Raw genomic sequence first — 60,948 nt, forward strand, 5'->3', positions numbered from 1 at the left:
AAGCTTTCAATGAGTTCTCAAAACTCACTTGGCGTGGGGGACATTTCCAAGTCAATCACCTAAAATTAAAGAAACCCCTTTAATTTTATTTTAATGATGCTCGGAAAGTTGCAAACGTGGAAACCTACCTTTCCACTTGGTTTTAAATCCCTTCGCTCCACAATTAATTTTCCAACTGTCACAGCATGGAATGTCGTGGGACTGTGTGTGTGTGTGTGTGTGTGCGTTCCCTGTGTATTCTTTGTACTTCCACCAAACGCTACCTTAGATCATCCTCGACAAGAGAGTAAAGGTTATCATTAGCATGTTGAATAATGGATGCGTCCATTGTATTTTCTTGTTTAGGACAATAAATCATCCTGAAAACTTTTATTATGTTCTCTATAAAATGGAAGCACATCAGCACTTGTTATGTTTGCCTCTCCTGAGTTGGTTTGGCAGGGCGCCTTAGGCTGGAAAGAACAGCCAGGGGTTGCCAAGCAAGGGCTGGCTTGATTCTGTGCCCATTCCTCCAGGGGATGTAAACATCCTGCCCTGGAATACTTCACCAACCTGTAGCGAGAAAACTCCCGTGCACAGTGGTGCACCCGGGAGAGCTGGAAACCGTGAGTCACAGCACCGACCAGGCCCTGCTGGGTAACGAAGAGGTCAAAGGTGGAAGCCCCATCTACCGACCCCAGCCAGCCCCAAACAGGAGGACGGCACTGGATTCCATGGAGAACCAGGCTGGAATCAAGTGCAGACAAAGGGCAAGGGACACTAAGATTTACTGAGTACCCACCAACCACATGCCGGAGACTGTAGCAGACACTTTCACGTGCCTTATTTCATGTCCTGTCGAGGAGGGCTGCTCAGTGGGTAAGGCCATGGGAGCCAGAGTGACACTCCCCTGGGCCACCACTCACTGGCTGTGTTGTCTCGGGCAATTTGCCTCATCTAATCCTCAGGATTCTCATTGGCAAAGTGGGGACGGACCAGTTAGATACTGACATCCTTTCATACCAGACCATCCAGAGCAGCGCCTTCAATCCCCAGAGCCCAAACCCTCCCACTGTCCTGGCTGCACCGGCCCCCCACAGGAAACCTCTCCATCCACTGTGGGCCACCCTGCAATCCAGGAACTAAAGAGACATGCGGGCACAGCAGAGCCACTAGGGCCTCTCCAGTGATACAGGCTGGTTTGCTCTCATTGGTGGGTATCCGTGCCCATCAGTCATTAGATAGCTTTCCAGGGCTGTCCTAGGGACAGGGGTGGAGTCTAGAGAACCTATCACATGACAAACCACCCATCATCGATAACAATAGCTGTGCCTATTATACAGATGCGGAAAGCTAGGCTAAACAAGGTTCAGTAACATGGGGAAAACCAGGGAACCAGGATACGGATCTAGGTGGCTTGAACTCTCAGCTCCACATCTGTTGACCACGAATTATCAACTGAAGAATCCTAAGAGCCCCTTTAAAGATGGTATAAAAGAGCTTCCCTCCTAGAGAGAGCCATTGCTTCAGCTAGATTTCAAATGTCCATGCTAAGTTTGAATGTCATCCTCGAGGATTTGATAAAAGGGAAGCCTGAATCCAGTTGTAATGGCAATGTTTTAATTATATTATCAGACTTCTTCCATGGAAATTGCTTTTCTCCAGCCTGAATGGAACAGACTGATCTCAGCTGGGGAACAGAGTGTAACAAGCACACAGCTGGCCTTGTCAACCACAAGTGACGTGACGCTCCCCTTGTGTCTGGGTACTCTGAGTGACTGCTGAGTTGTTCTTCTGTGCTTCTCTGCGTTTTTGAGGATGGAGGGAGAAGAAGCATTAAAAAGATTAAAATACCTAATTTTATACTGTCAATGACGTGATTTTTTAAAAAAATTCTTATTGAGATAGAATACTGTCAGGATACATTAAAAACAGTAACGGCTCACCAACAGCATACGTGATTCGCATAGAGTCATCACAGCGTAAATCTATACCCTGCTCTCGAAGATACAGGCTTCTGACTCTACATCCTGCTCATCTATCAGCTGTTATCGCTTGAGTATGAAACAGTCACCTGGGGACCAGAGGGTGCTTCTACAGGAGTAGAACTTAAGGCAGTGAAGTTTTATTAAGAGAAAGGAGGAGAGATAGGAACATTACTGGGGGGTGGGGGGAGGCCAGAGTGGAGATTATTCCAGAAGTAATGGAAGACTCTGCCGCTCAACGTGTGACTCATGGACCAACAGTGTGGACATCACCTGGGAGCCCGTCAGAATCTGAGGCCCACCCCCGGTTCACGGATCAGAATCGCTATCCTGATCAGATGCCCAGACACTTCGAGAAGCCCTGCTCTAGGGGGTCCAGTCTCTGCTCACACTGGGTGGAGAGGAGTGGGTGCAGGGGCGGCGTGGAGCAGGAAATGGAGTTGTAAGAGATGGGAAAGTACCCAAGAGTTTGCCTACGAGGTTCTCTTGTCTGCATCAACTGGAGGGGAGAAACCTCTGCTGTGGGACGCGGAGCAGGCCGTCGCCGCGGCTGCACACAGCATGGTGGCCATCTGTGTATCAAGAGAAGAGGAACACTGTGCAGGAGCGTGGACCTGCGCGCAGCCTAAGCACGACCAGGTGTTTGAGTGGGAAAGCCAGTCTCCAAGATCAAAGCCACGTCGACTGTAAAGAGAACATCTTGCCCACCAAACCCAGGCCCTTCGAATGGAGAGAGGGCGACATCTGAACAGACCAGATGTTAGCAGCCAAGGGCTCCGGAGAGCCCAGAATAAACTTGCCACAACAGCTCGGTGGCATCAAAACCTCATATGCCAGGCTTTACCGCTAAAGACAAACACAGGTTCTACCAGCAGGTGGGGAGAAGTCCCAGCGATCCGTGTGGTAAACAGGCAGGAATCAATTAGAGGACAGACGCTGAAGCCCCCAAAAGTAAGTTCTCCTTGGCGGATGACAAGGGAATGTGGTTTTTGAAAAAAGCTGGGTGGGCACTTGGCACTAACCAGTCTGGGGTCACGGAAAGCGCCGTCCCTGCGGGCCTTTGAGATGGGCAGGCAAGTTATTTTTGTACAGAAGCCTGGTGGTTCTGGCTCAGAAGCTTCCACTCCTTGGTGCTGGGACTTTAGATCCAGTGCCACGACCCTGTCACTCCACCAGTGACCCAGCGGCCTCTCAGGGACACGGGCATTTCACTAACTTGTGAATTTTCCACAAGTATAAGCCGGTCTCCTCTTCACTGCCCCCACAGAGATTTCCCTAAATACATTTAAATAGAATAATTATTATTGTTATTTTACTTTCTTCTTCTGGATGGCAACTTTCCTACATGCCGCTCAAAGAACTTCTGAAACGATCCAGTTAATCTTTGCAAAATTCCTGGGAAGAAGGTGGGTGGTAGTTTCTCTACATTTCTGGAGGAGAGGGGAGACATGGAGGGAGGTTGAAGGGGCGGGGGTAAGGGGGACGGGGCAGAAATGGAAACCAGGCTCCCGAACCCCATTCTCCCGGACAGTGCTCTCAAGTTCAACGTTGTCAAAGTCACCACTGCCTAGACCAGGGCCCTCAGCACACACCTTGTACTCAGATCCTGGTGCCAGCCCTCAGTGAGACACGTGGAAATGTCTTTGTGCAAGTGAATGAGCCTCCTTGGGCCTCAGCATCCCTCTGTCTGGTGCCTCGATGACACACCGTCTGCTTGGGGCAGGGCTCTAAGCTGGGACCCTCTTGCTGTACTGGGTAGCACAGCCTCTGGCGCCTACCCCCACAGTGGGCTCTTCTGACGTTTTACGCGTTGCAGTGTCGATGGTTTATTTATTTATTTACTTTTGGCATGGAATGGAGCAGAGGCTCTGAGATCGGGCTTTGGAGATTAACAGCCTGGCTCAGCTCTTGACTCCAATTCTTCCTAAGTCTCAGGACTTGGGAGGGTCACTTAATCGCCCTGAACCTCTGTTTCGTCATCCATAAAATGGGGGTGGTGATGCCTCAATGAGATAGTGCAAAGGACCTGGCATTAGTAGGTGCTCAGTACGGGTTATACAGAGACAGGGGTTAAGAGGAGGAGCCTGCTGGGGGACCACCTGCATTTGAATCCTGGCTCACCACCTCGAGCCAACTGACCACAGGCAGGCAGGTCACCTGACCTCACCGTGTACGGAAGGTTCCTGTGAGGCTCAACCAACTTCACGGATGTAATTTACAACAGATTTGGGCACAGAGCTCGAGAAATGTTACTAATCATACTGTGATTATTGTTTAATTTCTTTAATTTTATCTGGGGAGCCATGAAGACTGGCCTCCACCCCCAAAGAAAGAGGTGACTCCACAATTTGAGGGCGATGTGGAGGGGAAAACAGCTCAGTGTCAGGCCACTTCCCCCAGTAATTTGAGTTAGAGTCTCTCAGCAGGACAGCGCTCCCTCTGGAATCAGAGGGACCTCGGGCTGCCACTCACCGGCAAAGTGATGCTAGGCAAGTCTGTCCATCTTCCTCTCAGTCAACTCATCACCCAAATAATGCTAATACGCTAACCACCTTGATTTGTTACAAAGGTGACCTGAGCTAATGGACACAAATGCCCTTTGTCAACTCTTACATGCTACATACATTTCAACGGTTATGCGTTCAAAACACGTACTTTCAAAGCACACGCGGGTCTGAACTGTCATTTGAACAAGGGGAAACTAAACACTTTTCTATGCATGCTTTTATTTTTCATTGCTTTGGATAAAAAAAAAAAACAAGTTTTCTTTAAAGCTCCTGTCTCAGGTAGGAGAAGAATGAAGACACTTTAATTTCCGGTGGTGCCAGCGCCCTGGATTTGTGCTTCACCCCCAGCTGCTCTCAAACCAAACCAAAACCAAACAAACAGTATGTCCACCCACCCGGGAGACTCAACGTAACTCTGGGTTTCTCTTTGCCGAGTTTCCTGTGGGTACTTCAAAGCCTGGAGACTTTGCAGATGTCTTGGTGGTGATTTCCCTTTAGCAAACACATGGGAAATACTCCAGTAAGAGAGAGACCAACTCCACGAGAGGAAATTTGGCGGCAGAAAGAGAGGGAAGCAGGCGTGCAAGCCGAGCTGACGAGCACAGTTGCCCAGATTCATTTCTAAGACATACGGCATGCATTTGCAGCTGGGGTCTAATCCTTTAGCTCACCTCCAGCATTTACAGCAAGGAAGGATTTCTAGCCTGTGAATAGTCAAAACGCAACCTGACTAGGAAGAATTATATTCCCTACTTCATCTTTGGCAAGACCCTCCCTGAAAAGTGCCAGCCGCATGGGACGATGACAGTAGGCTCTTGTACTTGACAAGGGGGAGGGGGCCGCCGGCAGAGGGCGGGTCCCACCAACCATCGTGTTATTTCCAAATTTCTGTTTCTTTGACATTTTTGATTCTCCTACCAAAGCCAACTTCCTTTAACATAGAGTCAGAGACATTTTTACTTTGAGCAGCTCTAACGCTTTAACACAGAAAGTAAATCCTGACTTTCAGGGAAGTTCTTTTGTGGATTAAAATCTGCTTTTTGCATCAGGCAGCAGCTCCTCCTTTGAAAACAAGAATTTATTACAAAATAACCTGTGGCCCATAGACCTAGACATGGACTGTTAAGAGTCTGTGCAGGCAGGGCCCCGGGGTTTGTTCCAACGGTGGGATGGTACGGGGGTGAGGGCACTCACTCCATGTCCAGCTCACTCTCCTTGGGCATCTATAGGAGCCCGTGCCAGGCAAGCGGCCTAGATCTGGGGTGGTGACCGCAGCTACAGGTCAGCACCAAGCCCCCTCACCCACCGGGCAGCAAACCCTCAGGACCAACCAGGCCTTCACCTGGGAGATGCCCCATCGGCTGGCCTAGTGTTCACCCCTGGTTGTTTTACATTCCAAAGATCCTTTGAACACCTGCTAGGAGCCAGTGGCCTCCTGAATGACAGTCATGGTCTCCATCCTCACCAAGTCTAGTGGGCGGGACAGACAAGGAGGCCATCTCCATTGGGTAGCTATGAGCTCTGTGGGGAGAGGTGTGCTGCTCTAAAGAGACGATGAGGAGAGGAGAGTCACCCACCTCCAGGGAGGGGCAGTGGAGGTGGGGAGAGATAAGGGGAGTGGCTCCAGGAAGGGCTGGAGACTTAGCTCCCCGTGGGCTGATCAAGGAGTCAGGGCTTTATCCCCATGGCAACTGGGAGCCACTGCATCGCCCAGCCCCAGCCCCCTGGCTTCTCAGCTTATGCTAATTGCTAAAATTTACTGAGCCTCACGCAGCTTAGACTACTACACAAAATAAGGGCAGTGCTAGCTCTATTTACAATAGCCAGGACATGAAAGCAACCTAAATGTCCATCAACAGATGAATGGATAAAGAACATGTGGCACATATATACAATGGAATATTACTCAGCCATAAAAAGAAATGAAATGGAGGTATTTGTAATGAGGTGGATGGAGTTAGAGTCTGTCATACAGAGTGAAGTAAGTCAGAAAGAGAAAAACAAATACAGTATGCTAACACATATATACGGAATCTAAGGAAAAAAAAAAAAAGGCCATGAAGAACCTAGTGGCAAGACGGGAATAAAGACACAGACCTACTAGAGAATGGACTTGAGGATATGGGGAGGGGGTGGGGTGAGATGTGACAGGGTAAGAGAGTGTCATGGACATATATACACTACCAAATGTGAAACAGATAGCTAGTGGGAAGCAGCCGCATAGCACAGGGAGATCAGCTCAGTGCTTTGTGACCACCTAGAGGGGTGGGATGGGGAGGGTGGGAGGGAGGGAGATGCAAGAGGAAAGAGATATGGGAACATATTGTATGTGTATAACTGATTCACTTTGGTATAAAGCAGAAGCTAACACACCATTGTAAGGCAATTATACTTCAATAAAGATGTTTTAAAAAAATAAATAAATAAATAAGGGCAGTGCTGTTATCAACCCCATTCTGCAGCTGAAGAAAGGGAGGCTGTGCTGTTAGGAAACACACCTTAGGTCATGCAGCTACTGGGACTGGAGGCTGTGGCGGAGCTTTTGGGGTTCTGTCACCCAGTATCAATACCCCCTTGTCTGGGGACCACTGCCATGACCTCACTCCGGCATTAGGGATGGGTATGTGACGTAAGCCGGCCCTGTCACCGCATGGCTGTGCCCCGTCCACAGTAACTGGCTCAGGAATAAGAATGAGAACCAGTTAGAGTCAATGGTACACAACCTTGGGATTTACTAGGACTCCGGAGAGAGAAGGAGAGAAAAAGTCTGTATTTTTGCACTTAAAACTGGGAGGATATAGGTTTAGACCTGGAAAATGAAGACAACAGAAAAATAAGAACCAAGGCAACAGGTCTCCGGATCAGACTCTGCCTAAAGCCATTCCTCCACAACTTTTCAGTTATGTCATTCATAATTTTTTTTTTTCTTTAAGACAGTCTGTTGGTTTTTCTGTCACTTGGAATGCAGTAGCCCTAATGCAATGGTGCTTATGGTGACCCTCTCTCATTGTACTCCTAATGTTTTAAACTACTGAAGTTAATTTGGTGTTTTGCTTAATTCTTACTTTTAAAACATGTTTTTTTCCTCAGTGAAAACTTCAGGCTTGGAATAGACAGAATTCAGAAAATAAAGGCAGAATAGAGGACAGGGATGTGTGATTTAAACAACTACAAAATTACAGTAGCCTAGAGAAAAGGAAATTGGATGTGGAATATGGGGAGTGAGGTACAGATCCTGTTGTGAGGCTCACTAGCTCTGTGACCTTGGACAAGGGACCTTTCCGCTCTAAGTTTCAGCACCCTCAGCTGAAATAAGGGAGTGTCACTAGATGGGACCTTGATTCAGGTCAGTGACTGCTCTTGAATCATCAAAGGATGACCAGCATGGATTTAGGAAGCCCATTCATATCCAAAGGTAAATGGCAGTTTATCTTCCTTCCAACAAGGTCCACACCTGTGTCTGGCAGGTGCAGCTGAGAAAGGTTCATCATTGCGCTTGCGCTCACAGAGGTGGGATTATGTAACTGACAACCCCGGAGGACCTAACTTGTATTGGATCTAGGAAATCTGCAATGGCAATGCTGGGAGAGGGTCTCCAACCTGCCTGAGTCCTACTGGGCTCAGGAGACCACACCTTACCACCTAACGAACGGAGAGAGAGGACTTTCCTGGGCTCGCCTTCCACCACCGTGGAATCTCTCTAGAACGAACCCTCACCACAAGTTTCCAAGGCACAGCTGGTCTTGGTTGTCTCTTGATGACTCCATCTAGTTAACTGGGAGGAGGCCCGCAAGGGTCTCAAGAAAACCACACTGGGTAGTTTATCAAGGTTGACGCTGGCGGCTTACACATGGGTAGTGAATTTGAAACCATCTGATGAGCTGAGTGCTTTGTTTACCTATTCTGCTAAAAATTAACCTTAGAATTTCTACAGCTTTTAAAAATAGATACTTTTGATCTATTCTGAACTTCATTCAATGAAGAAAATATCTCTAAGAACTGGAGATAAAGAAGCCAGTCACTGTAACAGACTCTGAATGCAAATTGCTTTCAAAACCTGTGTTCTGTCCCAGGTAAACACATTTTGTCCTCCAACAGCTCAATCTAGGAACTCACTAGGTGTTTCTGTCTGCAAGACAAGATTTAAAATTTTGTAAAAAATGAAATATACAAAATGAAATGGATATGTGAAATGGCAACTAAGCTTTGTTAGAACAAGGGTATGTTATAACCAGGAGTCACTGATGCCTTTCCACAGGCAGAAGGCATCTCCTCAGCTCCCATGGCACAAAGATAAACACACACACACAGTCCTGGCAAAGTTCTCACACCACTGCAGCCTCTGCCATCTCATTTGAATGACATTCCAGGGCTGCTCTGTCTGGGGGCTTCACGTGGGCAAAGAGACGTAACAACCCGCTGAGGAAAACCAAACAAGGAGAAGACCAAAGTAACTCCCATTTTCATCCTCTTAGAATCCGACACATTCTCCAACTCTAGCCAACCGTCCAGCAGAAACCATTTACAACACACAACTCATGTCATGGGGACTAGAATTCAGCAACATAAACACAAGAGGCGTAAGCCATTCTTAAAGACGAGATACAACATTGACAAGAAAAAGAATGAAAGGCCACAAACCTCCACTGAAGTTTCTGCAGGGCCAAAAATTTCTGCCTCTTGGTGGCAAGATGATGCGTATTTGTCGATCAGCGTGAGTGACGACTTAATTTCTAATTTGGGGGGCGTTCTAAACCCTTGAAAGTGCAAGGGGGCTCTCGCAGTTTCTCTCTGCCGTCAAACCTCCCCTCCGGAAGCAGAGTTAAGAGGTGGAGCTATGCTTCCTTTAAAGACGTTCTTAAACACGGGGAAGAGACAGGTGTTATTAATAAATTACTTTCTTGTACCACCTGAGGTAAGGCGGCGCCTCTTCGCCAGGCTCACCGCATTCCTTTGGTCCCTCCTTTTTCCTACTCAGTATCCCTTACTTTCTTTACATCTCTGCATTCTCCCCTCGCCCCAACCCTGGCCTGAAGCAGCCCAATTTTCTTGCATATCTTCAGATATTCATAAACACTGTTACTTCCTACTAATCATTTAGGAATAAAAAAGGTGATGGCGAGGCGGCCAGCTACTATTATTATTGTTCACGTTTGTTTAAATGAGCATGTACTACTTTTATCCTAAAAAAAACTAATTTTCATAAAAATAAAGGGTTTCTGGACTCTACTTTAGAATGTGATTTTAAAACAATTAGCCAAATACCGCAAAACCAAAACAAAAAACACCAAAACAAAACAAAAAACCCAGGCCTACCTTGACCAAAACACCGCAGTCCCATGAGGCATTAACATCGAAACCTACACAAGAACAAGGCTTAACAGTTGGTAATGGGCCTTCACGCGTAATTTTCTCATTTGCTCTTCCCACCCAGTGATGGAGGCGTTCATCCTTCCTGTTACCCAGACGAGCAAATGGAGGCTCAGAAGTCAGGCGGCTCACTCGAAATCGCAAAACGAGCAGGTGGGGGTGTAGGGTACTCGAAAGGCAGTGCTCTTTCCCGCCACAAAAGCAGTCCCCCAGGAATGGCGCATGCGTTTCTTAAGACAGCATCTCCGATGGGCTGGTGGCAAGGTGGCTTCTCGGCTCAGCCAACTGTAGAGCCCCCGCGTGAAGCGCTCTGGGTGACGTGGAGTGTGACAAGGCCTGGGGACGCCTGACAAATGAACACGCACACCAGGACGAGCCAAGGGCCACGGGGGCCGGGCGGTGGTGGGGTGTGAGGAGTAGAAGAGACTCAAGTGTCTCCTAGATCCCGAGAGAGGAGGGCTCCTGCGCTCAAGCTGGAAAGCTCAGAACAGGCTCGATGGGGGAGGGGGCCTGGGCTCGCCCCCAGAGCCCCGGAAAGGGGTGAGCAGGGAGGGATGGGGGCGGAGGGTTTGGCAGCTCGGAGCCTGCATGTCAGAGAGCAGGGGTGAGGGCGGCTCCAGCTCACGGGGGGGGGGGGGGGGGGCGGCAGAACCCTCAGTATAGTTTGCCCGTTGCTGGAATCTAAACGACAGCTTTAAATTATTAAGGGTCCTGGAATGCCACAGACATTCTGAAACCTACCTGTCAGGATCAGAAAGATACTTGGAGGAGGGATCTTCAAACCGAGTGTCAGCCGTGAGAGGTGGACCCCTGTGACCCCACTTCCCTCCACCCACGTTTATCAGCCATCAGTCGTTGGGCGGCGGGAGGGGCTCTGGGCAAGCGGACCCTACAAACTCACAGGAGGGGACCCCGCCGTGTGTAGTTGTGTGTGTTTTGCCTACATTATTAAAGGGGAAGAAAAAAACCTTCCGGGACTTCTTTCCAAAATTGTGATCTCAAGGTATGAACCGTTCCCTTTTGTGAAGGCGTTTTGGGAGAAGCGTAAAGCTCGCCCAGGACAGTTAGGGGACCATATTCTGTGCAACAGCAATTCTTCTAAATTTAGAAGGCAGAGCAATCACAAGAAGGATGCAAACTGTCCTTGGATGCCCCACAGAAACGGCAGATGACAAAGCTGCTAAGAGGGTTTCGCGTTGCAATCCTGTGCTCCCCGATTTAGCAGAAGGCTTCTCTCACTCTCTCCTTCGAGTGCGCGTCGGCGCAGACCCACAGCAATTGCATTTTGAAGCCCATTCCTTCACCTTGTCCTAGGCCTGCCTTCACAGGTACATAAAGCCCCTGCACTCGGGGAATTCCCTTTCTAGCCAGGTAGAAGTCAATTTCCTTATCCAAACTCAGGGCTATCTCTAACGCTTGCCAGATATCACAGAGCCGTTTCTTTCTTTCTTTTTTTCTAACCTCATCTTCACAGCAGAAACATAAAAGGAGAGATCTATAAACATTTCAGATTCATAATATACTACTTCCTCTCAGTCCTTCTAAGCGGAAACTTTGCTCTTGAGTAAAGGTGAGCATCTACTAAGAAGTCATTTTCTCTGTCAGGAGGGCTCGCCATGCACTCAGTCGCAGCTGAAATGTGTTTTAATAAGGCCTTTCTCCTTTACAAGCCGGGCTTGCTTTCAGCTCCGTCCCACAGCCTCGAGCAGGAGGAAGATGGCTTTCAGATATCCTTTTGTTACTCTAATCAGAGCCAGAAGGGCTATATTGACTTTCGGGCCTCGGGGAGTTGTAGTTCTTTTGTATCCATCTCGTAGGAGAAATCAAGTTTGATTAATTTGTCATCAAGGAAAATGTGTGATCCGCTCAGAGCCAGGCCTTTGAAGTGGAAGGATGAACTTGGGCTTGCGAAAGCCCGGGTCAGCGGGCAAAACAGCAGTGGTGCCCAATCGAACACGTTCTTCTCCGCAGAGCTGCCTGTTCTCATTTAAAACACTTAAAACACACATACACACACACACACACACACAGACACACACACACACACATTGCCTTTTCCACGTAAACGTTCAGGGTTGGATTGCTCCCTGGCCAGGGTCTCCTTTTGTTTACTTTAATTTTGAAAATTGAGTTATCAGGGCTACAAAGCAAGACCCAGAGAACATTTAGCCATGCCACAAAGCGTGGGGCTGGAAGGATTTGACCTCCTGCCAATCTTAAAAGACCACTAAGAGTGGGAGAGCCGAGAGGGCTGAACTCGGTGTCAGCACGTGCTTCTGGAATGAATAATCGGAGGGGTCTCCAGCTGGGTCATGGGACAGATGCTCATTTATGATGCTCTGGTCTTGTTAACCTGCACTTAGTGGAGTTCCCAAACTGCTGAAAATGCATAAGGTAGCAGCCCCAAGATATTATTTAATCCTAGACTTAGTGTCATATTTCTTGTTCAGATGCTATATATGCTTTATAAGGAATTACAGGGCTTTTAAAAATGACAGAGTAAGCAATCTTTAGACATTCCACAGTGTAAGAATGCCCATATTTAACATGTTGGTGCACAGGCCGTTTTATGATGGTTACCCCTCAGGTAGAGACAGAAAGACACAGTGAATTACTGAACAAAAGTCAGGGGCTCGCTTGGCTTTGAAAGATGTTTGAAAAGCACCAACAAATTATAAACAGCCTTTGTGGTTACTGAATTCATTGTCAAAACTATTACCAGAGAATTTTAAAACAATACTGAGATTAGTGAAAACACTCAGCTTTAGAAATCTAAGGATATTTTGATTAAAAAAAAAAACAAACCACCTCTGCTTAGGGTAACATGCAAACATTCCTTCATTCAAACCTGCAGTGAGTCTGCAGTATGTGTAGGCATTTGGAATGCAGAGATGTTTAAGATCTACTTCCTGTCTTTCTTACGATGGAGTAGTTCAGAAGTTCTATGATATTTACCAATCCCCTGAATTGTAAGCTACACGAGGAAGGGATGATGTCTTGTTTATATTTGTATCCCCACTGCCCAGTACATCTTAACTAGGATACAATACTTACTTTAACTAAGATTCAATACATACTTGCTGAATGAGTCAGTATCCCATATAATCCTTATCTCAGCTATATTAATGCCTATCAACGTTCCTTTAAGGTATCCAGGATTCAAAGACTATGCCTGTAACTCAGGGAATTCTTGGGAGCCTGCTACAATCTTCGTCCAGTGTCACGTTTACGTGCCTGCAATCCACGTTGGACAACACGGTACTCATGCTTCAATACTAATTTGCTCGGCCTGGAAATATTTTCATCAACCAAACTTCCTTCTTAATACATATTCCTGAGTAATGATGGCAGTCATGACCTTAAAAAATAATTAACTGGAAGGTTCATTCAGGTTTTAAACTGGTTCATGGCAAATGGACTCAGAAGCCGGGTACACAGAGCACAAGTGAAGCAGGTAGATTTGTTTTCCCCAATATGGTGTGATGAGGTGGAAAGACCAGTAAACAAGCAGTTAGGAGACTAGCGGGTTTGACCAGTGTTGCCAGCAACAACTTGCAGGACTTCAAACAGCTGAAGCTGGGCCAGTCCCTCAAGAGGGAAGTGCCCAAGTTTCACTGGCTCGGCTCATTCTGTTTACCGGACCTACTTCATGGATACAGTCAACCAGTGGAAGTACCATTTACAAACGCTTTGCATGAGCAAAGTACTGAGCTGGCTGCCTAAGTATGCCGTTTGCCTTGAAGAAGCTCCACCTTCTTCCCTTCTAAAGATGAGGAAACCGGGGCTCAGAGAAGATGAGTGATTTGCTCAAGGCACAAGCTAACGGGATTTCAACCCAGTAACACAGATTTCAAACTAAGCTCTGTGCATTATGCCCAGTTTGCCTCTCTTCTGAAGGTTTACACCCAAGGCTACGTCGGGCATCCCAGAGAGGATCCCACAGTCTGCCACCAAAACCTCCAAACCTTTTACCAGGATGCCTAACCTCCTGCTCAAGGAATCAGATTCCATCTTCTCTGCTCTTCTCCTTTGCAATCTCTGGTAGAGGCATTTGCAAACACAAATAGTTAAAGGTCACCAGTAAGAAGCAGAAGAGGGATTTTGCACAATCCATCTGTGCTGGGATAATCCAGAATTGGCCGTGAACATGCTGAAGGGCCTACACTATACCAGTAATTCTTTTTCACCTGCCATCCACAACAGTCAAATGTGTTATTCTTGTACATTCTTTGGAGAAGAGAGTGAGGCACGTGCATACACAGATCGGGCACTCAGTAAGTGCGGCGGGGAAGCGAACTTCACATACAAATTTTTTAATTCCCAGTTAAAACCTTGAGAAAGTAAGCAAGTGGGTGGTGCGGCCTAGTTATAAACTGGTTTCAAGTCAACTCTGCTCTGTGGAAATGATGCAAAAAAGCAGATTAGAAAATGTCTTTTTTTCCACATAAGGTAGGGAATGAAGGAAAGATCATTGATTTTAACAGCTGGAAGGTTTGGGGATCTGTCTGTAATTTTGCCACCAACTGTTTGTGTGACTTTAGACAAATTCTTTATATTCTCTGGGTCATTTTTTCATCTGTAAAAGGAAAAAAGGTGATCTAGGACAGCAATTTTTCCATCTTTTTCTTAAAGCTGTAGATCCTTTCCTTTAGAGGTAAACTCTTCTTATATGGAATCTCAAAATTCTTGTGTGTCGGAATCTTCAACTTCCATCAAGGCAGCACAGCATTGGGAGAACAGGCCGGAGCCATTACCTTGGATATGACTTGGCTCTGAGACAGACTGACTGTGTGACCTCGGACACGTTATTTCACCTCTCTGAACCTCAGTTTCCACACACAGAAAATGGGGACAACAATGAGAGGATCTCCCTCCTAGAGTTTTGGAGAGAAGTACATTGATTATTCCATGTGCTTAGAGGGCATGGAACTCCATACACATTAGCCGTTACTGTTAATAATATAGCTATGACCAGAGCAGCAAACCTCAGCAGAAGCACATCAGAGTCTGTCCAATTGTTGACTTGGGGGGATAGCAATTGTTTATAGAGGGTCATTCTGTACGTATCATTGAAAGGGCTTATAAATAATTTTTCTGACCTCAACTTTCATTAGTAGAGGAGCTTCTACATAAAAAGATAAAAGTGAGGTCTATCACTCGAGTGATAAAACCAGAAGGAAATGCAAGGAAGTGCTTACTGTTAAGTTAGGATAAAGGTTATTTTAATGGGGAAGGTGGGGCTGTGACCAGGAGGGTACTCATGAACGGGGTTCCTGGGGTAGTGGGCACAGCTCCTGGGGCAGTGGGCACCAGTCCTCGACCTGGGTGCTGATCTAAGAATCTTCCCCTTATAACAATTCACTAAGCTACACGTTTGTTTTGGGTGGTTTTTCTATATCTTTGTTTTATTTTATAATAAAAAGGTCTTAAAAGTGATGTTTCATAAAACAAAATCAATGAGCACATAAATTATGCTTACTGGCTTCCAAAATGTTAACGTTTTGCCACGCAATGCACGTCAGTATGGATGTGCTATTGTTTTACTAGACTTTTAAAAATATATTTTACAATAGGAGCTTTGTTTGCAGTATCTACAAGTATTTCTGTAGAACCAGCCACCTGGGGAACACTCTTTGAAAGCCAAGGGACTTCTGTTAAAATTTTATTTCTGAGTCCGTGATTTTTTTTTTAAAGATACACTCTGAAAATCAAAGTCTTGTCTTTCAGAACTTGACTATCTTCACGAAACACCAATTACGTTTGCCTTAAAAGGGGGCATTATTGCTTTAGTGTTGAACCTTCATTTCCTTCATTCTCCAGTAAGTCACAAAACCCAAAACTTTCCTAGGACCTGAAACCTCCTCTAGGTCTGTGCTTTCTAGAATTCTATGTGCACAAAAAACAAATGATTTAAGTTCCCCCAGTGAAAGAGGAAATTGGGGAGTAAAAACTTGTCCACATCTTTGAGGCTGGGAGGAGCACACACACTTAACCATACCATCTGTACAAACGGTACCAGAGTTCAGCGTGCTTATGACTGGAAAGGCTTATGATTTATGCTTGCTAGTTAAATATGCTTATGATTTAAACTTATTTTCTCTGGCAAGAAATACGCTAGTCAGCACCATGGCTGAGCCAGATGATGGGAAATAGATACATATTTCAATGATACACATTTTAAGGCTTGCTGAGCCTTGTAAATGCTACTGTTTTCTTTTTATAACAAAAGACCTAACTTCCTGTAGAATTCCAGAGAGTTTTAAAAAATACATTCATTAGTGAAAGCAGTTAAAAATTCTGTAACAGCGGTTACTACACTAAAAGAGTCACTAGTTGGCCTCGAAAAAACTGAATTTTAGGTGGGAAGGCAGAGCCTCTGCTTATAAAACAACCAAGAACACATTCCAAAAGTGCATGGATAACCTCTAGGTGATAAAGTACACGCTGAATACATGGCTGCAGTAATCAGACTCAAATGGGTGGAGGAGATATTAGGAAATCTTAAAGCCTTCACAGTGTTATGCCCTGCTCCTCATTTAATTAATTAATTTCATTTAATTCACTGTGTTAAAATTAATTGAGCATCATACACACAATCTTGAACTGCTTGCTTTTACAGGGAGAGTTAGGAAGAGTCTGTAGATGAATGGGAGAAATAAGAGTGCTGGTATTTTGCTGGTTTTTAAAGGGATATGTCAGCTAGAAAGCAAGAGTAAATCGACTTTACGTGGCTAAATAAGGGGCAACTGAATCTTACGGGCAAATTGGGGGACAAAAGAGAAACAAGCATGATTGGCTTATTCTAAAATGAAACCATTCTTAGTAAAGGGTAAAGAAAAAGAATGAAAATAAATAAAATGTGTTTTCTAAGACACCAACATGAGCCCTATCACCAAATACATTCAAGGAGGGAGGAGAAGAAAACAGGAATAGCTGCTTCCTGCCACAGGACGCATGGCAACCTACTAGGTGTGAGACAGCATGCTAGGAGCTTCACACTCATCCAACCAGGTGGATAGAAAGTTTCAGTAGGTGCCGGAATAAACAGGGTTTGACAATCACCACACGTATACATGGAACCTTATCAAGATGAAGCAGTGTGGTTTGTAACGTTGCATGAAATTCTAAACCTGAGGGAGTAGAACGACATTTCTATACTATAGAACCCAATTACAGCGTGAGAATCCACGGCAACAGATTAGGAAAGATCTCAACATAAAGCTCTGCAGATTAATGAACACTTAAACAAACCCCACGAAGTTCTAACTTCAAAAAAGGAAGGAGCACCAATTCACAGCAATATAGTCCCAAATTAGAAAACGGCAAGAACTTTTGCATGAAAAGTCCAAACATGTGCACGAAACACATAAATCACTATGTTTTTTCAAGTAAGAAAAGTACAGTCTAGTCTTACCTGATGGCTGCCAAAGGCTGGAATAAAAATTACTGACTTAGAGAAGCAACTTTCACATGTATCTGAACATCAAACACAACACACAATATAAAATCAAAAATAACTGGAACAGAAAACTTTTCAGTCTGACCTTAAAAATACTGAGCAAATCACTAGATGAAGCCAGATCAAAAGGAAGGGCATTACACCAGCTTGTAGCCATATGTGAAAGGGCCCCAAATGCACAGGGCACAGATGGTATACCACAGGGAGGAGGGGGCACAGGCAGATCCAAAACATCAGGCAAATAAACCTGCTTCAAGTTACACAGGTAACACAGTTCAAAAGAATGAATAATTTTGAATGCAACTGATAAGATTTTAAATTTGGGACAAAGGGTACTGGAGGTGCCAAGGTAAAGTGTGCCCACGAGTTTAAGCTCAGAAATCCTTTTGTGTAACAATCTCAATGAAACTGAAATCTCGGTGAGGGGACATGCAAAGGGATGGTGACTTGTTATTACTCAATTACTGAGAAGATAGTTAAAACTTTTTGAAAAACCATACAATGGCTGTCAGCCATCTTACCTGATTAAGGGCTCAGAAATTTTTTTTGGGGGGGTGGGATTTAATGTATACTCACAAAGCTAATCGCTCTATTCGAAAATAGAAACCCTGTAACTTAATTTAAATGCTCGAAGTCCTTTAATGTTCCCCATTCATCATTTATGTAAACTGCTAAAATTAAAATTTTCACCTCCTAAACCTTCATTAAAAGTTGCTTCTTTGTATTTAAAAAAAAAAAAAAAGTTCTATAGAGAACTCAGAAATGCTGATATTTACTTCATTTGTTTCTCTCATGCAAAGTTGCCAGGTTAATAAATCTCAAACACTTGTTCCAAAATAGAAGTTTCAGAAAAATTCTCTGACTTCAACCTGAGAAGTTGAAACTGTCATAAAGAGATCGTGCATTTCGTTAAATGAGTTGATCACTATTCTCAGGCAGCAACCAAAACAAAAACATTTAAGACAGATTTCTTCAACCTTGTGATTTCTGAAGGACACAAGAGCATAGAATATCCAAAAGGCTGTTGTATTGGATATTCTAGTAAGGTACATTCAACACACACATATACAATGGGACTCTCAATTTCAGTAGCAACGATGAACAAAATAATACTGACTTCACAATGACTTTTGCTTATCGTTCACATGGTTTAGGGAATACTTTGAGTTTTTCGGATACTTCCATGTATCAAAGTATCCTTCCAATTTAGTAACAGCTTTGCTAAGCCACATCTAGGAGTGACAATTAATTTGAGTGGAAATTCACTCCCAGACTACTTTGATAGTCATTTGAACAGTTTTGCGTTATTTTACATGCAATTTTATAGCTCTATAACGTTCATTTAATCTCGTTCAATGATGCTGAACCCCAGATGCCGTAAGACATTATGGAAAAGGAGTTACTGCACATATGGGGTACCTACGTTTTCTGAACATTAATTTCTTTTCTCTTAACAGGCTGAAATGGTATCTAGAAAAGAGAAAAACCACCATTGTGTATTAAAGGTTTTATATTATGGACTTCCAGAGGTGGGCTACCTATTACTGCATGGGGTCCTAGCCATAAAGTTCTTATTTATGAACATCATTTTCTCAAGTCTAGGTAATAATGGCTTTCTCCAGCCTTCAGAAGGTTGTTGGTATCATACACCCAAATCAGGTCACCTGAGAGAGCTTGCGGGGGGGAGGGGGCGGGGGGGCGGTGGTGGTGAGGTTCTCCCCATTTGAAACATCAGGGGGTTGGTTATAATCAGGGGTTTGCAAAGTGGGGGGTCTGAGAACCATCCACATTAGAACCCCTGGGGCGCTTGCTAAAAAGGCAGGCATCTGAATCAGAAACTCTAGGTTCGGTTCGGGGTCGAGAAAGGAAGCACCCCAGTAAATTCTTCTGCATGCTAAGGGATGAGAAGCCCTGGTAGATGATCTCAAAGGTCCCTTCCACTCTAAAATTCTAAGAGTCTGTGAGTTTTAGGAGTAGAGTTGCATCAGTCAGAACTCTAAGAGAGTGACTCTGAGCCTGAATGGGTTAACCTAAATAAGAAGTGCCGTTAGATTTCGATGCAAATGTAAAAGCAGAAAACAAAAACAGAACTGTATCATCAGATGTGTGAGGCATCTATCTGGGCTTTTTTCCTCACGGGAGATGGAGAGGAAGAGCCCCACTCTAACTGCTGCATAAGAGAAGAGACCCCAAGGGGGCTTTCACTGCACTTCCATTCCTATCCTTTTCCTCCTCACCTTCTGACCCCTCTCTGCTGTTGCAGCAGTTAGCTCTCCAGGCATTGACCATCCTGAGTCACCAAACTCTTAAGTAACTTGTCATCGGTCTGAATATCCTCTTTGAAGAAATAAACTGTCTACAGGCAGTCCTCTACTTTCATTGGTAACGAGCGAAACGTGACAGAAACATCAATCAAGGAAAGGTGAACAGCAGACTTACATTTTTAAAGGGGAGTTTCATATTTAGAAAGAAAAAAGAAAAGAAAAAAGAATCAAACTCTAACTTTACTTTTCTCCCTTTGGGCACAAGATTTGCCCACTTTGATGAAATATTTCTGGTATTTCCTATATGTTAGTTTATTTCATTCCTTCTCTTCCTAACTGCTTATAGGCTCAATGAGAGCCTAAGATTTGAGATTTTTTTTTTTTAAAGCACATCCGGAGTGCTCTATCTTTGACACATTTTTATTAGGTGTAGGAGAGCTAAACTTCTACTGGTAGTACCTCATCAAATTTTTATAAAACCACAAGAGCAACAGGCAGTGGAATCTTAAAATGATTATACAAACAGACAGAGCTGGATACATTATGCTGCTGAGGCAGAACCGCTGGCAGGAAAGCAGCGCCACCATGTGATCGCTCCAAACGTTGTCAGCTTTGTGTAAATACAAAAGTTGGGATCCTCTCAGAGTTGGGCATTGTGTAGCAAAATGCCCACCTCCTGGAATAATAAGGTTCTTTTCTAACACCACAGTGTGACACTGCTTCGGTCACTGAGTGTGACAGGCAGAGAATGAGAGCTGCTTATAACAAGGGCATCTGATTATGTATCGGTGTATCAATGGCCAGATTGGATCAGATATTTAGTGCGTGATCGGGGTGACATGTTTTGGAGTTAGGGGGACAGACTTTGAGCGTTCCCTGTTTAAGGAAGCCAGGACTGCGGTGTAGCCTGCAGACTTCAATATCACGCTGGCTGGTCCCCGTCCTTTCACAAAGGACAATCTCTCTGTTGGTAGATTATACACTATGTCTAGTGGGCCCAATTATGTTCAAAATTTCTTTCAAGTACAAAGTCTTGTGACTATATGTATGATGTAGACATCGGCTAAATTCAAGAAAGTGGAGAAGGTCAGAGCCAAGTTAAGCTCAAAGTTTACCAGAATTGTGTTTTCCTTTCCATGTTTTTTCTCCATCAACTGTATCCCTGAATTTAATAGGCACGTTATAGTAAATGGACGTGTCCTCTGTAAACTACACCCTCACTTCAGAAATGCAGAAACATTGTGGGTGGGAGGAACATTAAAACGGAGTGAGTCGGCATTCAGAAAGCGCTTACAAAAGAGAACCGAAATACAGACAAGTTACTTTCGATGAGTACCATCTGTCCTTATTTAATAGGAATGACAAAGACCAGAGAGCAAGCTCTCTGGCTTCTGGATGGCTCTATGCAGAGTCTAGGCCACACCTGCAAAGGCTTGGCTGAAAGACACTCGGATTCTACTGCAAGTGCCCCCTTTCCCCAGCAATGGCCGAGCGGGGGACGCCACCCTAACACTAAAGTCACGTGTCCCACAAAACATTTCCTTGTATCTACAGAGAGTATTAGCTTCTTTAATCCAAAAAGGTAATGAGAGGTTTTTAAACTGATTACATCAGCTTAGTTCATACACTGTCTCTTAAGAACTAAATATTCAATTAAAACAATTTCCAAAGCAAAATCTGACAAAATCCTCTCTTAGGGTAATTTAGATGATAGGTTTTTAACTTGGGCAAATTAAACCCTTCTCACAGTTGGTATTTTCCACAGGGTCAGAAAGAGTGGCACAAGTTCTCTGGGACAAAAAAACCTACTTTGTGTGTTAAGCCATGTTTCGTGATCATAAACAATAGAAACTAGAAAACATTAATGGGAGCCTAACATTCCTATTCCTTTTATTTTTTTACTTCAAAAGCTACATACATGCAAAACTTGAACACGTCATCACAATGCTTTAAATAAAGTTCAAAAATAAAAATACTTCAACATCCATTTACTTATGGAAATATATATGACAATTATAATGAAGATAAGTCAATTATATCCTTTTTTCTACTCTATCAGAAAAATACTTATATTATAAAAAAGAATTTAAATTCATGCCCAGAATATTTTTTTAAATCCTTGATCAATAATTTAAAAACAAGTTGGATGTTAGTACAATGTTTAAAAAAATAAAAGTTCCAGGCTTTTGAAAAATGGGTCTGATATCCTTATACCTCATTTTGAAATCACTGGAGAAACTCAAGTTTAGAAACAAAGCATTAAAAAAAAAAAGAAAAGCCATGATCATTGTTATTATGGTTGATGTAGTTACTGATGCAAGTGAAGGGCAGGACTTGTGTAAAAAGATATTGTTTCAAATCCTTTAAAATGTTTGCATGGAGGATTTTATTTACAAACACAGGTTGTGGGCTGCAAGTGGCCCCACCTCTCTCTGCTGGTCAATACTGCAAGAGGAATTAAAACTCCTGGGTGCAATGAAGTTTGGATGCACCGCCCTTCTGTGAAATGTATAAGCATGCCCTAGCTCCCCTGAGTCCAGAAAAAAGCCAGCAGGAGGAAGCGTCTCCAAATGGCCCTGCCTTTTTCAGGTAGACGCAGCAGGAGGCTTGGCAGAGTCGAGGGAGGGAAATCAGAACATTCTGAGTGTTCCAGAGGGTGGTCATTTCCTTCTACTAAAACCGGTATTTATTTGGTAACATAATACGATGTATCTCAACAATTCTAAAAATTAATGTGAACAGAATTGCATTCAGAGTTCAACTTTGTGAATGTTCACATTCATCCTGGAAATGAGATTTAACTTCTGCTCCTAAATGAAAAAGGCAGGGGAAAGCTGCCCAGACCGGAGAATGATTGATTATTGGAAACGACACACAATACGAAGAGTAAAAGGGGATCATTTAACAAAATGTGTCTGAATTGATTTGGAAAGCCCTAAGTGGGTACACACACCCAAAATTTAGAAGCAGCTTAATTCAAACAATTAAAATATCACCTTCTCTTCAGATCAGAAATTATAAGGTTTCCTATTGAGACAAACCCCTTGCTACCACTCTAAGCGCCTCCCTTTGAAAAGGCCAAATTGAAATTCTGGTTGGAAAATATTTCCACAGAGGGTCCAAAGATCTACAGTTTGATTTATATCCTGATACTCAACTGCGATTATAGTTTTCATGTTTGGCAACCCAACTATTATTTTCCTTTCATCTCGGAAAAAAAAAAATTCTTAAAAAGGAAAAATAAAAGATGTGTGTGCTCTCAGTGAAAAATCAGATTAAGTAAGGTTTTTCTTTTCCCTGGGACAGAAAAAACAATGCCCAGTGCACAGTATGTAGGAATGTGTCACAACAAATAATCAAAAGACAGGTTTCACCGAGCTAGTATTCCTCCGAGGACAGTGTGGTTTTCAAAAGCAGTATTGTCACGATTACGCATATTCTCATTAACTAGGTACAGCAGAGCTACTTAAAGGGAAACCAATTTCTTGTGCCTCAATGAAAGGGGAGTATAGAAAACAATAATTAGACTGAATGAGGAGTTTAAAAGGGCAAAAAAAAAAAAAAATTGGAGTGAAAAGAACAGAGAATTCAGAAAGAAAAAAAAAAAGAAAAAAAAAAAAAGCAAGTAATGTGACGGTAAAAACCCACACAATCTCCCTCCACCCCACCTGCCACTTTGAATCCTAATTGCTCAATCTGCAAGGGCAGAAACCCACTCTAAATGGACCAGCATCGGGCTTCGGCAAGTCTTCTCTTCACTCTCCCTCCTGTTAAGACCGTTTCCAAAACCAATCAGCAAAGGACAAAGAATTCTTTACAGAGTGCAATTAGTGTTTTCCACGTCCACCTTCAAAAGCATGATGCTCTTCATGGGCTAAAGGACAGAAAAAAACAAAAAAGAAAAAAAGGAAAGAAAACTTTAAGCAAAGGATGGGGCAACCCTCCTCTAAGGCATCTCATTCAGTTTCCCCAAATGTTGGCAAGAACTCAAATACCTTTGTGTGCCAGTAACTGTTAGCTAAGGCGTGCATTTCCTGAGAAACGTAATAATGAAAATTAAAACAAGGAATAAACAAGCAATGGGCATGCTGCCTGTTCCTTCTTGCAGTGCCGGAGAGGATGAGTAATCCCAACAAGCTGATGAAGAGGATACGCTGGGCTGCCAGCAAATTCTGTAGGGAAACGGGCCCCGCGGAACGCAGTGCTGGGGAGGGGCCTCACAGAACCAAGACAGGGCCATTCACAAGCTTATCTTTAAAAATAAAACAAAACAAAAGTAAAACCAAGCTGAGAACAACACAAGGAGGGTAGCCATTCTCTTAGGTCCTCCCCTACCTTTAAACACCCTCTGTGGGCAATGAAGTTTCATTAAATGGATGGGTCTTTTATTTTTCCCAATCACGTTTTTTTTTTTTTTCTTTCTTTCTTCTTTTTTTCCAGCCCTACTGTCTGGCTTGCAAAATGACTAATTAAAATTAGGAACTTCAGAATAAAAAATGATGCTATGAAAAATATTTTCCAAAGACTTAAATTTTTATAAAGTGGAGGTGGGAATTGGGAGACCTGTGAAATATAAAATATTTCCTCCAAGGCAAAAGGCCAAGTTTGAAAATCCACTTCCTGGACTTGGTTAAATCCATCATCATGAAGCAAGGGCAGATCCTCTTCTGACTTGGGGCTGAAAAAGCCAAAGGCCACTCAAGATCCCCCATGCTTTGTCTCCCCCCGCCCCACCCTAGGAAGGATGTCCTAGGAAGGCAGACATGGGCTGGCCCATCTCACCTCCTAAGCCCCTCCTAAGTCTGTATTTTTAAGATGGACTAAATTCTTCAGACTAGTGTGTGGTAGGGGTGAGGCGGGGAACAGGACCATGTGCCCTTTAGGATCATCACGGTTATTCACCCAAACCTGATCTTTACTTGGATAAAACACTGAGACAAGCACACTTTACAGCTCCCAGGGTTACCTCAGGTTGGCCCAATTCCCAGGGGTGGCCAGGAATCCAAGCTGACTTAATTGAACATTTCTCACATGTAGAACTTTATAAATATTTCACTTTTTATGTTTTTTTTTTTTCTTTTTAAGAAAGATTTTTAGGACAGACATCGAACAAAATGTGGCCTGCTCTTCTATGAAGTATATCATTGCTACTGGGTCAAGTGTGTGGGGGGGCCCACAGACCTCTTAGCGATGCTGGACCCCAAATGATTAATCAAGAGATAGGAACTGTCCACAGATTTTTATTACTTCTCAGTGTGAGGGACAGTTTGGGGCAGTCATAGTTAAGACAGTGCAATCCTGATGGGTCACGGAGATGGGAACAGAACATTCATAATCGGGAGAGTTCTGGGGAACAGGGAAAAGTTCTGTGGGCCTTAGGTTAGCCTTGGTTGAAAGGGAATATAGAAAAGGTCAAAGCCAGGAGTCAGCAAACTTTTTTCTGGAAAGGGGCAGAGGATAAACATCTTAGGCTCTGTGGGTCACAGGGTCTCTGTCTCAACTATTAACTCTACCCTTGTAACATTAAAGCAGCCACAGATGATATATACCCCAACAGGCATTGCTAGGTACCAATACGCTTTATATATAAATACTGAAATTTGGATTTCATACAATGTTCCTATGTTACAAAACATAGTTCTTCTTCTGATTTTTTCTAACCATTGAAAAATGTGAAAGGAATTCTTAGCTGCAGCCCATACAAAAACAGGTGGGAAGGGGGCAGATTTGGCTTGACAGTGTAGTTTGCCAAACTCTGCTCTAAACAATTCTCACATCAGAAGACATTTGTCATTCAGCTGCTCCGAAGAACCTAACAGAATTTGGCAGGGGGAGGGGGTCTCCATTCATTTAAGTTTCCCAGTCAAGTAACCGAACTGTATCTAACACACAGATAACTTATCAACAGCCTGACCCTCAGCCACCCGACTGGAGGCCCTGCCCAAATTCATTAGGGCTCTTTCTACGCGGGAAAATCTCCCCTGTCACGTGGCTCCTGTAACAAGACTGAGGAAAAGCGTGGAGTTGGCCATTTCTGACCTAGTTCACCCTACCACCCTACCTGTTCTTTACCTACCTACCTAACACCCTACCTTACCTGTTCTTTATCAAGCTGTGAATAACAATTCTGCCCAAAACCTCATTTTTCCAAATCAATTCTGCAGCATGTGGTGTATAACCCTACTGAGTAAAGGACTGCCTGCTTTATATAAAATAAAGACAATTGCTTGTTTTTTCCAATTCCAATTTTTATTTGAATAATCTTTGAATTTTTAAATGTCAATTTATGCCCTTAAAATATGCATTTCTACTAAGACCCGCAGCCAGTTCTGCCTAACTCATGAACGTCACTATGGCCTCTACATAAATGTAGACGCCCTAAAGGGCTCCTGATCTGGGGAGCTGCAACGTCCCCTCCTTTGTCTGGCTTTTTTCTCCCCCCGCCCTCCCCCAACCCCAGCCATCACAACAATGACGTGATGACTCATCCTTGCTTAGTCTTACCTCATTACTGCCACTGCCCTAAGAACTAGCCTAACCGCTCAGTGGCCCGATTGCCTCTGTGGCCTAAACACTCCTATCATGTGTTGAGCCTGCTGCTACCCTGCGTGTTAGAATTTTGAAGCAGAAGGGACCTTGGAGATCATTTAAGACCAACCTTCTCAATAGTTAAGATGGGAAAGTGAAAGGAGGAGAAACCGTGACTTGCTCGAGGTCACAGTGTTGAAGTGGGACAAAAATCCACAGTGCCTGACTTTACCACTCCAAATTGCTTTTCTCCTCTTTGGAGTCAAATGTGGAGAAGGTTCTAAGGAGGTAAAGAACGTGTTCGCCCCGTTCATAAATGGCGGCGAAACATACTTCCTTTTGGAGAGTTTCTGCTGGAGTTAGTCTTGTGGAGTACAAAAAACAGACCCTCGGTGAACTTTCAATTAATGTCTGGGCTGAAAATACAGTTAATGTTCCCTATGGAGTCAAAATTGCATCTACAAATGTGCGACTTCCACACGGCACAATCAATAAGCGACTTCTGCAGTGCCATCCTCTGTCTCTTTTATTTAAACTTTCATCGAAAATTCAGATGCTAAGCATCTCCTGAATATCTGCAGCAGCAGATCTGTCCCACTGCTTAAAATCTAAATCACTGGGCCTGTGATTATATGATTGCTTAGAGGGAGGCCTTACTCTTCATATCATGGTAAGACAATCACAAAGCAAAATTTGACTTTTTTCTTCTCCTTTTTGACAAGGGATTGGGAAAAGTGAAACGCTAATAGAGTTATATTTCACTAATACTAAGATGCACTCCCCACCCTGCCTCCCCACTGCACATATGAAGACCCCTGGAATCAAGAATGTGCCATAGTTTAATTAAGAGCCTTGTATTTTTCTTTCTTAGTAATACTAAAATAATACTTATCATCAAGGGCATCTTAGATTCAATGAAATGCCGTGGTTTAAAAAAATTGGGTTACTGACTCTTGGAATAGTTTGGGGAATAGGAAATTCATCATATACGTGTAGGGCTGTCAATCCTTCTCTCTAACTCACTGTTAAAACTGTAACCCGCAGTTTGATCTACCAAACATTGGTTTAATAGCACTAAGCTGTTTTCATTATGAAAAAGATGACTTTTTCAAAAGAGCACACAAAAGCAATGAACATGAATCATGATGGAAACAATGGGTCCACACACCTATTCATACTGTTAACATTTCACCACTATGCGTGCATTCTCTTCTGTGTCACAGTCATCCGTAATGAGGACGTATTACCATTTCAGTAGAACATTCAATCATGCCTGTGCGCAGAACGAGTTCCTCCACAAATACAGATGTTATACATTATAAATCCCTGTTTATGAAGGGATGATTGAAAATCTACCTGCCAGCTCATATAACAACTTTTTTTGTTATTGTTGCTTCAAATTGAAGGTAATTTTTTCTGAGAGTGACAAGTTTGAGATCAGGTTTGAATTTCTGAAATAACAAAAACAGTAAGTATCTCCTTTTCTGATCCGTGTGTTTAGGCGACAACTGAAATCTCACTTTAATTTCTGAGGCTAAAGTTTTTTTTTAAACGCCCTTAAAATGTATTTTATTGAATTATTTATTGGATTATAGAATTTCAAGCGATTCTCCCTGCACCTCATTGGCAACACGGTTTCTGGCTTTAAAAGTATGATAGAATAAGCTAGAAAGTAGTAACTGGAAATGAAGCACTTACGTTTATAAAATACGGCTTTAAAAGATATGTGGGGCAGGAGTTCATAGATCTTTTCTAAAACGGTGGCTTCCCCCACTACAGCGGCATTTACATTCCAGACTTGGACGACGTCTTCGCGGTCCCGGACACTGACACTAACTCCTATTACTTCGTCATCTGAGTGGAAGGAAGGGGGAAGAAAGAAATGAGTGATAAGTTCAAGTCCGCTGGAGTCGGTTGTTTAGCACTTATCATTTTATCTGTAAGGTGCAGAGAAGATGATCAAGACAAGGTGGCACGAGAGAACCCGTGATAAATACTGTTTCTAAGGGGAGTCGTTGGACAAAAGCAAGTTAGTGGGCAAAAGCTGTAGCAGTCACATCACATTTATCCGGCGACTTAGATAAACAGAGTGTCCCGGCCAAACAAATTTTCCAGACAAGTAACTTACCCTTCTTAACATGTTACCGAAGCTTTGGACTATTTCTTACTCTGTTTTGATGAGACTTTTTCAAGTTGCATAATGATCGGCCCTCTGAAAGCCAAATGAACTCACATGAACTTTTCCTCGATGCTTGGCTGTCTTTGTTAAGAACAGCAAGTATTTCTCCCGACTTCCTGCCAACCATTCAGAGATCTCGGGTGGTTAGTGCTCTAGGCCCCGACACTAACTGGACCCAGACTGTGTGTTCCGAGTTGCTCATTCTGCTTTCTGTGGTTTTGCTTGTCTGCTCCTTTCCTATTAATCATCCCTGCTCTTGCCTGATTCTCCCTAGCCATTCCCCTTCTGGTTTGGGCATTTTAACTGTGGGCTAGAGAATCAATGACCATCTGTTGGCCCTGTGTATAAAGTAAGTATCTTCTAAGTGTGGCCGTGTCATTAGAGCACTTCGGCAAATGGGCAGGAAAGCATTTATCTACTTTGATTAATGTAGGTTTTTTTTTTTTTTTTTTTTTAACTAAATTCTGGATTTGGGGCTGCCCTGTAGGTATTCGAGAATGGTGGCTGCATAAGTAGGATTGTGTACTGTCCTATGGAGCCACTTTGTGTATAGTAATTTGCAGCAAAATGACAGGAGTAAAGACTTGACTCCTGGTATGCACGTTTGCGGCATCTTACTGAACTAGGGTCACCCCTCTGCCCTTGCACACTCAGCATCAACGAGTGAAATGTGAAAGATGAGCATTATCAAAGTTAGGAAATTTTGCTTTAGTTAATATGTTTTGCCTAATTTTCCTTATTTACTATAAATCTGTACATCTCAGTATTTCTGCTATCAGTTTTTCCATGTGTCTTCTGGAAGTTAAAATGTTCCAGCATTTAGATATAATTTAAATGAGGACCTGTCCAATTACTAAAGGAGTTCATCTTCGGTAAAATAATTCCTCTCTTTCCTCCGTCCTTCCCTTCTCTCCTTCATTCCCTTTTTCCCTCTCTTCCTTCTTTCCTTTGTAAATAAATTTGACTCTGGCTAAATGTGTATGACGTGACACTGAATAATTCCATATATAGAAGTGTTTGAAAGCAGACAAAATCAGTCAAAGGTGTCAGAAGTTGGGCTTGTGGCCACCTGTGGGGGAAGGGAGGGTATGGAGAGAGATTCTGGAGGCCAGTAACATTCTGTTCCTTGATCTGGGTGCCACTTACAGGGATCTGTTTACTTTGAGAATAGGTATCAAGGTGTACACATAATAAATAGTTTGTGTCCTTCTCTGTATATATGTCACATTTAAACAAAAATTTCCAAAAGAGTAAACAGTACCTGATCATGGCTATCCACAGACACTGATTATCCCATCAAGAAATGTGTCTTATGTACATGTTTTTTGTTTTCTCGTTTATCTTCAAAGTATATTTGCTACAGCTCAATGTCAAATTCTATGTGAACAAAAAAATCATCAAGTGAAGAGGGAAGCTTTGGCATTTACCACTTTCAAGAATAGTCATGAAGACACTAGCTCAGCCTTTCAGGAAAAGAGCAGCCTTTTCCAGTCTTTTTGTTTTGCCCATTTCTACACTATTGGTCAGAGGGTACTGTAGCTTTACGGGTGCTGAAAACGCTGAACTGTCAATATTTCAGTCTGGCCTGGCTTTTGGTACCTACGTGTAACCTCCTAGCACAGCACTTTCAGAAAGGGCATGGTAAAAAGGCTGCAGCCCGTATGCAAAAGGAGATCCACCGGCAAACGTGTAATATTCATAAGCAGAATCAACCAGCAAAAACCCTGATTATTTTAGGGTACTGGCAGCACAAGACGTCAAAGCCAGGAGGAGCCACTGTTTGAAGATGGGGGACGTGGGGACCAGAGAGATGAGCTGACCTGCTGCAGTGGTGGAGCTGGGTTAACTAAGAGTGAACAGTTAATACTTAATGGTGCTCTCGTTCCAAAGTCAACCGCAGAACAATAGGTCTTCTTTGCTCAATCCTGCCTATTTATTATTACTTAGACTATTTTCCCTGGTTCTGGAAACAGGAATAATTCATACAGAAAACTTCCTCTCCCAGGGATTTATTTGTTTATAATTACATCAAAGATGCATTTTTGACTACATATCGTAAAGTTGCTACCTACCCCCTATTTAAACAGAAGGAATCTGTACTTTTAAGACAATTTCATCTTAACCCAGGTTCTGTCTTCAGTGAATAAAAAGAGGTGTAAGAATTAAGGAAAACAAAAGTAGAATGATTGAAACTGTTAGTGAGGTAAATCTGAAACCTGCTTGGCACTGGCTAGGCCTATAAGGGTTCCCAAAGACAGAACCAGTTAAGAAGCCTGAGGGCAAATCAATCAATACCAAATAGTTAAAAAAAAAATTGTAGCTGAAAGCTGAACAGGAAAAATGTCATTCTAAATGTTACCTCAGAAGCATTCAGAAGGAACTACCCAAGAAGAAAACAAAACTTTAAACTAGCAATTCAATTTTCCTCTTTCAGTGGTTTCATGACGAAAACAAAGCAACATAAAAATGGGGTAAGGGATTAACAGGTACAAACTATTAGGTATAAAATAAGCTACGGGGATGTGTTGTGCAGCTTGGGGAATAGAGTCAATATTTTGTAATGACTACAGATGGAGTATAATCTTTGAAAATTGTGACTCTTTATGTTGTGCACCTGTAACTTACGGGTTTTGTACATCAGCTATACTTCAATTAAACAAACAAACAAAAAAAGCAAAATAAAAATGTATTCACAGGGCTCTCAGAAACTCACTATTTGAGAACAGAGTGAGTCTTCAAGTAAAGTCTTCAAAGTAAAGTCCTGAAGACTTAACATTTTAGCCCCTATTGTCGGATCACAGGCACTAATAGTGATTCATCCCCACCTCCCCTTTATCTCTCACTTTGAGGAGAAGGGACCAAGAGAGGGACAGGACGAAGGGGCGAGGAATTGAGAGGGGCAGAAAGGACTGTGCCGACCTAACTACAAACTTCAGGTGACAACAAAGGCACTGGGCTCTTCTGGAAGAATTGGAACTGATGAAGGAAACCCACCACCAGTGGTGTTAGGAGCCCAATGTCAAATTTCATTTTCTTCTGGAACAAATATAAGGCTGTATGTCAATTATACTTCAATTAAAAAAAAAAAGTTTTCCTTCTTTTCTGCCTATTTATTTTAGACAGATGGTCATGGATACTATGGAGATGAGCTATAAGTGCAAAAAAACATATAGGCATATACACATATGTATATCCACGTAATATACACTTATGTAAATATACATATGCACATACACATATAACATGAAAACGCCACGATCACATGGGAAAAAGCTAAGTAACCTCATAGTTACAAAATAAGCAACTCCAAAATATGTAAAAAAGGCAAACACACAGAAACAAAGCTCAGCAAGGAACAAGCACAAGCCAAGCACGCGCGAGCGGGGACGGCCAGAGCTGAGGGTCTCATTACCTGCAACGGCACAGTCTGTGAACTGTTCCCCGATAGTTGCTAACAACAACTCTTTCCAAACTGTGGACTGGTGCGGGAAAAGAATAAAAAGCAAAACAAAAGAAAACCAAAGAAAAGGAACACATACACATTTTTAAACAATTATCTTCAGAAGCTACCCAAGTCACATTTTCTTTAACCTCTCACGCCCTTTCCACGCCCGTATCTGGAGCCCGCAGACATCGCTGAATCACAGGCGTAAACGCCCACGCGGTGGCATATGTTTGTATTGTTTTACACATTGCTTTGCACAGAGAGATACAAGGGATCCCAAGTCACAAACTCTGTGTCCACAAAACTGTGGGGTCCGAAGCCACAAAGCTAATCTCTAGTGCCACCTCTGATGAAGTTGAGAACAACGTGGGAAAAATGCATTCAAATGACCTACACTTTTCCAATTTCTTTGCCTCTCACTGATTCAAAATGTATCAGCTGGTTATAAGTGAATGCTATTAGGACCATCCATCTCTTCAAAACCCTTTCCTGCTTTTCCTGCAGTTTATAAGGTACTTCCAAGGTTACACAAGTGAAGAACACTTAAAGAAATTTCTGGTTTACTGACTACCAGAGATTTGCAGATTTCCATTCACTTGAAGGTATTTTGTTTCTGCTAAGTGACTGAACTGTGGTGTGTGTGTGTGTGTGTGTGTGTGTGCGCGTGCACGTGTGCATTTCCCTGGAAGAATCAGTGCACGCACTACTCCACCTCTTCCCTATGAGAAAACCTTGAGCCTCTTCTACCCAAGATCCCCTAATGCCATCCAATCAACAGCCAGCATCCACGCACAGGTAACTGGAGGCCTCCAAGTTCTTTCTAGTTACTCCTCCTCGAAAAGTTCTTGGTTCTGTATCTCTTCCTTGTCATGGTTCACAGGCCCTGAACTCCACCAGAACCGGGTTTGAATCCTGACAGCCGGCTTAGAGCTGTACCCTGGGCAGGCTATTAGCCTCTCTGAGCATCAGTTTCCTTCAGCGAACAGGGAATAATAATAGGACCGACCTCCCAGGGCTGTTGTGACCATCAAATTAGTCAACAAATGTTGCGTTCGACGGGCTCAGTACTGTGATTGCAACAACAGCACTGGAGATGTAAGATCCATTCCATAAACAGCTGCGTGTTTGCTCTGGACCAGGCGCCCACTATATATTAACTATAATAAGAGTATGTATTATCAAGTTCTAATGAGCTCAAAGCAGCCTCGTTGAATTTTTAACCAAGACCACAGCAGTTAACCAGCATGACTTTTCACTCTCAAGGAGGGTTTTTTCTCTTTCCTAGACCCTCCATTCTGGTCTACCTGTCTCCCACCTAGAAACCATCCCTTCTGTTTTTTATCTGTCTCGTCTGCAGTCTCTTACGCTATTAGGAACAAAGATGAGTGTTGAGAGGAAGTTAGGGGAAGGGGACGTTCCCTCTCCTGCTGTGAATTCAGAGGAGGTTGACCCACCGGATTCCCACTGGCCAGCAACAAAGAGAGGGCTGAGCCGCTTGGCATGAGGACACTTGTTCAGATGTGAAAGCGTTATTATTTGCGACTGAATGTGGTCAAGTGAGCTGACAAGGAGGGAGGACAAACTTGTCTTTCAGCTACCTTTCAGCCAACGCTGACATCATGATTGTTTCTACCAGAAGTCAATGTCTACTGCAAGTAAATAAAGAACATGGCAAGGGAAACGTGTTCTTATGGAAATTCAAACCAACTTTCTCTCCTTTTAGAGGGGCAGGAAGAGCTTCACAGGCCTTGCTTGGTTTTCTGTTTGCTCCCCTGACGTTTTAAAAATTATATATGCCAAATACTAGCCAAATCTCGTAGCTACGCATCTTAGCGATAGTTTGCACCTTTAACAAACAAACTGGGTCATGTCTTTAGGTTTGTGCTTATCGGGAAACGATGCAAGGTCAAGCCTATGGGTCCCTGGAGATGTTTCAGTCCTTTGAGCTCATCCACATGCAAGAAACCATGAAAAGGTGAGACTGGGCAGCATGTGTCCTTTCATCCATCTTCAAAGGCGGCTTAAGAATAGATCTGAATGCTCTTTTCAGTCAGTACAATGAACTACAGCCCACTCCTGGGAAACCCAGGATTCTGAGGCTTGACCACTGCCAACCAGCGCCCGAGCAGGCCGTGCCATCAACCAGGGTTTCATCAACCCCGGAGGGAGACTGGACACAGCCTCGCGTGAAACCCCAAAGAGCGGTGAGATGCAAGGCCTCGCACGCATCCCCGCTCTCTGTGCCACGGTCATTCTCAGAAGTGCTTGTCGCCCCGGTGGGGAAGCGACGAGCCTTTGCTGGGAAGGATCCTGCTTCTCACAACGTAACCCCACTTCCACGTGTCGGTTACGGCTGTGGAGGACGTGACAGCCCTAATCAGCTTTTCTGTCAAGTTTATAGGCATGTCGCTGTTCAGAACTATAAGATACAGTCACACTATTACAGCATTTCTACAGAGACTCACAATATATTTTCAAGGTGACAGTGTGAGGCAGAAAACCACCAAGGTCAGAATAGAATCTCTCACCCCCAGTCCCGTTCTGAGTCTACCAGGCGGACTGTCTAAAACGCACAAGAGGTTCATCATAAGCAGTCAACAACCCCGAACTTAGCTTCTAGAAAAGGATGAGAACAAACCTACCGTGCTGTCCTTGGGAACTTTCATCTTCCATACGCCACCCTTTGCATTACTCTCCTCTTCCCTGGATCAAAGACCAATGTTCACAGTTACAATCACGGATTAAGTAGCTCTACATACATCTAGTTTAACAATGGATGACATTAAAAACAAAAAACAATGGGGCATTCTGCAATAAACTCTCCCCGGTTCGTTTTACTGGAAACAGAAGCAGATGAAAGAAAAAGGAAGGGGATGGAGATGGGGCGGGAAGAAAGTGGGATTCAGGGGCCAAAAGGGTAGGGAAGGTGATGGGGCACCAGGTTCTCATCCGCAAGGAGGTGGTGATGAGAGGTTCCCTAGACCACCCGGGGGGGACAAACTAATACAAGTGCTTCACATGTGTGAAGGCCTTTACATTTCAATGTCATGCTCCTGACATCGCGTCATCTGATTCGCGTTTCAATCTTGTGTCATAAGCCTCATGGGGGACTCAGCCCCGGTAGAGGACATCTGCTGTTTCCCTGTGTAGTAACTGCTCCCTCTGCTGGCAAGAGCCCCCCAACTTCCCTTTAAGGAGCTACTCGTCCCCTACTCTTATGCCAGACCCTTCCTCATATGGCTGATTCCATATCCTAGCTTTAAAGGTGGCCTTAGGACCCAGGCTTGCTTCCTAGTCTTTATGATTGGCCAGGGATGGAAAGGCAACCCACGCTGGGCCGATGAGAGCCTGCCCTGGCATTTTATTGGAGCTGGTGAATGCTGACATTGACTAACTTGTAGGGCTTAAGACTGGAGCTTATAAAAGCCATTTTGTCACCACGAACGGGAGAACCTGCCTGAAAATTCAAACAAGGCAGAGAAAAGCAAAGCAAGTCTGACGGAGAGTGTCAGATTCCTAATAAGAACTGAGCACCCAGATCCGCCCAAAATCAGCCCTCCCGGTAGACTGTTTAGTTACAGAGGCCAAAAGGTTCCTTTTTTTCTTCTTGGCTCAGTTTACGTTTCTGCCATTTGCTACCAAAGAGCTGAGATATATTCCCATTTTATTAATCAGTAAATGGCTTAGATCAGTTGAGGGACATGATGCAAGGATTTACTACTAACTGGGACTCCAGCCTAGGCAAACTGGCTTACTGTCCTCCACCCTCAACACTACTCCAGCTATTAAAGAAGAAAAGACACCTTCCCCTCGACCCTGGGCCATGATCGGTATCATACACTTTCTATGCGGTCCACATGAGGTATGGCTGAGGTTATATGATCTTTGTTCATATAATAGATGTGGGTACCGCATCTGTTCCCTCATCTCCCCTCCAGCCTGTAAGCTTTTTCACTCCACTGTCCAGGTCATTACTGAACAAGTGAAAGAAGAAACGCAAGTGATGCCACACCCCCATACAAAGACCTGCATGGCACCTGCAGCGAGCTAATGAGGACCTATGTATTGTGAGACTGCAATGGGGTCCTCCATGGGCAGAGGCTGAGACACCTGGTCATCACTCTGGAGCACACGGGGAATGGGGGAGAGGGAAGGGGTCTACTTCAAAATTAAATCATGGCTAAAATGACTCTGCAACGCCACCAGGAGAAAATTACTTTGGCATTCCAATTTGGCATGAAGTTATTTTATTACGTTCACAACCATTTCCCTCCCACCTTAATCTCAAACTATACAGAAGACACTTACCAAAGTGGTCGTCTCTCTCCTCTCATTAAATGATAACTACATCTCAAAGGCAGGCTAGTCACAGGAGGAATATTATTGTACACACTCCAGAATATCTTTAAAAGAAAAACACTTTGTTTAATACACCCAGTATTGACTTACTGTGCCTCTAGCTTATAAAATTAATAATGCATTAAAGAAAAAAAAATCAGATTCTCATTAAGTCCTATCCATTCAAACTAGATTTTTCTCAGTATTCCTTGTAATCTTCTGCTAGAAAACGTAACATAACACTAAAGAATGTTCTTTTCTGAAGGCAGGCTAAGTTGTACGCTTCAGGAAGCTATGGTTTAGCAAACATCCCTATGCAATGTGTCTCCACATAAAACAGGGTAAGGATCTTGCTAATGATTTTTCTGACAGGTATATGGCATCTAATAAAGCCTGTAGTGCTGAATATATGTACTGAACCATATTTCCTTATGACACAGACTCTGTCTTCTTTCTAAGCCTAGAAAGAGTGTGTTACACTTTGGACTGGGGGATGGGGTACAGAGGAGGCAAGGAGGGATCACCTCACGTGCTCTGTCCCCCTTCCTTTCCTCTCCCAGAAGGAAAAGGGAATACCTCAGCTGCCAAAGCCACAAGTTGCCCAAGATACACGGTGTTAGGAATTCCATGATTGTGTGTTCTCCAAACTCATAGAGTGAAACCCAAGCCCCCAGTACGATGGAATTAGGAGGTGGGGTCTTTGGGCATAATTAGGCCATAAGGATGGAACCGGCCCCCCACCTCCCATAATGGGATTAGTGTCCCAATAAGAAAAGGAAGAGAGTTAGCCCTCTCCCTCCACCATGTGCATATATAATGAAAAGATGCCCATCTGTCTATAAGCCCAGGAAGACTGCCTTCACCAGGACTTGACCATTCTGGCACCCTGACCTTGAACTTCCAGCCTGCAGAACTGTGAGACATCAATGTTTGTTGTTGAAGGCACCCAGTCTACGGTATTCTGCTATAACAGCTGGAACTAAGACGCAGGGTGGCTGGTAGTCAGAAACAGATTACATAAAAATAATAGAGTAAGAGTAACAATGAGAGTAACAGAAGCAACAGTAATAGGGCCAGGATTTAGTCTATGCCTTTTACGTGTTTCTGTAATTTATCTTAATGACAACCTAATTCAGAGGTACAATTATTATTCTTGTTTTATAGATAAGGAAACTGAGGCACACAGACTCATCCTCCCAAGCACCACTGTGTGGTATGACCATCAGGATTAGGACAAGAAGTGAGTTTACGAAGAAGAAAACCCTTCCCAGTTTGTTTGGAATGGCACCAAGAATCTCTACGCTAAGAACTCTACGCACAGAATTACTATGCAAATGAAAAACATCACTCTGCGTGGTGAAGTAAGTCAGGGGTGGTTGTCTGGGTCTCCTAGTGGATCTGAGGAGACCAGAACAAGCAATAGAACAATTAGAAACATGAATCCAAGGGCATCATGAATGCAGCAGCATAGGTGGAAGGACATTTTATCGATGTTGAATGATAATCCTTATGGGTTGTTTTGAGCCCACGTTGTATAAAAACTGAAGCCAAATTAACTGCAAGGCCAGCACCAGGGAATGATCAGATAAAACTGAAGGCAAAAAAAAAAAAGACAAACCACCTGACAATAGATTTATTAAGAATACCTTATAAGAACCTGCCGTAGAGCACAGGGAACTCTACTCAATACTCTGTAATGGCCTATACGGGAAAAGAATCTTAAAAAAAAAAAAAGTGGACATATGTATAACTGATTCACTTTGCTGTACACCTGAAACTAACACACTGTCAATCAACTATACTCCAATAAAAGTTATTTTAAAAAAGAATATGACAAGAAAAAAATTTTTTTAATGTCAGGAAAAAAACAAAAAATAAACAAAAAGAATACCTTGGGTCCCTTATACTAAAACGGTGCTAATGTAGGAAGTAACTGAAAATAGCTCTGTAGTAACAGTAGACCCTCAGACATCTGTCTTTGTGGAGATACCCACCTTATAAATGGTTTGCTATCAGTGCAAATGATAAGATTACCCCAATATTTCAGTTATAGCCTGTGGTGTGGGTGTGAATAGGCAGAGCTGGAATTTGAGGCCAGGCAGTTGGATTCCAAAACCTGCATCCTTACCCACTAAGCTATTTCCTCTGCAGATATTACTACATATTTTCGGCACATCTTTCTCCAGTCCTAGAAGCCATGGACCAGGTCACGGGGTCATGGATGAGGTCACAGAGTGAGGGGCACCTGTTGAAGATGTTTTCCCACCAGCACGTGCCCTTCATCACACTGATTATGCCACTGCCTTAGCTCTAGCCTAGGACTTCTGCAGTGATGTGGCAATGACCTGTGCAGAATTTATGGACACACTTATGCTAGAATATACATCTCTGCTTCCACCAAGAGGACTTTGGTGCCAGCAAACTTCAAGTCTCCTAAAAGGCATACCAGGCCAAAGCACCTGCCCTCACACCCTTGCCAAAGTTCTCAAATCCTAACTTTTCACCCAGTGTTTGAAGCACCTTGGAAAACACAACAAAATGCTTCTCCCATTCCAAAGGTGAGAAAATCACACTAAGGATCGTGCTACACTGTGTAGCTTTAGAAGCGTCTCTTGAAAACACAGACAGACAACTGATTTTGTTAGTCTTGGCAAATCTGAGAAGAGGAGATTACAGCCCAAGAAGATACAGTGAGAGACTTCACCCTGACCTTAACGTACTTATTCAAGTGCATATTTGCATGTTTCTGCATGAACACAAAATGAGAGTGAAATATGCGGTGACCTCATTGAAAAGAGCCCCATGAAAGTCCGTGGCACTAAGTCAGTCTGTTTCCATATTGCAAACCTCACGCAGTATGTGGAATACTCGTCAAGCATGTAGGATGGCAAAAGAGCTGAAGGAAGGAACCCGGCATCACACAGCTCCTTAGACCTTCCTCCCCTGCGGAAGCGAAAGCGCTGTTTCACTGGAAACGTGATAATTCCTGGTCATATCCTCCGTAACATCCTTTTATGTTTGTTAAAGCATCTAAATTTTACTACAGATAGAACCTTGCAAACAGATTTCAAAAGCCCTTAGACTTATAATTAATTCTAAGTGGCCTGCAAACAGTAGATTTCAGTAAAACTAAGCACAATGTTTATTACTAATAATGAAGCGTTTTCTTCAAAAGCCTTAATGACAACCCGAGGAGAGGGAGGGAAGTCAGGCATCACTTATTCAGTCAACATGTGTGGACACCAAGGAAGAGCTTAATGGATGTTTTTTAATTCACAGCAGACACAACAGGCTGAAAGCCAAGTGTTTCTGACCTGGGAGAGCCAGGTAGTGGAGAGAGAAATGGGTTTTGCTTTGCATTCCAGAGGGCTTGCCTTCAAGTGAGAACCAAAGTTTGGAGGACTGATGGGGGAGTGGGCAATTTCTCACCACGCAGTTAAGTCAATGAATGAAAAACAAAGTCCGAGTTAGGGAGCTAAGTGGGGTTCACACATTGAGAGAACAGGAGAAAAGTTGGGGGAAACAGCAGAGCAGTGTGTATTCGGCTTCCTGGGTAAGGCCCATAGGTATATGTTTATTGATGTTAATATTTTTCAGTGCACAGGGCTTTCACTTTGGTGAAAATCCAAAGACGTGATTGGACTCAGAAGCTTATACACCCTTTTAACAAAGGATGATAAATTGTGGAGAGTGACCGGACAAAGGAAAGGGGGTCTGGGGTCCCTAGAGGTGGTATATGGTGTGACTGTGCTGAGGAAATACAGGGTACACACATTTGCTTAGTAGGTTTGTTATGCAGACTCAAGTGGTAAGAAAAAGGGATACCTTTACAAATGTAAATTTATGTCACCTTTAAAAGGGTAATTTATGCCCTGATTTCAGGCAGATAGAGGAGGTCAGAGAGCTCCTCCTGGGTCTGCTGTTTTTCAACTGCCTTCAGTTCAAAGTAATTCTTAAGTGACATTTTTTGGGGTGGCATATTCTGATCCCCCTTGAGAGACCAAGTTTTACATCTGAAGTGACTGAATCACTTTCACTTTGCAAGATTTAACCTCCCACCCCACCCCACCTGCACAACGGCTGCCACTGCCAACATGCCAGCAGACAGAGGACCCAGGTACTTTGACTTCAGTTCTGCTTCTGCACAACTGGGTTGTGACTATAATGTTGATCCCATCACGTACCCCATGAATAAATTAAATGACAGCGACATAATCCTGTTATTCTCGATACTAAGCTTCACTAAACAGAACTATGAAGTAGACCTGCCTGCAGGGCTTTCCCTCTCTTTTTTCAGGAGGGAGTTTCTCTCTTTCTTCCCTCGACCCTATCCCTTCACCCAAATGGTTCACTGCAGGTCATTCTACTGCAGGATGCCACCCACCGTGGGCTGCCCTGCTGTGTTCCAGGGCAGCGAGGACTTTGAATCAATCTTTCTATCATTCTCCATGATCGGTCCTGACCTATAAAACCTCTCCTCCCAAAAGGGACAGCCCCCCTTTCCCAATGATTTGCAAAGCAATCTGCTGTCCTACCTCAATGACCTGCAAGAGCACAGCAGCTCCACAACCTTCTGATAAGGGGATGATGCCTTGATATCACCGGCCACACACAGGTATAGAAGGAAGAGTCTCTTCATTTTAAGGGATTGTATCTATATTTCTCTGAAGACCTTCTGTTTATGATAAATGATGCTGGATATCCATTTACAGAAGAAATATGAAGCTTCTGTTTTCCGTAAATTTAAGTAAAAAGTCAGTCAATTTATGGGACCACTGCGTAGGACGCAGAACAATAGGACACAGTGTGGCAAAACCTTGAAGGTGATACCTGAGGTGGGTGAGAATGCTACACAGGAATGAGTTTTCAGGGCTGGAATTTTGGTCTTGTGGTAGCAAGGGGGCACTCCCCTGCAAATCGTATCTGGCCGGTAACTGCCTTCTCCCACAGGTAAAATCAGGCTTGTTCAGAAGCTGTGTTCTATTCCGCGCTGCATGCATTTAGGACTTAAAAACACAGAAGAAATGTGGAAAATTTGGAAATGTTTACAAAAGGGTAAAAGGAATCATTAAGTGCCTGGAAAACACATCTAGATGAAACATGGGATTTTCCAAGAAAGGCAGGTAAGGAGGGAATAAATTTAACTCCAAGCAGAGGACATTACTGGCAGCTGTGATGAGAGCCCTCAGCAGGGGTCAGTGGGCCAGCTGGAGACACAGGCCTCCCTCACTCCTCAGTCAGGGTGGACCAAAAGCAAGAGGACGGACCTAGAAAAGGAGGGAGTTCCGGTCCCAGAGCACAGCGTGATTGGCTGTTTCTACCACGTTTTGGGCCACTTGCCTCCCAGCCTCAGCCCCTCCAGCTAACAAACGGGGATAACAATTCCTCTGCCACCCCCATCAGCATCTCTGATTTGCTGAGGGCCTCAAAGTACAAAAAGACATATTATTCAATATGTCCTGATGGAAAGCAATCATTAATACCACATGATAATTACACTGCATCTAAACATAGACGAGGGAAAAACAGACACTATTAGGGATGTAATTTTTTAGTGCTGACAGAGCGAGAGTTCAGGAATCAACATATGACCACAAAATAAAAAGACAGTGGGGCAAAAGCATATCCTCAAATGACTTTAAAATCAGCACCCAGGCTAGTTCTCAAATACTAAGGACTATTCACAGATATTAAGGACACAGGCTGAAATCCCCAAACTCATCGACAAGTTAAATACATTCTCGTAAGTAGAGGTATTTGCAGTGGTATAATCTGGGGAATGACTGCTTGAAATAAATCATCTAGAAGTAGTGGTACACAGTTTTGTGATTTAAAACATGATTGAGGAATGTACAAGAAGATGTTCCAATAGAAGCAGGCCAATAACGGCAGACGAATTCATTATTATCATCCAGCACTTACTAGGTGATTTTTACGTCCTTGTGCCATTTCATTCTCACAACCTCATGATGCAGTTGGTATCATAATTATTCCCATCTTAGAGATGAGCAAACAGATACAGAGAAATTAAGCAACTTGCTTGAGCTACTAAGTTGCAGATGTGAGATACCAACCCAGGCAGTGTGACCACCCTACACCCAGGCCCACATCCTCCCCGGTCAACTGATGAAGCTGAAGCGTAGAATCCAACCTTCTGTAAAAGCTGCCAACAGCTGAGGGCTTACTAAGTACCAAGCGCTACTAAGAACTACGCAATCTCATTTAACCCTCGCTCAACCCTAGGGAGGAGGAACTGCTACCACCTGTTTTACAGATGGAGAAACGGAGGAGGACAGACACATCGGAGACACGACAGAACTTCGTGACCCCTTGGGGCAGTGTTTCATTATCATCCCCCTATGTTGAAGGAGTCCTTTTCCTAATCACTTTCTTGTGAAACTTTAATACCACCACTATATATCTCTTTATGTACTGTATGCCTATCTGTGCTTTCTACATAAAAACAGCATGATTTTTTTGGCCACACCAAGCATCAATTTTTGTCGCCATTGAGAATGTGTGGTTACAGCTTAACAGATCGTTATGTGAGCAGTCTGCTGTGACAGGAAAGTGGTTCATTTATTAATTTCTCATTCATTCATCGAATCCTTCAGTATGTATGGAGTGAAAGGAACCAGGCACAATATAGTACTCCATTTATATGAGGTTCAGTAAAAGACAAAACCAATGCACGGTGACAGAAATGTGAATAGTGGTTGCTTCTGGAAAAGAAGGACTGGTAAGAAGAGGGCATGAAGAAAGACTTCCCGACAGGATGGAATTTTTTCATCTTGATCCGGGTGACAGTTACATGTTTGCGTATCTTTGTCAAAATTTACCAAACTTCTACACTTAAGAAACCTGCATTTACTGAATAAATTATATCCCAATGAAGTTTTTAAGAAGGTATTTCCTAGTATGTGCCGGCCTGGGTACTTTAAATTGGTCCCTGAAGACCCTATGTCGCTTGCTGCCAGATACCAAGGCTCAACCAATGCTCTGTTGTCATCACACAGGGTCAGGGAAACAAACTAATCCCTCGGTGTAACTTTACCAATGTCTTCCTGGAATCCCAGGCACAGTTCTGATGACCCAATGTCACAATAGCGTGGGAAAAGTCTAATGAGGACCTCAAAAAAAAAAAAAATCAGTGGGCTCTAAGAACTTCTACATGAGGACAGGCTTTAGAATCAAGTGCTCTGAGGTTTACACAGCGGTGCTGGGAAGAGGTAACAAGGTTCATAATGTCACCACGGGGAGAAGTGAAGGGGACCCCTTCCCGGACTCTGAGCATCTGTCCCTCTGGACGGTGGCCCACGTGCTGTCTTGTGACACTGCTTGTACTTGGCACTGAACGCTTATTTACAACAGCACTGTTATTCTGCTCTCCACATGCTTAGGTCATTTTCTCAAATAGTTCAGAGACAGCCTGTGGTAGGGACTGCGTCTTTACACCCGGCTTAGGGCCCTCTGTGGCCACATGAGGCACCTTACAATCAGATTCCTGGGGCTGCATAACCATGAGTACTAAATTTCCTGAACCAGATACTGGGAGAAGTGTCTGAAAAAAGATCTCTGCACAACTCCTGTGCAAGTGAGAGGCTGCCGAAGAGACACCGATCTATTGGAATTTCTAAGACATTAAAAGATTTAAGGGCAGAACACACGATTTAAAACTGGCCTTTCTAGAAAATTCAGGACACATAGTCAATGCAAGTATGAAGCAGCCTTAAAAGCCTTATCTTGTGTACAACAATGTATTAAACTAGAGGAAGGGGAGAAACCTGATAGAATTTGCTTTGGAAGAAAACAGTAATGTGATCAACTAAATAAACCAGGTTTTTTTTTTTTTTTTAATGTTCATCCTAAGAGTTGGGTAGAGAAAGAACTAAGAGATCTAAGAGCTTACATTTGCTGACAACCTACCATGTATCAGGTCTCCTGCTAAGCCTGATAAAGACATCATCTCGTTCGGTCCTCATACCCACCCATGGAGGCAGGTGCTACCATCACACCAGTCTTACACAAATTAAAGGGCTGATCCCTGCCCAGTTTAGGATGATGGAATTTGAACGTGGAGTAGGACACGGGTCCGAGACCTTCCACTTTCAGGCTCAACACTATCCTGCCCTGTGGCCTTCAGTAGGCTTGCAGGTGGGTGCCAGGGCCTCTCACTGATGGCAAATAGAGCCCAGAGAGGGAGCGGCTCAGCTGGTGCTTAAATGAGGACACAGAGCGATATCGTCAAACCCACACCAGAGGCACGAGGGTCTGGGAGACGATAAGGTTCCACACGTCACCAAGAGAACAGCAGGCCACTCGGGCACGTGCTCAGCTGGCCTTTGGGGTAGACGTGGCTGAGGGCTGCTCTGCCAGAGTGGACATGAGAGCTGAGGTCAGGGCACAGCCCCGGGGGGGCGCTGCCAGCACGCCACAGGTCTCAGGTTGGGTGATTAACTGTCACACGTGCAGCAGGTTTCTTGATCTTACCTGTACCGTTTGTACTGTGTAGATTTTCTTCAGATTTGATGCGCACTCAGCTGCTGTGGCACCAGGGAGGGATCTAAGCAAACAGAAGCAAAAGAGCAAAGAAACAAGGAAAATGTTTCAGTGTTCATGAAACATTCCACAGTGTAATGTAAGTCTGCAGGTCTTCACACAAATCAGGTCTGAAACCACAGACGCGGACACTTCTGGGATGCTGGTTAGAATTTAAAATGTGAAACTCCTACTTTGTCAAGTCAGGTGTTCGCGTCTCCTAAAAATAAGCATATTTATCCTGTGGAGGTTTAACAGGAAAACTGGAAATGTAAGAAACACATTGGAAACCTTAAAATCACATTTTAAAAAATACAAAAATAACCATGTTGCAACCAAGCCTTTTTGGCCTAGGACTCTGGATAGGAAACTGGGTCTGTTGTATAGATGACAATGACAATGACAGTGCAGGGTTCTGACCTGGTTATATGTTTGAAAAATTTGTTAGTTCCTTGGTGGTAAATATTCATGAACTCTTGGGTGACCTTTTGCCAACTTTAAGAAAACATGATTACTAAAAGTCACCCTTCGCCTCACTTGAATTTGCATGTGTTTCCAAAACACCTGCCTTTAGAAAATACTTTCAGTTATTTTCTCTGGCGGATTTAATTATCTCTGCTGAACTCTGCGGTCAGAATACATTCATCTTTAGTTTGCCGTATGTTCCACTAGATGGCAACATACTACCAGCTTATTCACCAGAAGAACCATCCACCGTGACGGGCTTTACCCAGCACCATGTCCTGGGTTTGGGGGTAACAGGACGTGGTCTCATTAATCTGCAGAAGTGAAGCCTCTCCATCCTTGCTACCTCTCCTTTCTCCCTACACTGAATTAGCAGGTCTCACTCAGGAATGTTGGGGTCCAGCGACATCAGGCCTAAGGTTGAAAAACTCAAGTAATGCTTGACAGCCCCATGTCTGGCTGTAAGAACTAAGAGGCTGGCGGTGTGGAGCAAGCACCAGCTCACAGCTGACCCACCAGGATCTGGAATCTATAAAAGGAATGCTCCTTACCAGCCACTGACCCTCCGAGACACAGTCCCCAGGGGATCTCAAGATGGTGAACTTCCTGGCAAGACATGTGCACAAAACTGAGCCCGCTCAGAGGTGGAGGGGATGGCAGAGCAGAGGGCGAGGCCCAGGTGTGCGGCAAGCATCAGGCACCAGGGGCACAGCTCTGCAGACTACAGTCCTGGAATTATGGACCAGTCATATGGACCTGGGTGTTGAACCTGATATAAAAGACGCACTTCTGAACACAGCTCCCTAGCCTGGAGGTCACAAGGAAGCATAATTACGGACTAGTGTGGAGGCAAACAAGGGACCCTGTTGAGCGGGGGGAGTCTGATAAATAAATCTTCCCCAAAGCACCAGGTTTACAACTCTTTTCTAGTTATTATGAGTGTGCCGGACGTTGTTTGTTTGACAAACGCAAATCCACGATAACCACCATGACTGCATTCTGCCGCCAGACCCGAAGCCTCAAATAGCTACGTTGCAGGACGTGATGAAGAGCAAGGCACTGGATCAGCACCTGCGACGGTGGCGTCTGACCCACGATGCATCCGTCGCTCTATCTGGACTGCCCGGGGTACGACTGTATTGACTTAGATAAATACTAATTTGCTATTTGATACAGGTTTTATGCTGTTTGGGGTTTAAATTACAAAAGGATTGGGGAAAAAAACTAAAAAAAATCCCCCAAAACCTTAACCTTTTCTGAGTAGGTTTTCACATGAACAATCTATTGCCTTTCTATGAAAATCTACTGGCATTTATTCTAATACTGACTTTTCTTCCTTTGAAGAGTTTAGCTGACTTCTCCACCAAATGTGCCCGGAAGATATACCCCTGGCTGCCCAAAGCATATAGCAGAATATAGACAGGGTTCTTTCCCTAGTGGGATTGGGGGAGGGGGTGGTATAAGGATCCAAAGGTAGGAAATGTCCTTTGCATTTTTTCATTTTTAAAACTGTGTATTTTGGGGCTTCCCTGGTGGCGCAGTGGTTGAGAATCTGCCTGCCAATGCAGGAGACACGGGTTCGAGCCCTGGTCTGGGAAGATCCCACATGCCGCGGAGCAACTGGGCCCGTGAGCCACAACTACTGAGCCTGCGCGTCTGGAGCCTGTGCTCCGCAACAAGAGAGGCCGCGATAGTGAGAGGCCCGCGCACCGCGATGAAGAGTGGCCCCCGCTTGCCACAACTAGAGAAAGCCCTCGCACAGAAACGAAGACCCAACACAGCCATAAATAAAATAAATAAATAAAAATTAAAAAAAAAAAAAAAAAAAAAAAAACTGTGTATTTTGAATTTTTACTAATTTTTAAAGCTACCATTCAATCTATGACGGTTTAGCATGAGTATAATTTGAGTGTTCACCTCATACAACATGTCAACTTAAGCAAATACAACATGAGAATACCACCATTTCACCCAGAAAAAAAATCACTGATAAACCTTTGCTTTATATGCCTCTTTTTAAATGCCTCTGTCTCCACGTTCTGGTCTTTTACTCATATTCTAGCAGCAGACAATTATACAAAGTCATTTAGGTCTGTTCAGTTTCACTGCACTAGGTTTCTGAAGAAACGTCTATAGTCTCCAGAGTCCAAGAAGGGCTCTAGCATGAAACAAGGAGGCAGCGCTTCATACGACAACAATGCCAGGGGCTGACGTGCGTGGACTGAATTCTTGCTTGTGCGCTCAGCGAGTCACCTTCATCACAGCACTGAATCCTCGCAAGCCTGCGTATTCAGATGTCATTATTATTTCCTACCATTTTACAGCTGAGCAGCCCGGTGCCTACAGAGGTTTGATAAGGTGCCTCAGGCCACAGAAACCTGATTTGCGTACAGGTGACCTGAGACTTCCTGCTCTTTACCCCTCACTGCTAAACTGTCCAGTCAAGCCATGTACACACTTACTTTTTTTAAAAAATAAATTTATTTATTGATTCATTTATTTTTGGCTGCGTTGGGTCTTCGTTGCTGCGTGCGGGCTTTCTCTAGTTGCGGCGAGTGGGGGGGGTCTACTCTTTGTTGCAGTGTGTGGGCTTCTCATTGCGGTGGCTTCTCTTGTTGCAGAGCACAGGCTCTAGGCACGCGGGCTTCAGTAGTTGTGGCTCGCGGGCTCTAGAGCGCAGGCTCAGTAATTGTGACGCACAGGCTTAGTCGCTCCACGGCATGTGGGATGTTCCCGGACCAGGACTCGAACCCGTGTCCCCTGTGTTGGCAGGTGGATTCTTAAGCACTGCGCCACCAGGGAAGCCCCTACACACTTACATTTTTTAACGGAGTTTTATAATTGACTCTTGGTGTGTTCTCATCAAGGCTGCCGTTTTGCTGAATCCTACTTTTAATACAAGATTGTGTCCACGTTATGTTCTTCGAATAGTCTTTCCATCAGATCAAGGTAGAGAAGGTCCTCGCTAAAACCAACAGGATCACGCTCAACAACAGCTCTATTCTGCTTAACATCTTAGGATGCTGATGTATTGGTGTTTGAAAGGAAACGTGTCAGCTTCTATGGAAAATGACTTGCCTAATGTCTTTTTTTTTTTTTAACATCTTTATTGGAGTATAATTGCTTTATAGTGTTGTGTTAGTTTCTGCTGTATAACAAAATGAATCAGCTATACATATACATATATCCCCGTATCTCCTCCCTCTTGCGTCTCCCTCCCACCCTCCTTATCCCATCCCTCTAGGTGGTCGCAAAGCACCGAGCTGATCTCCCTGTGCCATGAGTTGCCTAATTTCTTAATGAAGGAGGTTGGATTCTCTAATTTTCAAGGTTCCTTCCAGATGCTGGACAGTTTTATGAATATCCAGGTGTCAAAATAAGAAAAATGCTGTCGGACCTTCTGACAGTAGTGAATGGTTGGCTGGCTTGGCCAGCGCAAGGAAAGCCATTCTCCTGCAAGCCAAATCTGATCCAGACAGTCACTAGAAAACACTAAAAAGCCTATACCTCGTGCCTGAACCTCAGCCATCTTTAGCAAACAGAACTGGGCCATATCCACAAAATCAATTTTAAAATGGAAAACAAGCCGAGATTTGTAAGTGATCTGCCTTGTAAACAGGTCAGTCTGTACTGGACTTGCTGATTCAAAGTTGAACTGGAAGCCGTACCATCTACAGTTACTGTTTCTTAAAGTAGCAGTGCGGGCAGCTGCTGGCAAAGCTGCAGCCCCGGCAGCAGGCAGCCGGCAACCCTCTCTTCCCTTTTCCTCTAACAGAAAGTTGCGGCAACTGGAAGGGAAGTGTGTGTAGTGGATTTCAATGAAGGAAACTTTTTTTTTTTTTTTTTTTACTGGTATCATACATACAGTACATTCTCACATCTTTAAAAAAATCTTTTGACTTCCTTCATGTTACAAACCCAAACCTCTCAACAGAACCCTAACCAAACCCTCTCTCTGCAGACCAAGGGCGCTCATCTAGGTAGAGGTGATGGGGCCTCTGAGGAGAAGACATCTGGCAATACCCAGAGACATTTCCGGTTTTCACCACTGGAGGGGTGCCGCTGGCATCGAGTGGGCAAAGCCAGGGCTGGACAGGACAGCACCCGCAACAAAGGGTGATCAGGTCCAAAATGGCAAGAGTCCACGCTGAGAAACCCTGCCGTGTACGTGCAACAAACAGCCTAAGAAGACCTATAATTTATTTAACCACCAAAGATTCATTGCACGCCTCTTTTAGCTGACGAGGACACAGCAGTGCTCATTCGAGATGAAGCCCTTGTCCTCATGAAGCGTATGCTCTAGAACTGGCACCCCTGCCTCTCTGAACTTCCCAGATTGCTAAAGGCAAAGAAACAATGTTTAGGTTCCTCTTTGTTGGCCTGGGAGGCAGGAAGTGTGAGAAGAAGTTGAGGGAGGAATATACCAGTAATATAACGTTGAATGTGGACAATCGTAGAACCAAGGAATCAGGACCTACTTTCACGTTCTTTGAATACTATGTCACCCTCTCACAGTATACAGCTGGAGCTGAGAACACAGCAATGGAACAAGAAATGCCTCCTGGATGGATCAGGTTAAGGAGTTTGAATTGTTCCACTAGGAGTTTCCCCTCTGATTTAATGACAGTAATATAATAATGGCTTCCTTTTACGGAGCACGTACTATATGAGAGGGGTTTGCATATAGATCTCCAATCCTTACAGCAAGCTTGCCAGGTTGGTATCATTATCTCCATTTACAGACTAGGAAACAAACTCAGTGAGCCTGTTTTTGAGGAGCAGATCCGGGTTCTTTTCCTGGTCTCTCTGGCTCTGAGGCCCACGATCTTCCTCTTGGAGGAGGGCGCTTCTCAGTAAAACACCAAGCAGTCACTGTCAGCATGGGTGGTCACAGACAGCACATCTTCCGCCAAATCCCCCTCTCAGCCCTTCTTAGGTTATCTCTTCCATCCTTGGGCCCACCCACTGCCCTTGCCACTCACTCCCTCCTCCACCACTACCCATTTAGCCACACTGCTGGGGGGCAGGGGCTGGGGGGAGGGAAGAAGAGACGCGGGACAGGGTTAGACGCCACCAGAACCCTTGGCAATAACGATACCCCAAAACGTGATACAAGGAACACAATTCGGGAAGAACGCATTTACAGGTCATCATTTTCGGAGGCTGGACATGAGAGGAAGATAATTTACCAAACAAAAGCCAAGCTGGGCTGTGGCAGGAAGGCAGGAAAGCAGAGGGCTTAGGAGGATGGTCTTTGAAATCGACAGAAGTGAGTTCCAGCTCTGCCAGCCACCCGCTGTGTGACAAGCCTGACTCTCCTGACCCTCGCTTCCCCTTTCTGAGAATGGTCTCTACCCCTACTTAGACTGCTACTTAGACTGCAAGGGCTAAGGTGCATGAAGTATTTACACAGCAACTGGCATCTAACAAGCAACAGTTGCTGTCGTCACCAGCAGCAGCGGCAAGAGCAGAAGAGGAACAGAGGGGGAAGCCATCACAACTAAGAGACACTGAGCGCATTTTCTAATCTGTGGGACCGAGGGCAAAAATCCCAAGAAGTCTGTGAGAGTGACACAGAGCTGAGAAACTCCTGGGTCCATCCTCAGGAAAGAAAGCCCATCCGGTGCCAGTCTCTCTGGGCTTAAGGCCACAGCTTCGAGGAGCTGCTTCCACTTGGACCTGGCGAATCCAGAAGCTGTTATGGGTTAAGGCAGGAGTGGGAAGGGATCCTCCTAGGTCTGCCAAGTAGACGATTAGTGTAAGATGTCAGGGGAACTCTTAATGTTACAAAATCCCCAAGTCCAGCTTTATATTGCCCTTGTGTGTCTTCAACTTAATCACGGAATTAGAGCAAATGCATCTTAAGATTCTCTATGTAAAACTGGTTAAAATCACTTTTCATTTGGGGAATTAGGAGAAGGCAGGAAGTTCAATAAGTTGGACCAACTATTCAACTTAAATGGTTTCCAGGCACATAACCACCATTTACATGCAATAATTCAATGTGTTATTTACAAATCATCTTTATCAATTCATTAAAGCAGGTTCCTGAGAATCTTCACAAGACAGAACTCATTTAGCTCAATTTGAGTCTGAGATGCTTCAAAGCATTTTTATACTCCCTCTTATTCAAGAGATGTTTACTGTGCTCCCAGTAGGTGAAAAGATCACACATTGTGTGCTACATGCATGCATTATTAATTAAACACCATGAGGTAAATAACGGTTGCAACCCCACTCTGCAGATAAGCAAACTAAGTCTGAGGGTGGCGACTTGCCCAAAGGCTCACAGTTGGCTAATAGGAGAGTTGGTACTTGAACCAAGGGTCCCTGGCAACCTGGTTCTTTGTCAGGAGCCTAAACTAATCACTTCCAGCATGACCCCCTACTCTGCTTGGTGCTGCAAACACAACGCCGCACCAAATACATCCTCAACTCTCCTGCACCCTGCAACCCTCAACCCTGACTTTCCAGCAGTCCAAATGTGCCTTCTCCATTAAACCCCACCTGGTTGCTGCAGGCTAAGCTCAGGAATAAAATTCATGGGGACAGATGCCTTTGTCAGTACCTCAGAAATTATCTTAACCATTCCTTGGCTAGCTCTCAGCAGACCACAGTACCACTTACCAGGGACCTGGATTTCTGGAGATGCTTCCTACAAAGGAAAGAAGCTGAAAACGTTTCCCCAAACCCTGCCCACATCCCTGCCACTTATATAGTCCATCAACCAGCAGCATTACCTGGGAGCTTGTTAGAGCTGCAGGGTCTCCAGGCCACACCTGACACCTGCTGAATCCCAGGTGATCTGTCTATACATTAAAGTTTGAGGTTTGTTGACTTATATCATGTAAAGCAAATCACCATAAATGGGAAATAAAAGCTAATGGAATACAGACAGCATCATCGGAAAAATGTAAAAAAAAAAATCATCTTTTTTCACAGATGCATTTTCTTCATCACCCAAAGAGATGATTAAGACGGGGTTATCATTAAATGTGAAGGACAATCCTATAAAGGCACTTAAATATGGGTTTTAGGTGGGGCTCTCTTCTTTTTCTCTGCCAATTTTAAAGCAGGGAGTCCTTGGCTTAATTATCTCCTGTGACACTGGCCCCTAGTTTCCTTATTTGAGAAATTCAGTGGCAGGTCCAGATGACCTCTCGAGTCCTGCCCAGCTCCCATATTCGAGGATATGAAATACGGGAGAACTGTGTCCCATTCCCTGTTCATACGCACAGGGAAGCAGTGCTCAGTGGGGTGAGGGATGCCAGTGCTTGGGGTCACACAGTCCTTACCCCAAATCCCGCTTCTGCTCTACGTTAGCTGTGTGACCTCAGGCAAGGTACTTGTCCGCGCCTCAGCTGTCTCATGTGTAAAATGTTGCAGGTACAGCCTACTTCAGTATTGTGAGCATTCTGTGGATAATTATGTACAGCTCCAGTCTAGTGCCCAGTGCCCTGAAGTAAACAGTTGTGAACGTTAATAGGTTAAAGTGAAAAAAAAATGTTTAAAACTTTACATATGTTACAGGATAGCCAAGTTATGCATAGACATGCCCAGGGCACATGCACACAATAAACGTTTGGTGAAAAAACGAATGATGACTTCACCTTATATGAGAGATCAGTTCATTTCAGCCAAGAGAATAACCTAAACGGGGAAAATTTCAAAGCCAGGGATGTGTCTCCTAAAAGCCCGTCGTCTTGTTGAATTTACTAACATCAGGCTCAGCTGCCAGAGAGAAAATCTGCACAAGCCCAGATACTTGATGAAGGGGATCCCTTGTATATCATTCACTCCATTAAAGGTGATTTCATTTTAATCACTTTTAAATAGATCTGTGGCTTGTGGCTACACCAGCTTCCTGTTTGAGAAAGAGTCACCTGCAAAAATGGGCCAGGGCCTATTAATAACATTTAATAGTGCATCTATTGAAACTATCTATATAATCTAAATGGTTTATTTTTGCAGGTTTATTTGATTTTGATTTTTTCCCCTTCTCTTGTCTATTGTCACTCCTGGCCTATGAGCTCCTTGCTGGTAGCAACTAGGACTCTTTTCATCTCCATATCTAATTAATCCTTTAGTACACGGAGGCTGGGTGAAAGAGAAGTGTAACAGTGTTACAGAGCTGACAACGGAACTAAGAAGGGCCAGGTCACTGAAGTCCTGCCAGCTGTCTTAGGTTTGGAAATAAGGAAATGGCATCTGTAATCCTGAAAACAGGAAAATATATTTTCGAGAAGCTAGTACCAGGTAAGGACTAGTAAGCTTTCTGAGTGAGGACGTTTAGGGCCTTCAGGCCTGTCTGTAGGAAGCAGCTACTGACCCACAGTTGGACAGGCTGGGATCCCCTAGGTCAGGGCCTTTCCCTGCCTGAAGTACCCAGGACCCCTTTGCCTCTTACAGAAAATAAAATCCTGGTCATTAAGAGAGCTTGTGGGTTCAGAAAGGCAAGAACGGGGAAAAAGGATAGGAAAAGTCGAAACTCCAGCCACTTTCTCCCTGTCACCTACGGCCTTCCATGCAGCCCCCTGCCCTCACCTACACCCAGCAGGCCGCTCTGGGATGAACAAGGATAATTTGCGGATCCTCTGTCAAGCCTGGTCCCACCCCGCCTCCATGAGATGTGTTCTTATGGAGACACCATTGGAACACACTTGAACGTACTCTACCCTGGAAGGCGGGTCCCTCTAGAGTTCAGTACCTGGCTGAACTGATGCCACTGAAGCAGATGGTGTGTAACCTCCTGGGAGGCCCAGGCCCACGTTGTCATCTTCGCATTCTCAGCACCTACAACAGTGACTGGCGACTAATATGTTCGTTAATCTCACCAACAAACAGAGCAGTAACTGTGAAGTTTTGGCACCTGAGGCATTTGTTACAAATGCACATTCTACCCCAGAGGTCTGATGGAGCAGGGCTGGGGCAGGGTTGGGAGGCTGTATCTTTTAACACTGTGGGTGGAGCTAAATCCTGATGGGGTGGGGTTGGTGGGCGATGTAGTGAGGGCCCACCTTTGCGATTCAAACCACAAGAACACAAACACTCACTAGGTACCTACTATGCACACTCTAAGGCACACTTCCGGGAGCAGACACGAGGCAGTTATGTGTCTCATGGTCAAGAGGGAGGGACGGAGGAGGAAGTAATGACCCTTAATACAAATACAGGCTATAAACCTGCGGTAGGACCACAAAGGAGGTGGGCTTAATCATGCCTGGGCCAAGTCCTTTTAAGGACAATTATAGAGGTGGCAACTCAGGAAGGCCTCGAAGGATGTGTGGTAGACAAAGGGGAGGAGGGCAACCCAAGCAGAAGGAACTTCACAAGACAAATCTCAGAGGCTGGCAAGTCCATGGTTTATCCAGCAGAAGGGCCAGGCGTTTGCTGTTGTTACCAGAGAGAATGGGCAGACTGAGCGGTATAATGGAGTTGGGGAGACACAGGTGATGAAGCTGAAAAGGAGGTGGGTTTCACATTAAAAACAGCAATACAGAAGTTTGTACCACAAAAGTCAATCAGACCTGCTGGTAAAGGTAGGGGTGCAGACCCACAATTGCACCTGGCTGGAGCACACAACCCCACAACAGAGGCACCCTAAGGTGGTGAGAGACACAGAGTCAAAATCCACTGCCGTGCCAGAGGAGAGGGGCAGGGGAGTTTTGGAACGACGAGACCAGGCGTAGTTTAGAAGGCTAACCTGTGAGCCCAGGTCGGGGAGGCTTGGGGAGGGACAAGCTTGGGAGCAGGAGGCTATAGCATGTGACTGGGGCTGGAGGGGCCCAGGATGTGCAGAGGGAGGGACACGGAGAGGACGGGACGGCTTAGCCTTGGAGCAACGTCAAGTACAGAACTGGACGGGGAAGGGTATGTGAGAGAGAAGGGGATTCCAGGTAGGACGGTGGTGGTGTTGACCATAACAGGGTAGGTCGTGTGTGTCCAGAACACAGGAGAGAGGTCAGGGCTAGGATGCAGATTTGCAACTGATAATTAGAGTAAAATCAGCCGCCACAGGAGAAGGGAAAGTCACTGTGGGTAGAATTCAACAGGCCCCTAAATATTCAGTGTGGGCTGAGCTGTCCTAGGCTCTGATCTAGGAGCTGAGGACAGAGTGGTGGGGAAAAGAACCCTGGGAAGTGTCCATTCTGGTGACGAGCAGACACACAAACAGTGTTAACCCTACAGAGACAATAAAGCAGGAGCAGGGCCTCGGGGAGCGTGTCAGGAGATGCGGGCCATTTTGTACCAGTGGTCAGGGAAGGCCTCGCTGAGAAGATGACATTCGAGCAGAGACTGGAAGTAAGGGAAGCGCAGACCTAGCAGATGATCGAGGGAAGAGCATCCCAGGAGGAAGGACCCCCCAGTGGCAAAGGCCCATGCTTAGGATGATGGAGAAACAGCAAGGGGTCCAGCAAGCTAGAAGGGCACGTGCAGCAGGGAGAGTGACAGAGAGACAGCAGGAGAAAGGTGTACCAGGCGGGGCCAGGAAATGCTGCAGAGTCTCAAGGGCCATGATAAGCACTCTGGCTTTTGCTCGGAGAGGACCTGGGAGCAGAGAAGTGACACGTTTTAACTGTGGTATTTAAAGGGACCGCTTTGGCTGCTGTGATGGGAATGAACTGTATGGGGCAAGAGCAGAAGCAGGGAGAGCAGTTAGGATGCTCTTGCCTTCATCCAGGTCACAGATGTGGTGTGGTCCAGGGTCTGGGATGCGGGTGGTGAGAATACATTGGATTCTAGATGCATTTGAGGGTAGAATCAATAGCATTTGTTGTTAACGGATGTAGCAGGAGGAAGAAGGGTGGGGAAGGGGATGGAAAAGGGGCGGAGGTAAGGAGGAAGAGCAGGAGAATCACAGATGACTCCAAGATCTGGAGGGGGGCGACGAACAACTGGAAGGATGGAGTTGCTGTTAACTGCTCTGGTCTGAGATGACACAGACGAAGGAGACAAGATGGGGAGGGCAGCCGAGGAAGCGGTTTGGCACGTGTTGAGTAAGGATGTGTATTAGACATCCACATGGAAACGGAGAGGAGGAGTTGGATGCATGAGTGTAAGGTTTTGGGAATCACCAGCGCACAGATGGAGCTGAAAGCCTTGTGACTGGATGAGATCACTGGTGTGGATGGGAACAAGAGAAGAGGCCTGAGCACTGAGCCCATGTATAAAACTTAGAGGAGAGGGGGGTCACCATGCGATGAAAACAAAGCAGTCAGAGGCACACAACCAAGAGTGGCCTCCAAGAATCAAGACAGGTCCGAGTTTTACATACTCAGAAAAGGGGAGGAAAACTCTTCATCCTATACCCCCAGCCAAAATTATCCCCCAAATGTTTGAATCCTTAGCCATAAAGTCTAATTAAAAAACAAAAAAACACGGGCTTCCCTGGTGGCGCAGTGGTTGAGAATCCGCCTGCCAATGCAGGGGACGCGGGTTCGAGCCCTGGTCCGGGAGGATCCCACATGCCGCGGAGCAACTGGGCCCGTGAGCCACAACTACTGAGCCTGCGCGTCTGGAGCCTGTGCTCCGCAACAAGAGAGGCCGCGACAGTGAGAGGCCCGCGCACCGCGATGAAGAGTGGCCCCCGCTCGCCGCAACTAGAGAAAGCCCTCGCACAGAAACGAAGACCCAACACAGCCAAAAATAAATAAATAAATAAATAAATGTATTTAAAAAAACAAAAGAAAACAAATAAAGACTTACTGGAGTTTACTACTGAAACTGCAAATAACTCTACTGGAGGGACTCTCAAATTCATGCATGATGGGAATAAATTAGGATGCTGGCTTCCTAACACTAAATTCAGACAAGTTGCTCTGGGGAACCACTGATGGGCGAATGGGTGGTAATTAGGGAGCACTGAATAATAATTTTAGTCGTTAGCATTTACTGTACACGTAGTCTATGCTAGGACACTCGTTGGTGTTTTACATTCATAGCACTCATGTAGCCCTCAGAATAGCCTATGATTATTTATCCCCATTTCACAAACCATGCAAGTGAGGCCTAGTGAGGCTAGATCATTTGTTCATCATCACAGAGAGTAGGCTGGAAGGTAGGACAGGCCAAGAGGTAGGTGCCAAAGACTTTCAAGTAGCAGGAGACCTTTGGATGGTGTGGTTCTCGAGACTGATGTCATCGGCGGCAGACATCAGCTACCTGAGGTGAAGGCTGCCCTTGGAGGGCTCTCCTGAGAGCCTTACCACCCTTGCTACAATCTTGTTTGTCTGGGGGGAAAAAAGATACAAGGGAACCTCTAGAAGACAATGTGTTCACAACCCTGAGGGAAAGAGGGGCATGCTGCATCTCCAGGGAAGTGGAGCAAGTTCAATAGTAGCGATGAGATGACTGATCAGGCAAAATGAATTCGTATGTGCAATGCTGGAACTAAATATCATTTCTAAATTAATACAGCCACTTCTGTTGAAGATTTGGACGTGGTGGCAGTAACATGTTTCATTTGATTACTAGCTTTCAGAGAACAAAAATGTGCAAACACACAGTAGAAAAGCTACAGTCTGTCTTCGTTGGAGTTACCATGGTCTTAACTTAAAAGATATTAGATATTCTTTAAAAGTTGTGTTAAGCTACAAAGATATATTTACAACACAGGGAATAGAGTCAATATTTTATAGTAACTACAAATGGAGTATAACCTTTAAAAATTATGAATCACTATATTGTACACTGTGTAACTTACATAATACTGTATATCAACTATGCTTCCAAAAAAAAAAAGATACCAGATATTCTTTAAAAGTTGTGTTGCTATATAGTATTAGTATCTTAGGCCATTCTTAAAAATGTTGTGCCTGTAAGGAGACTAATCTTTGACCTGTTTATAAACACACTCCCTTGATACTGTTTCCAGCAGCCCACCGGTAGCCAATGGTCCAGAGGTCCAGATTTAACGCCTTGAAAACAGATACCAGGTAACAGCAATTACAACACACCTTTGAAAACAAAGACACACATGATTTCATTCTGCTACAATGTGCCAAAACCATTCTTGTTTTGACAGTAAAACGCTCTCTCAGCATCTCATAACGAAAGTGAAAATATTAGAAAAAAAAAAAAACAAAAACGAGACTCACTGTATCTTCCCCACCCCCCAACTTCTCTGTGTCCCCGGAAAAGACAATGACTCCAAGTGTCAATTCTTGTAGATTGGTGCTAATTCCAACAGGAAGAAAGGAATGAGCTTGTCTCCCTAAGAAAAGATGAATATCACTTTTTAAAAATCTTGCAGGTATTTTACGCAAGGCTTTTAAAAACCAGACTGGCGTCTACTGAGTAAATTTCACAGAAAACTGACACATCCATGCCTCCCTAACACTTAACCATACAGATACAGTGTCATCAAAACTTCCATAAGCTCTTGGGACAACCTTGAAGTGCCATCCTTGGGCACCGGCTGGGTGACAGATACTACGAAGGGACTTTGCAATTCATCCATTTATTCATTTGTCAAAAATTTCTTGCGCTCCTACTAGGTGCCAGGCACAAAGTTCCTGCTCACTGGCCCGTGACAGAGAGGGTAATGTTGAGGGATTGAGACAGAAGAAAAAATAAACAGTTTTCTACACAACACAACTCGGTAGCATTATAAACTTTATGAAGAAAAACAGGGAGGACATGAGTGATGGGAGGGAGGAGGGGTGCTAATTTAGACGCGGCAGTCATGTAGGCATTTCTGAGAAGGTACCTGAGCTGTTCCCTGAGAAAGCTATAATTGTGCCCACTTGACCAACAAGGTGAGGCAAGGCTCACCACTGAATCCCCAGCGCCTAGCAGGCGTGTGGGTCCACAGTAAGTGCTCAAGAAATAGCTGCCCAGTGGATGAGAAAGAATTCAAAGGCAGCATCGGTGGGCGGGGGTAGGCGCCCGCTGTGCCATAGTAATACCACCTCCGCACACTTCCCAGGGGACTGGTCGACTTTCCCGAGCGCTGTCACAGCGAGGGTCGTGTCCCGAGTTCCCCCAGAGCCCCGTGGGGGGGGGGGGTGACCAGGACAGCATCACTCGCCCCACTTTACAGCGAGGACCGATCACCCCCGCCAGGCCCGGCATCTCCCACTGCCCAGCCAGGATACCCGCCCGCCGGCGTTTCTTCTTCGGAAGGAAAGAAAGAGGAAAAGTGCTGCCGAAACTTTGGGGACTGCGTGTTTTCTCTCCCGGCCGTGAGGCGAGGCCGCCCGACAGCCGCTCGCGCCGGCCCGAAACCCTCGGCTTCCGAGCCGGCTCTGCGCGAGCTCGCGCGGTGGGGCCGGCGCCCGGGGCCCGGGGCTGGGGGCCGGGCCGCCCGAGCGCACCCGGCCCGGGGCGGGGGAGGCGGACCCCGAGACAAAGCGGTGGCGCAGGCCCGGCGGGCGCACGGCGGCGGTGGCGGCGGCGAGCCCCGCGCTCCCCTCACCTGTCGAGCCAGAAGGTCCAGGGCGAGTGCAGCGGGATCCCGCCCGGCTCGGGCCGCAGCTCCGAGAGCTGCTGCAGGCCCAGCGGCGGCGCGGTGGTGGTGGCGGCGGCGGCGGCGGCGGCGGCGCGGGGCCCCGGCGGTGCCCGGGCCCCGGCGGGGGGCGCGGCGGCCGGGGGCAACGCCATTTTCTCCGCCCCGCCTGCGAGGCCGGCGGACGCGCGGGGCGAGCAGCGGCTGAGTCACCCAGGCCCCCGCCCGCCCCGCCGCGGCCGCCCCGCCCCGCGCGCGCCCCGCCCCGGCCCGGCCCTTCGCCCGCCCGGCCTGGGAGCCGCGCCGCCGGGCCGCCCGGGCCCGGCCCGCCTGGGGCAGCCGAACAAAAGCACGGCCCACGCGAGTGGGGGACCGATTCGGCGCAGGCACCGACCCAGCGTGCGGGGACTGACGGACTCGCGGGTCAGGGGGAGGGCAGAGCAGCGGCGGGGACGGATTCCAGGCTACAGGGGTGGGGGGAACAGAGGAAGGGTCAAGCGGTGGGTTCTGCAGCCAGACAGGAGGTGAGCAAGATGTATGGGTGGCTACAGAAAGATGGAGGGATGGATGGATGGATGGTCCAGTGGATGGAGTCTCAGACCCACGTGGTGGGAGGGGAGGAGGGGTGGACAGACATACCAGCAGTCTGATGGATGGGTGGGAAAGCTGGCAGATGGTTGGAGGAGGGGTGGAGGGATGGAAGGGCAGATGGAAGCACAGTTGGATGTGAGAGACAGATGCCCAGGGAACCGCTGGCCAAATGAATAGAGACTGCAGTGCCCAAGAGTGCAGAAAGAAAGGGTCAGACAGACAACCAGGACCACTGACCGGGGCATGAAGTTGTTACAGGTCAGTTTTGCATGTTTCCTAACTCAGCTGATTTGAAGGAGCCACCAGGTGCCCAGAGTGTGACCGCCTTTAAATGAGGGTGCTCAAAATCAGCCCAAGGTCTCCACACTTGCCCCAAAGCACCCACAAGGAAGGAGGAGGAAACTGGGCATCAGGACCCCAGCCCTCCGCTCTCTGCACCTTTGAATACACAGGAAGCCCCTAGGGCCATTAAGATTCCTGAGCCTCCTAGCACCGCCCCTTGGCAAGTGTCTATCATTCTCTCTTTCAAAAGAAAAGGAGACGCATGAGGGCATGTGAACACACATGTCATAACTGGCATGGACATGGACACCCTCCTTAAACTTGAATTTCTGGATAGTGCCTCTCTGGTCTTTGCCAGCTGTGGATGTAGAGTTCTGTCTCCTCAAAGATTTTCTCCGTGGCCTAGCATACATTCCGCTCTTAGCCTGAGCATCTCTGGGATGGACTAGAAGAGGAGCTACAAAACTAGATGGGTTTGGGGGTTTCACAGGCATGGTAAACACCTGTTATGAATCCCAGGGTAGGTGCCTTCCCTAAAAGGTATTCAAGTTCAGATAAAATGACCACAATGA

At 45.0% G+C, this 60,948-nt stretch overlaps 1 protein-coding gene across 2 annotated transcripts; it reads right to left on the reverse strand.

Annotated features, from left to right (window-relative positions):
• Nucleotides 1-15,127: 15,127 nt before the first annotated feature.
• Nucleotides 15,128-59,713, reverse strand: EIF4E3 (eukaryotic translation initiation factor 4E family member 3). Of its 2 annotated transcripts, none has more exons than XM_082412390.1 (7): nt 59,474-59,713; nt 44,545-44,617; nt 36,025-36,119; nt 34,359-34,419; nt 31,684-31,750; nt 27,791-27,946; nt 15,128-18,770 (listed from the first exon to the last, which is right to left on the reverse strand). In XM_082412390.1, exons 1-7 carry the CDS (start codon nt 59,656-59,658, stop codon nt 18,751-18,753), a joined length of 657 nt encoding a protein of 218 aa, XP_082268516.1. In that variant the 5' UTR covers nt 59,659-59,713; the 3' UTR covers nt 15,128-18,750. The 2 variants fall into 2 exon arrangements, with proteins under 2 accessions (XP_082268516.1, XP_082268515.1); XM_082412389.1 differs by lacking the exon at nt 15,128-18,770 and adding an exon at nt 21,430-23,438 and having other exon boundaries at nt 59,474-59,710.
• Nucleotides 59,714-60,948: the final 1,235 nt, after the last annotated feature.

Source organism: Balaenoptera physalus, assembly GCF_965194825.1.
Source record: "Balaenoptera physalus genome assembly, chromosome: 11".
NCBI classification, from domain to species: domain Eukaryota; kingdom Metazoa; phylum Chordata; class Mammalia; order Artiodactyla; family Balaenopteridae; genus Balaenoptera; species Balaenoptera physalus.

What these genes read in the sequence shown, in the direction of transcription:
- EIF4E3 (XM_082412389.1), bottom strand. Translation starts at nt 59,658, where the DNA reads ATGGCGTTGCCCCCGGCCGCCGCGCCCCCCGCCGGGGCCCGGGCACCG. An exon ending in TGGACCTTCTGGCTCGACAG is followed by an intron (nt 44,618 to 59,473) that starts GTGAGGGGAGCG and finishes CTGTTTGCTTAG; the next exon opens with ATCCCTCCCTGGTGCCACAG. An exon ending in CACAGACTGTGCCGTTGCAG is followed by an intron (nt 27,947 to 31,683) that starts GTAATGAGACCC and finishes CCTTCCACTCAG; the next exon opens with ATGACGAAGTAATAGGAGTT.